Here is a 72089-nt window from a genome sequence, read left to right on the forward strand (position 1 = left end):
ACAAAGATTGAAATTTCACTTTTGAAAATATATCATCCAGACAGTTTGCATTGCTTTTTTAGTACTCTTGACATGTATGTATACACACATAATGAATCATTAAAAACATATGTTCTTCTGCTAGAGCCGCAGCGTTGAAATGTGACGTAGACAAGGTTTGGCACACTGAGTTCAAGGATATCTTCGTTTCTCTGAGATGAGCTCATATTAACAAAAGACAAAGGAAATGCGTTTCTGCAGTGAAATTTTCATCATTGTCCGAGCTGAAGTACATGATTTGGCTCCGACTCCGATTAAGATATTGATAGTACCTGATTCAACACGTAGCCAGTCAAACTGTCTCCCATGCTCCTTTCAAGCAGTATGACTGCTGATGAAGAAATGGTACTTACACGTATTCATTTGGTTTTTATTCATTTCGACTTGTAATGCTTCGACTTGTTCGAATTTTGATGATACTATATTTTTGTTTGTCATATTTTTTCCCGACATATGTATTGGATGGACGGAAATCAGTTCGAATTCTAATAAAATAGTTATCCCTCTTTTTTTATTCAGTTGCATGCACATGAAAAAAAAATGCTCTATTGTGCCTCATGGAAAAGGTCGTTACAAAACATAGGTGTGTCTGAATGAGTGGTATTAGCTATTCTTGTTGCCTTTTGTTTGTAACGGCAGAAGACTAGTATTTAAAAAAAAAAAAATCATGTTGCGGTTTTACGGAGAGAGATAATATCATTCCTGAATTAACTTCTAAGATGACGTGAACGAATCATGAATGAAGCAGTTATAATTAAGGCTAACCATGAAGTAGAATATTTTTGGAACTCTCACGCATGGATAGTAGGTAATGGAACACTCGTAAATATTGAAGCGCAAGAGCTTAATATGTTCTCACTCATTTACTCCACTGCATAGACCTAGATTACAGTGCATGCATTGTCTCTCACGTTCACTGAAATGAAATAACCATTATATTGCATAATACAATGCAGGATACTTATCGAGTGAGAAAAAGCTCCATTTTCTGGGGAAAACAAACTACAATAATGTGATATATTATGATATTATACATATATACATACACACGTACACATAATATGTGTGCGTATGTTTATATTAAATAGTTGGATGTAGACACATTTATGTATCTAAGCTATAGTTTAAAGGCAATACCGTGTAACAATGAATACATGTCTTGATATCTTTTCTTTTTTAGTACATTGTGAAAAGCTACCCACAATTAAGGATTTCCTTCGAGCATAAATGGTATACAATACAATTCTAATTATATATGAATTCATCATGGGCATGGGATTGAAGCATTACACCTTTGACCACAAAACTCTGGCTGCCGAAACATTATTGTTCTAAACTGCTCTTAGCATACATCCCAAACAATGGCGAAAGGTTACAACTTTGTTCTGGTGTTTTTTCCTTCTTGTAGTTTCTTTCTTTTTCTCCCTGGTGGTCATGATTGCTGAATGAAGGCCCCCTTCCCGCCAAAAAAAGACATGGTATGTATTATATATATATATATATATATATATCTTTGAGGCTGTATAGAAATTCCATGTCTGTCTATAAGAAAATAAGCAATGTACTTGAAGCACGATAGCATTATGAAGGTAATTATTCCTTTTCCCCCAGTTTAAAATCTTTTAGAATTATTAGCCCACAGGGAATCGTCTTTCTTATCACCAAAAGATAATCAAGACTTTATGCAGTACATGATATTACATGACTATACCTCTCTCCCCCTCTCCCTTTCCTCTCTTTTTTCTGAATTATTTGTATCCCTTTGTAAGAACCACAGCATCTGCATTACATTTTTTTTTTGTTTAAAGATAGCAGATAGTGACAGCATATTTCTTCAAAATATTCGAATCAACTACTTCGACGTTTCAATTTAATTCATTTTCTTAGTACACCTTTATAAAACAGAGCGAAAAACTGCCACTGTTGCTCATATCGAAATCAGTCCCAAGTTTAGAATATGTGTATTCAAACTTATCATTATGAAGAATATATGAATACAAAGTGTGTGACAAAAAGTTTGAAAAATACAATGTACTAAAAAAGGTGAAGGATTATTCTTTTATTTAGGTCTCCCAGTTCACTGTTTATAATCACTTGTTTTGATTAGTTGGCTTAATTCCCACAGTGCCGTATACCAGTACGGCTAAGCTGATTTGCTTTATATTCAATATTAGGTCCAATAGCCATTTGGTCTAATAATCACCTTGTCTTATCTCACATCGGCTAATTATCATTTCGTCTAGTGGCCAGATGGTCTAATTAACACCTCATTTATTAAGATGTAAACTACGTAGTAAGCAGACTAATCCGATGTTAGACGAAATTGGCATTGCCCAGCTGGAAAAAATTCGAAGAAATGGTAACTAGTGGTATAGACCATGTGGCATTTAGGGCCCAGACCAAATGCTTATTAGATGGTTGGAGACAAAATAGGATTAGACCAAGAGGCATAAGGCCGAATGGGCATTATGCAATTAAAGTGGAATAAGACCATGCGGTAATTAAGCTGTCACTTTGGGAATATTGTACTCATAATGTTACTTACGGTGATGTTGCATACCCACAGTACATATATCCTGTGTGTAATACTTTGCTGGTATGGTATCATTCGGAAATATTAGCTATATAGATTGTACTAATCTTGTCACGACGACAAACCTTTACCCACTACATGCTCTTCAATAGATTTGTTAGGGTATAGACATGATAGAGTACACATGTACAAGTCAGCGGACAACTAACCGTTAGCCTAACTTGCTGTGTGTAATACTTTACTGCATGGTATGGTATAATTCGAAAATATTAGTTCTACATATTGTACTAATCTTGTCACGACGACAAACCTTTACCCACTACATGCTCTTGAAATAGATTTGTTAGGGTATAGACATGACAGAGTATATGTCTGATATGTACAAATAACGGCGGACAACTATAACCGTTAGTCTAACTTGCTTCGGATACTACTTGAAGACATGCCGATTTTTCAAATGCTATTTGGCCGACTCACCTTTGTTTAATCTTAACAGGAGTGCTGTGTGAAGCTTGCAAGGCACACCAGAGATTGCAGAGAACCCAAACTTACGTTCTCTTCTGCATTGCTTCAATTATTTTGCGGTTACCAGGTTCAATTTGACAACTATTCCATCGTGCTTGTAGAGAATCGGCCGATTAGTATGTACAAAAGTCTCAGAAAAAGCTCTTTGTACAGCGGTGTTGTCCACTCTGTGTACGATCAAACCACTGAGGGACAGGCCTATGTGTTTGCCCCCTTTATTTTGCCTTCACCGAAATCTTGTTTCGGCTGGCCACAAAAATCGATCTAGGATTTAAGACGTGACTGGGCTGCACCCGTTGTTCGAGAACAAAGTCCAGCACGATTGAAAAACATGGATTATCGATGACTTTCTCTCTTCTCTTATTCTCTGCTCTTACCCATTGTGGACACCCCATTTCAAGTAGTTTGATCGGTATTTGGAGCCCCGGGTCAAATCAATGGTAGATAATGGCCGTCGCTAAGGGACGGGGCGAGAGGACGGGGGAGAGACTTTAAGAAATCCGCCAACCATAGCACGGGACATTCACTGGATGCTATTTTTCGTATCTTGGAAGTCACACGTGATTGGGACCAAGTGATGCTTATGAAAGTAATCTTTTTTTCTGCCTATTTTCCCCAACCCTCCTCAATTTAACAAGTTTATTTCACAAGGACTCATAACAGACTACTTTACATCAGTCTATTATTTTTTGTTTGGCCTTTTCTTGATTTTGTAATTCTCTCTTTCTTTTTTCTTTCTTTTTTTTGGTGCAGATCCGATATTTTAGCGAATATTATCAGAATTTATAGATATTAGCAATTCAAGGTGAACTTCAACATTTACACAACAGGAAGAACCCCTACAAATTTCAACTTAAAAGTAACAAAGAGTTTTGATTTTGATCGTAAAGATTCCAACGCATCACACATATCATAATTTGAGTGAAGTAAATTTTTATCTCAATAGATTCTGATGTATAACGAATTTTTATGACTACACGGTGAGATTATCGTTATGTGGCGTTCTCGTGGTGAGTGAAATTAATTTTCTGACCTTGATATGGACGTTTAATTAATAAAAAAAATTGAATCATTAAAATAGATCTGCCATGCCGTTGAATTGATATGAGTCTGCCAATACTAACACTACCGTCTAGCCTTGAATCTTTGCAAGTGACGTAAACAGTTGTTGCTTGACTAGTCGTCATCAACCGCTTTCCTTGTATATAGACTGAGATACTCTAAAGTGATTATAATTTTGCAACAACAAAGACATTACGATCTGAAGCTCCAGTTTTGTATATGCATGTATCTGCAACGTAGCCGAGAATAGATTGTATATTTCTCTCCCTTAGTTTTATAAATTTAATCATTTTCTTTTTTCTATTGAGCTCAAATTTGGAAGGGTAAGAATCCAAGGAAATGAGAACAGCATTATTATTATTATTATCATTTTATTTGGCAGAAAACATACAATACACAATCAATTACAAAACTCAAAATAATCAATCAATACAATAACACAAAAATACTTAAACACTGGATGCACCTGACAGGGCTGCCAGGCATTGGGCAAAGTTAACTAAATAACTGTAGTCCGCGGAACGCCCTAACCTATATCCCTTCCAGGCGCATCCAGTGTTACAGATTTATGTGCCACTGATTATCATAATGAAATACAATTGTATTCATAACTATACCGTTTAAAATCTCTTGCATAAAAATACAAATTATGTAGAAATCCTTGTATGTTTCACAATATCAAATCACAATAATACAAACTCATGATCACACCAATAAAAGGGTGATATAATTATAAAACAGATCCCTTTACTTTCCCAACCCTCCCCTCACTCACTCCCCAATTAAAAATCCAATCACAAAAAAAAATAAAAAATCAACCACCCGTCCCCCATCATAATTATTACCTCACAAAATATCTATTCATTAAAAAAAAAAAAACACACCAAAACTTGGATATGTCTTCAACCCCCCTCCCCTCACACAGAATTCATTACATTCACCATACTTGATACTTCCAAATCATTTATCAATTTAACCAGGAAAACACCACAATATACCAGTTAAAATTCTCTCAACCCACAAAACACCCCCAATCCAAAATTCATAATTAAAAAAAAGAAAAAACAAACAAACAAACAAACAAACAAACCCCCCCCCCCAAAAAAAAAACCCACAAAAAACACAAAAAACAAAAACAAAAACAAAAAACCAAAACACACACAAAAAAAAAACCCCAAAGTGATTCAAAAACACAAAATGGCACTTTGAAATACAGTGTCTGTCAAATTGAAACGAACAATGAAATAAGACTTGAGAGGAGATCTGGGGCCTGCCTCACAAAGAAGCGAAGTCGATCCTAATCCCACGACTGACCAAAAACCATAACATGCTGTGTGCGTCTCCAATGCTGCTCAACCCACCAATAGAAATGAAAATCAGGGAGACCCCCTTCATGCAACCATTGACACAAAACAAAACAAAAAACAAAACAAAAAAATTCTGCAATCATTCATAACAATTTGAGGCGCGTGGTAGCCAAGCCAACAAAACTGAACAAGGAAACCAGCAGCATACCACAATCTCTATCCAATCCCAATTTCTAAATTCAACCAATTTTCCCCAAGAAACACCCCAGAAAACATATAGAAAAACAATCAATATACACATATATAACATATATAAACATATAATTATAATTATACAATTATAATTATTGTCAATCTGCTGGATTGACTAAATGACAAAAAACAAGGGGAAAATGCAGCTGTTTCTAAAAGAAAAAGGGTTTGAACTATGACAAACAGGTAAAATCATTAAAGAATTTGCACAGATACCAAACAGAAAAAGCAGAAAGTAAAAGATTTGTTACAGCCTCCTGGGCTGGAAAGGAACGACGTTTCTCAGACAGGAAGGGGAAGGTAAGAAAAAAACAATAACAACAAATTGACTGTCTAACCAAAAAAAAAAGATGTATTACTGCTTTTGTTGAAAACAGTGTTATCAATAATTAAGGGGAAAACAGCTCGTAGCTGGCAAATCTTAGGCATGAATACAACTCTATATTGTCTGATCTTCACAGTAAAAAAAAAAAAACCAAAACAACAAGTATAAGATTTAATCAAAAAATGTAACAATTATAAACATTTTAATCAGATTAATGCCATGAGGTATACATACTACGCCACCCTATACAGATTGTACATCCAAAAACTAACAAACACATATTCATTCACTCATACATATTTCATTATTTCAATATCATTTAAATACCTCAACTCTTCAAAAAAAAAATACTATTTACAAAATTGATTATAGGAAACATACACGAGGATATGAATACATCATTATTATACATATACATGAATACATTTACGGTAAATGAAATTCATGCCCAAGATAAAATACAATGAATGTCGCTATAAAACTACATGTACTCCACATGAAATCAGTGACATACCAAATCCGACACTTAAGGTGCCTCGGCAAGATGGGAATTTAAGTGACTGCACCATGTTGAAAGAGACACAGTAAGGACTGAGTTTCTGAGGTCAGAAGGTAGAGTATCCCACAGCCTGGGGAACTCGTGTATTGCACAGAAATGCAGACCATCTTTACGTGCAAGGATTTGCCTGAACCTCAGGTCATCCAAATGGCGTGGGTTCACCCCACAAGCGAGTTCACAACAGGACACTGAATATGCTTGAACAGACACTTAGTAATGAAAACCAGGGTAAAGTAAGTCCTTCTAGACTTGGGAGATTTCCAGTTCGGCCTTTGAAGACGTTGCTCATAAGGCTTTTTTTTTTTAAAGGGGTTTTGGGCAATCTGGTGAGTGAACTACTGTAATAGCAATGTTACAATCGGACAAGAATTGTAAAAGAGAATCTAAACGGTGTCCTCTCTGTGAAGTCTCAAACATGTCCAATGTCCGTAGCTAGATTGATGGTCAGACGGATTGTGAGGTTGCACTTTATCATGAATATACATAAACGAAAGAACGCCCTCATGTTCTTGAATGACCAGCCAGCATGGCAGTACTTGCCCAAACCCCCTCAAAAAAAAAAATCATTCATTGGTTCATAAACCAATATATTTCCAACAAAGAAAAAAGTCCCTATTTATACTCTAAATACTGAGTTTATGGGCACACCATTATCACAGCTGCATGTTTCAAACTTCTCACGGGCATAATGCACACTTCTACAGCTCTACGTTATCATCCCAGTGCAACGCAACCTCACTTCACCGTTTGCCTTCTGGACGACTACTTTCTCTTAGTATCAAGTGGTAAGATTCAAGCATGTACTTCTGAACCATTTTTTTTTTTAAACCGGCGGCTCACTTTAGCTCCTACAAAAGTTTTTTTGAGGCCCAGTTTATTTATAGATGGAACACAAATCTTTTCCCTTTTTATTTTGGGAGGACATCGCAGCCATGGTAGCCCATCTGTGAACGCTTCGCGGCTCGCTGGTTAAGAAGCACTGTTTTTTATTATGATAATTCATTACATTTTGTAGCATTACGTGGGGTTGCATCTTTATAGCAAAGCTTTGCTAATGACAGTAGTGGCCTGAATTCCATTCTTTTCTTTAGACATTGATATGAGTGCTTGTAATAATACATTGCGTTGTATATTACTTTAAATATTAACTTATTTGTCAGAGGTTTTGCATACATTAATTTTGCATATTGTTTTGCCGACACTTTGTTGAAGTTCGTTAATTGTATCGAATGACTATCGATAATAAAGTACAGAAATAAAAGGATTTTATCCAGCAAACAAATTATACAATTATGGCATACAATTGTCCATTTTGTTGATAAGGTGATTATAATCTCTATAATTAGACACTGGAAGTGGTCAAAACTTATTCAACTACATATGACTATTTATTTAACGCAAGCAATGAGAATCGAGAGAAAAGTCATATAAAACAAATTTAAAAAAGCAACAAAACAACTACACCCTGTTCATGTCGTGAGAGATAACATCGTTCTGCTTAGTAACGATATGCTGTATAACTGTCGACCTTGTATGTTCTTGAAGAAAATATCCACGTTCATCTTGTATGAGGTTAAGGCGGAATGGTCCAATATTACGGTTCCGATACGGTCTAATTCGACCAGCGTACGAGCTTGTGGACTGAAATAAAGAACGTTGGCATATTCAAATTCGCCCACTTTCCTGAGATCGAGCTGTCAATACAGACCTACATAGAAAAAAAAAAATATATATATGCAATTCCAAGACCTTTCAAGATAAAAGAAAATATGATTATTCATAATACTACCCTGGTTAGGGCCTTCAGCATGAAAGAAATGAAATATCGACAGCTTCAAGCTTCGATCTCTAAAATTAATTAGCATAAGTACTATCGTTTTCAATTAAAGGATAGCCGATATATGTCATCGCTTCAAATGTCACTTCTGTATCTACATGCCAGGCCTTAATCCATTTAGGAAATACATGTGTTACTCTACCTGATGACATTTCTTTCTTGAAGGGGACAGATTTCTCATTTCACTGCCTACAAGGTGAGGAGGAATGTTAGAACACGTGATCATGAAAAGTTAGGACCTGGGGATTACGCATGGATTTCGGAAGTTTTTAGGTAAGTTTCCGCTGTAACCCGTTTCATACATTTCTGCGCTTTGCGTTCAGCTAACGTACATTTCGTGACCTTACTGCGTATATTGATAATTTTGCAGGACTCTCTTTTCGTCTGAATGTTAAAGTTAGCTCTGATTCGTCCACTTTCTAGTTTTGTATGGAATCATGCAATTATAGTAATCTGATCGTATGATTACCAGTACATCAAATTTGTGGAAGCAGCGGATACCAACGCTATTGGTTGCGGAGTTCGCGTTTTCCTAGTTAACTCAGAAGAGCCAGAATGCAAATGGCTAGAGTTACAATATGAAACAAACAAAAAAAATCAGTTCGGATGTCCATCCCATCAGCAGAAACTACAATAATTATTATAACTCCTGCAAAAAAAAAAAATGAAAACAAAACGTCTCTGCAAATCAACCAACTATAATGATAAAAAATAGGCCTACACTGAGCTGTTACTGTCTTATGAGGCAGCCGCTTCGGTTTACGAGTATCCACGCTCAAAGTTTCTGTAGCAGTTTAGAAGGCGTTTATGTTGTTACTATAGTAACCGAGCTCTTACGCAGCTTCCCACCCATTCCCAGTGCATTGTCCTCCTCACCAGTTCCGCCTATCTACGCATGCATTGAAATGCCTATTAGGTGCAGTTTTACAATCAATGCTCATGCCATATATCTTTCTCTAATAATGGGTGTTGCCAGCATTTGATCAACTACTCGACATTTTACGCACATGCATTAGGTGGAGCTCCTTACGAAGGAACTGCACACCATGCTTTAAATGACTTCCTAAAATCACCAAAGTCAAACTATACCGTTGTCTTTATCCTCTCCGTGGTATATACTTTCATGGCGAATAAACGAAATATGTTACAAAGTGAGTAAGGTCTGTTTTGCTCTGTGATATATTGGTCAAATAGGCCTAATTCTGTCTAAAGAATAACTGTCAACATACCACAATAATAAATGACAGGGCAAAGGTATTTGACGTATTGTCAAAACAAGCTTCGAACATTTTGGGCTCGTGGAAACGAATTCAAACAAAGTCAGATGAATTCTATTCAGTCCGACTGAATTTACATTTTAAGGTCATTTTTTGGTAGGCCAAACGAGAAAGATTTCTTCTTTATCATTAAAATGCGTGTGGTAGCATTTTCGTGCACCCATGTGCAATGAGATCAGAATGTTATAATAATATGATTTTCTGATTTGTGTTGTTCGATTATTGCGTTAAAAAAAATTGGCGACTATAAAACAAAGATATAAGGCTACTTCTGTTTTGGTGTTATTGGTAGTTGTGTTTCTTCTCAATGTAAGCATGATCCTGAATTTTCATATGTGCTCGCAATTTATACAGGATAACCGATGGCGTCTAAGTTGTCTAATGTAAATTATTTTCTCAGAAACTCCAAAGGTACAGATGAGGCTTTCTACATGTTTTATATAAGATTCCCTACAATCCATTGCGTAACTAGCCTGATTTCGATGGCATTTCACTGAGCTATGTTGGTGGCGAATCTCGCAATAAACGCAAAATAAAGAGGCAGGTACGACTTGACGTGGAATCCAAATGATATGGAAAGAGATTGGATATTTTAAATCCTTTACTAAAACGTTTTTTTTTTCATTATCCACGGAAGGTTACTATGAATATGAAAAAAAAAAAACTTTTTAAACGTAATGCTGGATAAGGTGTCTTCTTCTTCTTCGATGCATTAGCTGTACCACAATGCGTTTCAGATTCCAGTGGCCACAATCAATAAACAAATACAGAAATAGGTAAATAGATAAATAGATGGAGAAATAGATAGATAGATTCATTGATAGATAGATTAATTAATGAGTAATTAACTATTTCATTAATAATTAAATCAATAAATTTGTAAGTAAATAAATAGACAAACACATAGATGAATTAATCAAATAATCAACATTTAAATTAATCAATCATCATTCATTTTCTTACATGAATACACTGTGCGTTGATTAGTATTACAGTGTTATGAATAAGGAGTAAGCACTGAAGCAGTGAAGAAATGATGAGAGTGACTGTCTTCAGACAGCTTTCATGTCCTTTGGTGAAGCATTCGAGGACGAGCAACACGAAGGGAAAACCCCCATGAACACTTGTTTGTAAAATCAGTCAATAAATTAGGACGGGCGGGAGTAATTAATTTGCTGATGTGTAGGTGACTGGGAGCGTGTCCACGTAGCTACTATAGAGTATATGCACGAAATGTAATTAATCATCCTAAGATTAAAGACATATTATATACCACAGCAACCGAAGAAAACTTAATTGTGCGTTGCAATAATTTGACTCACTTCCATGCGATCATCGCGGGAATTTGAATATTTTATTAAAAACAATATTTCTTTTTAACTTGTCTAGTGATGAGATTGATTTATGATTACTTAAACTTTTCAAACATTGATTTTTTTGATAGATATAATTATATGATAAACATGAGAAGTGTTCAATTGATAGCAGCACAAAGCCCAACAAACTGTCAGAAAAAGAAGAAGGAAATGATAGCTATCAAACAGTAGGGAAGAGATTCACAGAAACAAATTCAGGAAGGTAGCATAATCAATAATATCCCTTCACCTCCGCTGCTCTTCTCTCTCTCTCTCTCTCTCTCTCTCTCTCTCTCTCCAACCTCTTCCATAGCTTTCATCCTCACCCCGTGACCCGGAAGTCGTACAGGAGACGTGAAAAGCTGTGGAAATCATTCGTCGCCAACCGGCTGATATACTCTGCGCTGCGCATTCAGTTGGGGCTGTCAATGGCCAGTCGTGTCCAATTTTTTAATGCTGTCCACCCCGCATTTGGGCTGTCTACCTCTACTTCAAGCTTCACTAAAACTGCATTGCTTTTCTCATCGTTTTTCTATTTCATACACATGTATATTATATAGAAATTCTATACTTATAAGTGTTTAAAGCTCTTAAAAATTGAACTAGTGTGTGCTTAGGAAAAGCAAACTCGTCTTTCCACCATTGGCATGATTGGTCACACACATCCCGCAAAACCGCTGATAGTGATGCACGAATAAGAGCTGATTATATCGTGCATCAAGACTCATGCCTCCTAGGACGTAATGGCCCGAAACTATCACTGATATCCTGTGCTCTTATTATGGGGTAATGAGTGATTGAAGAAGTGCGGCCTCGAAGATAGGAGCTTTCTGTTCTTGCCTAGCTCGCTCATGTGTCGTTGCTGTTGTCGTCGCTGTTGTTATTAACTCTGTTTCCAAACTTTTTATCCCTCCGACATGTCCGAGGACTAATCTAGAATTTCATTAATCCTTTCCAGTATTTCACATCTCAATAAAATGTTATCTTCATCCAAAACCCACTTTTTAAAAACATTTCTCTCGTTTCCATTGCACAAACAAATGCTGGATTGACTGCCACTTTGTATAAAATTTGTTAAACGCATCCGACACAGAACAAAATAAATAATGTATCTCCCATCGTAATAATATCTGACATTACTTTTCTTCATTACGTTAAGAATTGGAACTTGTTATTCAGCTTTTTTACGAACAGTTGTTGCTTGATCAGAATCACCACGCAATATAAAACATCATTTCTCTTTTCTTATAAACCATAAGGAATATACTCTAAATTAAACTTCATCTGTACCTTAGAGCTTTCCTTTATTCATTTTTTCTCTCTTCATTCCAGATTGATTTACTAATCTTATATTCATTTTGTTTGCTTTAGCATACCAGAAACAGACACGTGCAGACTCTTTTTTTTTTTTTTTTTTTTGAGTGGCAAAGAGAAGAGTTTTAATACTCGCTACTACAAGTAAAACTGTTTGGTCACTGCATACAATAAGCCCAACAAAGTAGAATCATACGTCAACCTGTTGTTGAATCATTGCTATAATCATATAATCATTGTTATGGCAGCGCAATTGAATAGCCATTGTTTTCTCGAGTACAATGAAATAGGATTGACACCTCCCTTTTGGTCATTGTTTGACGGGGTGGGGTCGTGTAATCTTAAGAGTTTCCATCAATTTCGTAAAATAATGTTACGATTTTTATGGCTCCTTCCTGGCCCCTTTAGTTATCATTTTTCGTCTGTTGTTGTTGTTGTTTTGTTTTTCCTGCCCATGCAAAACACATGTAAGTTCGAATTTTAACAGTGCAGATCTACATTTGTATTGTTCATTCCACTTCTACCTCTACGCTCGCAATCACCCTCTCACTCTCAAACTTCTGTTCTCGTCCGTCTACTTCTAACTTAACCATCTGCAGTCGATCTATAACACCTCTTTCTTTCAGTCTGTTTGTCTGTCTGTCTGGATGTCTCTCTCACACTCTCACTCTCGTTTATTGTCAGTCTATTTCAGTCACAGGTTGAGAAATCCTACAGGGAGCGCTTTAATACTCAATGCAACACGCCAAGATTGAATATGCGCATGCGCGCACGGCTTTAACCCGGTGAGTGTGTGGCTTTGGCGGGATCTAGTCGTATAAATAGTTCCACGGTCGCCCCACTCCTGTGTTGGACTAAGTTGCCTCCTCGTGTCGGGCTGTGCAAATTTAGAGTCATTTCCTGCCTGTTCTCAAACTCATCCGCCTCTTCGCCTCTTTGCCAGCGCGGATTTTGAAGGGGCAGGGCTGAAAAACAAACGGGCAAAGGGGAAGAGAAGGGGAAAGCAGGGTGCACACGAGAAGAGTAGAGAGTGGTACACAAGGCCACTTCTTACTAGCGTGCTGTGAATCTTCACGAGTGATCCAGGCATAGGCCCTGCAATTTTTCGTGCAGCCTGGCCGCAAGCTTTCTGCCTCTAAATCTTTGCAGTTTGAATATTAAAACAGCACAACTCTTGAGCACCTGAAGCTGTAGTTCCATTTTGTCAATCCAATCTTGCAGATCTGACCTTCCGTGTTTGAAATCCATTTCACGAATCATCGTTTCTAATTTTTCATGCTCAAAACTTTTAGATCATGATGTGCATTCGCGCGTTGCTGGGTTTTCTCTCACTATGTGCCTGCATCGTCCATGCGCAGAAGAAGCGGCCGGAGAAAACAAACGTGTTTACGATGAGACCAGTGTCTACTATCTATCTTCCACATGGCTACCGTGCTGGAAAGGCCCTATGGGGGCTAAACAAGGATGCAGCGGTCCAGACTGCCTACGATATGGACACAAAGCTGGCATACTCTGCCGGTAAGTATATAGTAGACAGTAAACTCATGTAGTCAAGCTTAGCTACAGATATATCATGAATAATCATAAAGCAACATCTTACGCAATCTATAGAAGGAGGAGCGTGAAAGGAGATTCATAAATCAATAGTCCTTTTACTTCAATCAATCAAAATTATACTTTGTAACTACAATGACGATAGGTACAATATGTATTTTGATATGTTTTTGTAGAGCAATGTTTAGAACGTCCACATTTTAACTAGAACCGCATGAAAACAACTTTCAGATCATCATTAGATATACAGTATGTTCCAGAATTGACGACGCAATATCATACGGTAATTGAACCACTCTATTGGAGTGACATCCGCCATTCTGCAACAGGTTCCTGCCCCCCCCCCATTTTCCCCTCACCAATGCACTGTTTACATTGAGAAATAATTGAGAATTGATAATTGAGAAAAGAATTGAGAAAAAAGGGTGAACAAAATCTGATAGAAGGCAGAAAATGTAACAATGAGAATTTTATCTCGGAAGTCCTAATACGTTCACACAGGAGATAGATAGATAGATAGATAGATAGATAGATAGATAGATAGATAGATAGATAGATTAATAGATAGAGTTGAAAATTTACACCAGTGTGCTTGGATAAGTTAACAATCCTCATCGTCATAAATATGTATCCATCAAAAGCTTATATATATATATATTTATTTATATATGAAGAGTTTGTTTGCAAAAACCGATAAGTCCATATTTGCCAAATGGAGATATTTACGATTGAAGGTCAAGAAAAATAGAGAGAATAAAAAGAAAATTTTCGCTTCTTTTGACCATAACTTCAATTTGATACGTTTATAAGTAGTGACCAATGTATCATTTAAAAGGTATTATTTTGTACATTATGACAGAAATTGTACTTCAAAATCTTCAAAAATGGACTTATCGGTTTTTGCAAACAAACCCTTCATATATAATATATATAAATATATATTTATATATATACGTTATTGCTTATGTTTGAGAAATGCGCATTCTTTATCAAATCATTTTTCTTTGACTATACCTGCAAGGTCAACATGATCTTTAACTAAGCGGGACAAGTCTGCCGCCTTCATTTAAAAAAAAAAATGAACAGAATTATAGTGTATGCTAACATGGTAAAAAGAAAGCTCATCTCGTAACTGACTGGGTCATATCAGTTAATTCTGGCAGCAGCACTTGAGCAAGCTGGCCTCAATCTCACATGCCTATTTTCATCATTCACCGGATGTATCAGAAGTGCGTGGGTCTTCTCGCAGAAACTCGCAGGTCAAACTGTCCCTTAGCTACAAGCATGTAACATGTAATATATGTTGGTCACTTAATTGAAAATATCCCCTTAGGCAAGATCAGGCCAACATGTCCATGTTGTGATCTTTGCATTAGCCATCGTTTGAATGATTCATGGTAACCATTGGATTATAACCCAGCAAGCAAATCTATTTTTCTGTCGTTGATGAGAATGACACAGTTATTACGCATGGACCTGCTAATCACTCTAAAGCACATACCTCCTCGTCAACATACATGCACTACCGAAGGAGTAAATGTGGTTTAATCCATCACAAAATGATTCACGTTAAACCCACTAACCCTCCCATCATAGTTACCATTTCGCAATGTCGGTGTAGCTCTCTCTCTCTCTCATGCCCATATGTGTAATGATATATAATAAACACTCATAGTTGTAATACATGTATTAGAGCTAGAGAGGGAGAAATGAATATATAGGTACATAGGAATATATAGGTAGATAGATAGATAGATAGACAGAGAGAGCGAGGTAGAGATAGAGGGGGAGATAGAAGTCATAAATATGCGTGCAGATGTAAATCAAAAAATGGGCATGTGAAACCAGGAACGCATATGTTACGTTTTTAAGAAAATACACTATTTGCCTTGCTTTTTCTCATTGTATTTTGAAATCACTCCTTGCATTGAAAATCTGCATGCAAAATATACGTGTCTGCAATTATCGAAAGACATAATTTGACAGGCAAGCAATGAAATTCAGAAATTTAATTTTGCCCATTGATTCTGCGCATGCATTGATATGCTTTGTTTTGTTTTCATGGTACCGAGCAAGAATGTGGCTGCAATGTCCCTAAAATCGCTTTTCCTGTTTCTTGTCGGGGGAAGGGGAAAAAGGAGGCGGGCATTTCATTATACATGCATTTGTCACGTGTATGAATTGCAAAGGTGACTTAAAATGTTGCTAAATTTGACAACAGGAAATTTCCTGAAAAGAAAAGACACTAAAATGTTTTTACAGGGGCCCCCGCAAAGCCATGTCGTTAGTGTGCCAGATACTGAACGACAAGGGAAGAGATGTACGTGCGTCAACCCAGACGCATAAATGCACATGTCCACTCTTGGCTGAAATTCAAGCATTGTTTCGGAGTTAAAAAGAAAGACGAGAAATTCAACGTTAGCCATTAGTATTATTCATTGATATGCTATTCTTACAATGATACAAATGGCTTCTTCTTTTAATGAATCAACTTTTTTATAGGTTCATCCACCGACAACAAGTATTTTTTTTGTTGCAGCAATTGTTCACCTTTCTCCATTGTTATGTCAACTTTGTTTTGTCTTTGTAAACATATTTTGTCATTGTTGTTGCTGTTTTTTTTTTTGCTGTCTAGTGACTGTGTGTCAGCGTCGATGTCCATGTTTTTTGTTTTGCTTTGTTTTATTTGAAAACTCAATGAATGAATTATCAAATCCAAGTCACTGAATACTTAATTTCAGTCAAATTTTATCACACACATCTACAAACATAATAGAATACAAACGAATGGAACACCGCAAAAACGTTTAAAGTCGAAATACGTTCTCGAAGAATTGATTGCCTGTTTCTTTTGGCAATTTGGCAAATATAAACATTGAGTGTATATATAGTATATATATATATATATATAGATATAAGGTAAAAAAAAAAAAACTCCTTAAATTATCATTGACAGCACAGTATCAAAATAAAAAGATACTCGTACCACCAATTGCAAAAGCACAGAAGTGACCATTGTGTAATCATACAATAGACCATTTGTAGAACGCAGGTGTATCCCGAAACGCCGAAATTCTGAACTTCAATGGATACTAAATAGAAAGCATCAAGGACGGAAGAAGATTATAGTCTTCAACCGCATGGTCCTAGAATAGCAGAAGAACGAATTAAAAAATTACCTATATCTTACAAGGGGCCCCCACTTCTATTTCTGTGAGCTCATTGCTCGCAACACAGAGTTAAGCAAGCGGACGCGCCCATTCTTACGTAACCGTAATATCACACTTATTAATGTCTACTTTAAGATTTTCGATTGTCATAACGTGATGGTCATGGGACATTGATTAATCAAGTTGTCCAAGATATTAATCAGTGGACAGCTATCTTAAGTTGAGGGGTAATCATAGGCATGTGAGTTTATGCTGATGTATTTGACCTACAGAACACCTTGTTATGTAAGTTTTCTTTAATGACACGCGGCGTTATAAACTGCATGTACACTGTATCCCATTATACTATATTACTTCTCACATGATATATCATGATATGTGATAATAATATCGTATTTTTCCTTACGTGAACTAGCAACTGTCAAATTAACTGAGGAATATCAATGGTTACTAACTAATAAAAACTAATCATGGAAAATGGCAACAACTATTACGACAACACCATTTTGTTATGTTACCCTCATTCGCGAGAAAGCCGCCGCAACCATTCGAATGATTCTAATGAAAGTTATTTACTAAAAATCTTGTTGCTAAACAGGGATGATTTATATCTTTTAAATTTTGAACACAACCCTGTAGTTTTTAAACTTCACACAGTATGGAGACGATCTTTGGCCTTTGGAAAATAAAAGCGATATTTCGTCACCCTTAAAAAAAAAAAAAAAAAACCAGAGTATGACATAACGCATTGACAACCTGTATGAAAAAAACTAAAAGAGAATTCCAAAAATGTCATGCTTCAGTGAAAAAACGTATTTCCTCCTCTTTATGCCTCTCGATACTAACATCATTATACCAAAGAAAATTAATTTCCCCCCATTTCTGGTGCGTCAAGTACTAGAAAAATGAAAATGTACTTTTTATTTTCATTAAATAGTTTTCCATAAACCACGTGATGGTGTGTATAGAATTTTCATCCAGCAATGGTGGCACCGAAACTTTAAAAAGGTCATGATCTTTCAACTAATAAACTGTCAGATTTCCCTGAAACTTCTCTAATGTGCTCTATAACAATATTACAGCATTCACTCAATCTTGATGATGATATTTGGGTTTCATTCTTGTTTAAACCTTTAAAGTTGCCCAAACATATTATGCGATATGCTCTATCCTGCTGCGTTTTGGGCGTAGCTTCCGTCCAGCAAGGATTCGACCCTGCCATAAAAGCGTCACATTACACAACACAGTGCAGTGCCAACTTGGCACGTTCTTCTTTATAAAATGTCAAGTGGCGGAACATGGCGAAGAAGGACACATGCGATACGCATGATTTTTTATTTTGCTTTGAGAAAGTCTTTTGCTTGGTGAAATTCTAGTAGGTATGGGATGTTTCTTTGGACCACAAAATGTATAACATTTACATGAGCATTCGATTTTAAAGACTGACCATTACATCACTGCTTTAAGGAAAAATAGTATTTGTAAAAGGAGACACAAATCGTCTTTTATTAAGTAATGTTTTCTCTTCAATGCTAAGAATTTGTGGAGAATAAAAAATAAATACAGCTAAAAAGCTCGATTATGCTTTTGCAAGTGAGATGGGAGTTACACTTTGTTATTAAGAAAGTTCATTATTCTGGAGGTGCGTTATTCCACAGAAGTGAAAAAGAAGATTCCTTTTATTATTTTTAAACAAGTCATGTAAATACGTTTTGCTGTGTTTCTTTTGGAATCCACACGAAAATACACTCACACAAGCACACACAATAGTCATGCATGACATCACGTCCTAGATATCTCAGAGGAAGTGGTTTTGTTAGGTAGCTACGAAAACAGCTGTTTGAGTCTAAATTTGGACATTTAAACGACTGAATTTTTCTGCTAAAACAGACCTTAATAATGAACGTGCCTTTCCTGCATGGCCACCAATATGTTGAAATAAAGTGCTTGCTACTGTCTTCTTTTTTTTTTCCATGTTCGTTTGTTTTAATGCGTTGGGGAAACTTCGTGCTAATTGGTGTTGTAAGGTGATAATTTTCAGTTTCACCTGTCACAACGTCTGGTACCTTTGGAAATGTCATGAGTGCAGCCTCTCCCCAATTAATGCATAAACATTTCCATGAAGTTGAAATGGGAACAGAAATTCAAGTTATGGTTCACCGTGTGAGGAGACCATAATCCCGATATAACGGATATCTTTGATAAGGAGAGTAATACGAAATTCTGTTGATCCATCATAATTCTGGTTGGTAAACCGCTATGACAGGAACGTCTGTACATTCCGATTAACCGAATTACACTTAAACCAAGGAATTTTCATGGTGGGCACACTATCTGATGCTCACTCGTTATTTTTTTTTTTGTGTTGTGTATTTGGTGTATGTATTTTGAGGTCATAGAAATAAAATTCGCATACAAAGTTAATGCAATCCTTTACGAACTATACCTACCGAAACCAAGATGCTTTGCAAATAGTCTGCTCTGAAGACAAAGGTCTCTTTTCTACAAAACTGCTCTTACGTTAACCAAGAACAATACTGTAGCTATATGAATTAATGTTGAATACTTTCCATGTCTTAGTAAGATGTCACCCAGGGTAAGAGTTTCTCGATTTTTTTTTTGTAGTCCCTATGTATTTTTCTGACGGTTTTCATGATTGTAATCCATTTTTTCCCTACCCTCAGTGGTTTATCACTTGCTTTCATCTTTTCATGGGATGCTTCTCCCCAAGAGGTAATAGCGGATTAAGGATGTGATTACTGTGAAAGAGAGAGAAAGCAAAACATTTCCTACTGATATAGGCCTATAGGTAATAGCGATGCTATAGCTTATATCTCGCATTACATTACAATCGGTGTAAACTGACAACGTGGACGTCGCACACACACACACACACACGCACTCACACGTCTTAATATCAACACCGATGATTATGCACTTCATATCCAAAATAGTGGGCGCTGACATACCGTAGACTCGCCAGGAAACAAGGGGCGCGCCTTGGGAGGAAAAGTCGGCTCTGATACCCTAGTCAGCTTAAACACGGGATCGAGAAAAGGATAGCCTATCTCGGGATATGCTCCCCTCCCTCTTTCTTTCTCCCATCAGTATCTACTCTTTTTGGAGGGGCGAAGTGGGCGTGGTCTATCAAGGCAAGAATATTGTAGTATTGAAATCACCCAAACATAGTTGTCGAGCACTGGTGGTGTAATTATGACATTTAGTAGGCGGAAAACTCGAGGGAAACTACTATTAAATCTATCCGTAAAAAACAACAGCAACTATATTGTGTAGTGACATTATCTCATCTGGCGGATGCTCCATTAACAATAAGTTTATTTTTTTTTCATTATGGCGTTCATGCTACTGCAAATCTTTACGAACATTAAAGGGATGGTATAGTTTTTGTCGAGATGGGGGATTCAGATTTTAACTTTTTTGCGAGATAATTAGAAACCACTTATGAAATAATAAAGAGCATACAATTCTAAGATTGGTTCAAAGTTTATCTGATGAAAATCTCTCTTTTTTTTTAAACAGCTGAGATATCAAAACATGAAGACGTCCTCATAAAAGGTGGGGCCCACCTTTTATTAGTAAAGTTTTGTTGTTAATAAAGTCTGGTGAGGTGATGATTTGTTTGTTGTCAGAAATGATACGTGTGACAAGTTGTTGTGCCACCAATATCTACCTCCCTTCCTTAATGATAATATTTGGGGGCTTGTCCGGGATCATGTCATTCTAGAGCGAAAGATATGTATAGGATAGGGTTCCTTTCAGCGAGGTGTTGGCATGGTTGGTGGCAAATATTTTCGAATTGTCGAAACGGCTTAAAGTATGCCAATGCAAAAATGGGATTGTCATATAAGTGAGGACACGTTACAGGCAATTACAAATCAAAATGGTTGGTATAGTTTTGGTTGGGATCAAGGAGGATTCAGATGTTCACCTTTTGTGAGATAATGAGAAAAGCGCTAAGGAAATGTTAAAGCGCATACACTTGTAAGAAGAATTCAAAGTTTACTTGATGAAAACCGGTTTTGAAATGGTTGAGATATAAAAAAACACAAAATAAAAGGAAGTGGTCCTAATATATAATATACATTAGGACCACTTTATTCCTCCCCTCGCCGCCTCGACAGCCATCGTCCCCAATCTCGATCCATCCTCTGCCCCAAAGTTGGCAGAACAAGCCACACCCACTTTGCACAAATGCATTTTCATGACAAAATGCTTATCTGTTTAAACATACAGAGTGATATCTCACATTCGTGTAGAGTAATGCTATGCCTCAAGGGTTTCGTAGCATTGTTTCCATCTTATCCATCTGTTTGGGTTGCAGTTGTAGCTGATATAATGTTACATGTAAACACTCCTCGTTTACTTTCCTTCACTCGATCTGAAGGGCACTAGCGGAAATAATGGTCATAATTAATATACAACCAAACTTAAAAAATAACACGCAAGAATAAAGTGTCGCCAACTTCTAACTGTACTTCAAACTGAAAATACATCACACTACGACACAGCACATCTCAGATTGGTAGTTTCGTGGAGTTGTGTTGCAAGGACATTTTTCCATAAATTTTTTCCATAAATCATCACTACAGATGCATTTCCATTAACTCAGTCGAAAAAAAAACAAACAAACAAACAAACAAACAAACAAACAAAACCGGTATGTTATATTACGTGACTCTTCTCTCCCGCTGTCTCGCTCTCTTTTTATGGAATACTCTCGACTCGGCCTTTCTTTACAATCTGCTAGTAGAGTGAATATCCGGTGGGTCTAAAATTGTTTACAGGCTTATTTCATTCATGTAAATGTAGAATGTTAAGAAACCACGTGAGGAAGTCATCACTGAAGAGACATGCACGTGTTCGAACAACAACAGGGATTATTAGCAACATTATTTTTTTTTTTTTTTTTTTTTTTGTATGGCAGTTGAGCATGACATCGAGAAAACCTACTCGGTCTGGATCCTTTCGCGTTCAATCACGTGTCTGAGATTCGGTTACCGTTTCAATTAAACGTTTTTCATTAAACTTGTTTCTTAGTAACGGCAGTAAATAGGATGAGAAACGTCAGGGAGAAATACATCAGTGAATGCCATTTTCATGACGAGGCACTGTCACGCATTTTCATGGATAAAGTGTTGACAGTCTGGATGATTTAGCAAACTTAATGAACTAAGTGCAAAGCATATCAACATGTGTATGTGATTATATTACATAATTATGTGTTAAGAATAAACAAATGAAATGAGAGATGCAATGTAATCTCAGAGAGTATAGAAAGATCATCAAACAAGAAATCATGATTCTTTCCCTTAAAAAGATTACATGACGGATTCTCCAAAATCCTAGAAAACAGAGCTACTGTCCAATAGGCCTTACTGGATATTCTGAGAAATTTTGTGAAAAGAAGATGAAATTCTCCAACGTTTGTGATCATTTCAAGAGAGCAACAAACAGCGATGGCTCAAAAGGAGAACTCGGGCCGTTTTACTTCAGCCATATATATCTACTGCTTTACTTCTAAAACGGCAAAAGTCTGTGGCTTGGATAGAAATAGCTGACATTTGGCCTTTTTAAAACTAATCTCGTCAGAAGAACCACTCTCTCTGTATTTCCGTACGCCGATGAAATTTGAAGGTCTAATGTGAACCCGTCAAACTGAACCCAGTCGAAAACAAAAAATAACACCAACACAAAGTTGACCTTATTTAGGAAACCCCGAAGCTAAGAACGTTCTTTAAAAAATAATTTACGCAGACAAAATCTCGACGAAATCACCACTCCACAGATCACCTCTGACGAGAGCGGCTGTTCAGCCTAATGCGTCACCCCTGTCGTAATGGAGATACTGATACAAACTTACCAGATGGGACATCTAAATACTAATCGGGCCCAGGAGCATGCTAGAATGATACAAACGGCTTAATCAGGTTAAACCACTAGATAGAAACATTCTACACCGTCCAGTTATAAGTATACACCTGTGCAATGCTGTAAGATACCCAGTTGAGAGCATGTTTTTGCTAACTCTTCATCTGACTGGATTATGAGCTCCCCAATATTTCGAAATCTTAATGGCAAGGTTAAATCAATGCTTCTTTGGGGACTATATATTTCATCCCTGTGATTTAGAATGGAAAAAGTTGACAGTTCTCAGGGTATGAAAAGTCATTTGATGAATTAGGTCTTCCGCATAGCGAAGGTACACTTTCCGTTAGAAATTAAGTGAGGGAGGGGAAGCATCGTCTCAAACCATTACTACGAAGGACGATTCAAATAAATATGACATATACGTTATTGATAACTGAACGATTTACAACCCCTTCAGATGATTGAGAATAACGTGATCTGTCAAAGAGTTTCGTTGCAAACCCTTGTATGGTCTGACACTCACACAATACAGGTAGCTCCTATAATGTTAAGGTGACATGCCTTGAAATGGTGTTAATCTAGCCATATCCAGGAAGGGCGTGTACTGGGAGAAAGTGTCCGTGTATAGTTTAACACCTTTAAAGCCGTAAGCCATATCTATTTCAGGGATTCCAGTTTGCAACCATTCCATTTTTGCTCTGAGTTTTGCGTTTAAACAAAAAGAGAAAAGAGAAATTAAGTTAAATGTTCTCGTAGTTGCATATCGTTGAACAATTGATCTACGGTTGTTAAGGTTCCATTACATATTCATGATTTCCTTCAATTCAGTTGTACTTTATTCCCATCCAACAACAGCGGATATACATCTTGAAATGAGATAAATGTTAAAGCACAGACACTCTTCACTGAGCTGTGTGTACCAGCATGATGTGGTGTCAATGAATCTAATCTATTCTCATCTAATCTTATGTGTATTGCCATTCCTTTCTGAAATATATTTAAGAATGACAATGATATTGGAATTTCTGTAATTATCTGAATAGTGTCAGCACTCGCATTACCATGGCCAGGTCAAAGTGCAGGTAGCGATCGGAAATAGCTGTGTTTTTATATTTTCTATCGATGTCCATAATAGATGCTATATTCACCCGTTTAAGAGCGAATAGACATAGTGTGGTTAGTTTTTCCCTGAGCCATATCTCCACCGATGTTCACTTGAAAATCTTAATCTTCTTAGATGCAATGAAAGTGAGGGGGATAATCCCACCGACCACCGGTAAATCCTTCCCACCTTAACACGAGGTTGATCCAGACTGCATGGTGTTTACTCACTCCGTCCCAGCACAGGAGGAATCAATTCAAGCCTCGACTTACACGAAAGTTATTGCACTATGAAAAGATCAGTGTTTACGTCAATTACGACCTGTGCTATGTTTACATGTTTAGTCTTCTACGCATTTCTTACACCATGTACATGTACATGTTCAAGAAAAAAGAAACCACATTAGTATGGTTTGACTTACCTTCCAAAATGATATAGCGCCAAAAGGAGTGACATAAAAATCCAAAGTGGCTAATGTTATCATGAATTTTGTGTATTCTATTTTTGCAACTTGCCAGTGACAAAGTCTAGTTTAGTCGTTTAATCTCCGACTAATAATGCACTCTTTATCGTTATTATATAGACTCCTAATTTCATATTTATGTTTGTGATTTTTGTTTTTGCTTTTACCGTAAATCGGTAGTCAACCGTGAAAACTTGGAAATGAATTCTAAAGTAATGGTTACACCTGCTCGTCTTGAAATAAAAAATAAAAAAAAAACTTATGGTAATTTGGATTTTCTTTTTATTCGTCTTAGAAAAATTCTCCTAAAAACACCTGAAAAAGATTCTGTATTCCGCATTACGATAGCAAGATGTATACACACAGGCAACGTTTCTTCGTTATCAGTCTGCAGAAGATGTGGCTTATGATCTTCTGTTGAGTCACATTAGGGCACGTCAAATACATTTTTGAGCCCTGTATAAATCATCCATCTTCTAGGTCATGGGGTGGATTTCTGTGCAGTCTGCTCTCCTAAAACTTGCGAGCAAGCTTCTGACGACAGCCTTCATTCGCACAAGGTCATGAGATGCCTCTTGAGTTGACTACATTCAATATCGACAAGTCCATCGCCTATACTCGATTGGTCTCACAGTGGTAAATGTTGGCATGTTGGTGTCAAGTATGAAACATTTTCTGCGTCGCTTGATTCAAGATGGAGTTGAATGAATGGTTGCCTCTGTGATTCTAAAGAAGGAAGTAACAGAAAAAAAAAACACTTTCGATCATTGTAACAAACTATTGAGGACGAATAATTCCTGTATAGCTATCATGTCTACTTATAAGTGGACAACTATCTGACAATAACAGTTTGAAGTCTACGTAGGCCTATCTCTTTCGGTGAGAGACGAGGAGGTTATTATTGGGGGGTGTAAATTGGAACTTTGAATGGACCGAAAATGGACCGCGCCTGGGACCATGGAGTGCTAGTCAATACCACGTCATGCACTTGGCAACTCCACCCCTCCGCAGTTCAAGTGAGATCACACAACAGGTGGACTTGTGGGATTGTTGCTGTTTCGTTTCACTCTTTATGGAAGCATGCTATAAATATAGACAGATGAATTGACTTTAAAGGCATGATTTCACTGCGGTCACTGTGAGGGAAGCTCATCAACGGAATTCGTTAATTTCATCGCCGTTGCATTGCCGGTATAGAGAAGACACTGGAAATGGCAGCTGTAGTTGGGACAAACAGACAGACAGACAGGAAAACAACATGAAAATCACAGGAAATTGGCTAGAGCACAAACAAATGTACAAAACCATGCAAAAGTGGAATTCTTGAAAATAAAGTGCGAAGTGTGATGCAGACTTTAAATTCCAAGTACATCTGTTCATTTATTTCATTATTAATTTCATTCTTTTCATTTCATTTATTATATTTCTAACAAAATTTCAATTGCAATTAAACATTTGAATACTAAGTAGGCCTACGCCTAATTACACAACTTTAACAACTTCTTGTTAGAAACTCTAACGTGCATGCGTCCGCGACGAAATCATCGCCAAGCCATGAAGGTTAACATGGAAGGAAGAGTATGCGGAAGGACCCGGATGTAACTCCCCTGTAGATACAAACCCTGAGAACACTTAACGACTATCATTGACCTCGTAAAAGTCACACATTCGGAAATTATGCTCGCTGCACGTGCATTTAAAGCACTATTCTTGAAGCGTATAGTCACTATGAACCACCCCGAGGATGTGATGTCATTGCCTCGTGAGCTTTGACATCAAGTCTGCTTGCTATAAACGGACACCTCTGCGTTTACGCGCAGTCAATTTCAATTAAATACCAAGCAGCCGTTATCTTAGACACTGATCCCGATATAATCCCTTCCTTTGTCTATCAATTGATTGAATGAATGAAGTGTCCTACAACACTATATGGCAAGATATGTTTGAGGATGTTGTAGGTATCTGCTTGAGGTGGCAGTTTGGTAGATGAGACATAGTTCGAAAACAACGAATTGTCTTTTTCTGTTCAGATCGGTATACGAGTGACATGAAAATCAGTGTCAGTCTTGTGCAGATTCAAACAATGAAGTGCAAATTGGTGTTATCATATACATAGTTACATTCAAGTAGGTGATATTCTTTTATCCTTTAATATTCGTTTCTGCAGTAAGTATGCATGACGTTGTGGGATTAGAATTAGAAGAACTTTTTAGTAACAGAGCAGTATCATTCGCGACAATTAAAAAGACGATTTAAGTAATTGTCTTGTGAACGTTGATACTCATTACGAAAATAGACGACGCGCCTGTACTATGTTTAAATAAATCCATTGTTCACATCATGTAACAAAATCACATTTCTAAAATGACAAAAACATGATTATCACGCTAGGAAAGTTCAATCAGTTAATTCGTGTCTAGGATAATGAAGGTGACATAAACAATGGATCATCTCTTTGTCAGAGTCACATGAAATTTGAATTCACTGTCATCTATACTGGATCATTAGACTATTTCTCCTTCATGCCCTTTCCCATGATAAATTCTTCAAATCCAGGCTTAATCAGGAAACGCGGTAAACTTATATTACTGTCAGCATCCATACATCTTGAAATACAATATACACTAACAAAACCATGCTTAAACAATTGTTTTGGGAACTGAACTTTGTTTTAGGATTTAGCATACGGAAACTTGGTATTACCTCCCTAATGAAATTTGTAATTGTCCATCACGCAAGAAGTCGTATGGTCTCATGGGTAAAATCCTTATTGTTGTTACAAGAATCCCGATGATTTTGTTACATTGTTTCGATTATTCTCAGCGTCATTTTGTTTAATACGGACGGTGGCCACGACCTTATTGTTCAATCATCCTTCACACATAACGCCATGAAACGTTCTGCCGTATTCCGAGCTTTCAATCTGACAAGTTACCAGAATGTCATCCTGGTCATCCTGGTCATTAAAAGTGTGCATATAAAAACGCGGCAATAAGCTGCTTTATCAACAACAAAAAATAATAATAATAAGCTCACCATGTTTTTCCCCTCAAGTGATCGCTTTCTCCTTTGTATCGTTTGCTACCCCCCCCCCCCCAAAAAAAAAAAAAACTTATGGATCAGTAATTTCAGAGGATTTTAATTTCTCTAGATTCTTCGGGATAGATTTTTGCATAGATTCCAATTGTCATTACATCGGTCAGTGCCAGTGGACAAACCTGAAAAAGAACCATCTTCCAAAATAAAATCATGCATACCTTCACTCCGGAAGACGTCAAACAGGTGACGCGGTTAGGAGCTTTCAGATCAAGTTCATAAATAGATCTCTCCATGTTTTTTGTCGAGGACTTCAATGATTAAGAGTGCCAACATGTCCAGACAGGTGAAGCAGGCCTATTTTACAATTCGTCACAGCATAATGGAACTCCATGCAGAGTTCAGTGGACTGTGGACATGATTTGAAACAAAATTGTGCATTCTGTTATATCGCTGAGCATAAAACAATAACATGGAAACGTTGAATTCAGACTTAATGAAATGATATGTCTTGCCATCAGTTAAACACATTTTCTTTTATCGCATTGTCATTATATTTTCTTATGGACGAGCCCCACTCAAAAAACAAAAACAAAACAAAAACAAAAAACAAAACATAGCCACCCTCAAGATTAAACAAGCAAGACATACAAGAGAAAAGGGGCCCAAGACAAATCATGGCATGGAATAGTCCCCCTGACACATTCACTGAGGCAGAAATGTTGAAAATGTTCTCTAAAAGTGAAGTAGGGAAAAGTCGTCTGGATTCAACACTTCCTCCTCACGTCAGCTCCAAGGAAAGAGGGTTACAAAGTGCTGGGGGTGGGGTATTATTTGGGAGTTAAAGAGCGTTAAAGAGAGTTACATGCCACTAACCAACAGTACACTGTCTTGAGAGGATTGTGATGTCCTGCAGAAGAGTGTAACCTACTGTCCCTGAGGCTTGACATCAGACCCTCGAAGAGTTTGAGACTTTGCACACTCTATTCAGTGCTATTCCTGTCAGCAGTGGCTTTAACAGACCCACACTGTAGTCTTATGATGTTTTCTCCCTATTTCTGAACTATTTCTGAACTCCCTGACCATCTGTGATTGATGAATATCAGGTCTCGTCATCTTTGTCCTCGTTTCCTTCTGTATTATATAACCATTCAATCATCTTTCTTTTTCTTTTTTTGTAGTTGACTCGATGGTTAGTTCCAATAAGGTATTTGGCAGTAGGGCCTACAGGTCATCACTAATTCAAGGAATTCAAGGATTTAAGGAAAGTAAATACATCGCTATGATGATGCTACAATTTTATTAAAAAAAATGGTCATAACAATCATCATGAAGACACTTACCTTCATCACGATATTTCTTGGTAATTGTTATCATTTTGATGTTGTTGCATAAATGCTGTTTCATAAATGGCTATCTTTGTCAGTGTTGACGACGTATATAGTGTTGTTCCCTTAATGTCTGCGTTGTGGAAGGCTTTGGTTAATTTGCTGGTTAACCACGTAGACTGTTTTGCTGATGAGTGCGAGCTTATTCAGGATGAGTTGGTTCCTTTCAGGAACGCTTTCATTCGAGAAGAATCTACGTGGTGTACCACTGTGGTAGATTTTTTCCCCAGTATTCTTGTTCCTTTATCAACATTGTGATGCTATCAATAATTATCCTTCAAAACTTAACATGGCAAAATTTTCGGGGTGAGATGAATTCGAGGTATTTCTTCTATGACTTCATCATTTTTTTTTTCTCCTTGGCGGGGGGGGGGGGTGGGGGATTGCTCTCTCTGATTTCCCTTATCTATTCTTCTTTCCTCGACACTGATTCTGAATCATTTTCGAGGTTGAATTCTCCGAGAAGGACATTGGTTCCATGCCATTTTGTGCCATGATGGACGTAACCTCTTCGTTGAGAAAGAAAACCTCGTATTGTTGGGGTTGCTACTATCCCCTGTCTCTCATTTTAACCCCTCCCTCCCTTTAAAACTTTCTCCACCCTCCTCCCATGGTTACGTCTTTCTATATTTCTCACTTTTCTTCCTCTATCCTCAGTGATCCTACACACACATCTTTGTGAAACCATTGTAAATGTTTTACAAAGATTTTGTTACGCGTGTAGTATAAGCTGCACTTTTGTATTGCTCCATTGTCACTTGGTTAGGTTTTCTTTAAATTTGTCACACCCATGTAAATCGTTTTGATTTGATTTGAATAGCAAAATAAATACAAACAAACGAACGAACGAACACACACCTTATACCGCTCATCCCTAGCGATGTGCTAAAATGGATTACTCGTGGGAGACGTAACGGAGAAGAACGCCGCGAAATAAGATACACTGTATGCCCTGTACATGATAACATTATCCTTTTGGACAGGGCTTCGGATGCAGACGGGATTTGCGGTGCACGGTTTCCTGCGGTGCTGAAGTGATTTACTTTGTAACGTTGTATGCACATCCGAAATGTTATATGAAAGTGTCCTGGTGAAAAGCTTTCCTCCCACTTGAAAGGAAAGAAAAACAGTTTCGTATAGTTTTGTTTTGATATTTTTAATAACACATTGTATAATGTGTTGTTAACTGATTGCACGCCATAATTAGAACCCAATGCGGATATGCTTTTGAATCTATTGAAATGAAGATATTAGAAACATGTTAGGATGAGGAAACTACAGGGAGATGGAACTTTCGAAGTTAGAAATATTAATGCTCTTGAGCTAAAAAAAAAAAAAAAAAATGTTCCCCCTTTAACGACCAAAACTACATTAAAAATTTCGGTAAACAAAATTTATACCAGGATTTAGGCTTTGTTTGGACTTACCACCTGTACATACCTGTAACTCGTACATAACCACAAACGTGATAATCCTGTCTATCAGTCTTCAGTTTGTGATGCTTGAATGATTGTTTTCTTTCTTTCTCTTTCTTTCTTTTATTCTCATTTTCACAGATACTGCAATTTAGATATTTGAATGTTTTAATCTATTGGACCAAATATTTCTCCAAGGAGCTTATTCTTAGAAATCACTGCATTTCTTCATTGTCTTTTATTATTTTTAATATACTATTTACCAATTAATTCAATGAAAAATTATTTCGCAAAAGTTCGTCTGTTTGCAGTTCTTATTGTTGGTATTGTTTAGCATTAAATGTATCCTAGTCTTTTAGTTATTTAGTCAATATCTTTAAACGGAAATGAAACGAATGAAAGTGGGATATGGTCCTTATCGATGAGATATGAGAATGAATGTCTGAAAAAAGGAAGTAGTGTATAACCTCACGACGTATATTTGATACTACTTAAGTCTTCAAAAGTTTTTACCCAGGAAAAAAGAGAAAAGGATTCAGTCAAACTCATTCTTTTTTTCCCTGTCTCCCTTTCATTCTTTGCTCTACTTAACCGCGCCCAATTGGGTTGCTACTCTACATACCGTAGCTCCACCTTTAGGTGTCTAATTAGAGTCGGAAGGACATGATTAGCAGGGCCTGAATGCGAGTCAGACCTGGGGATAAATTGACCTGTCCCTCAGCGGTCTCACGGTGATAGACAAATTAAGTGCCCGTGTAATTATCACAGCAAATTGGGTGTTTTTGGACGTGTCTCACAATTCCTTGCTCCCAGCAAATCCTTAACATGTCTAGATGCTACGGTCTTATTTTCTCCAAGTACTCAGGGTTAGGGTGAGGGTTGTAATATAGGGTTTTAGGTCCAGTTTGATGTGAGGATTATGATTAGGTTAATAAGGGTTCTGTTTGAGGGTATGGAATTTATGTTTAGCTTAGCGTGCAGATATATCATGAGAGCAATATTGTCGCAGGAGCAACTGTCATGGAATAGAAACAACAGCCTTAGCTATCCTCTGATTGATATACATGAGTGCAGAATTTCTTCCAGGTTTCAGGTACAAGGGTCGACATGAGGAAGTTGACAATATTGTTAACAGCATTTATTTCACTGAACTAATAAGAAAATTGCTAAAATGCTGGGTGTGCAAAATCATTATATACCGTATATACATAACACTGTTGGTCTTATACAGACAATGTAGATCCCATTTTTTGTTCCTCTTATTTCTTCTAGTTATAATGACCACACAAAGACTACCTCCTTGCCCGAAAAACAACTGTTAATCTGTACTTAATCGTGCATGCAGAACGTACGGTATCTGTAGTTGGATTCTTGGCAAAAATAAGCTATCCAACACGTTTTTCGAATCAGTTAATCAGGTCAATTGGCCGGCATCTCAGTTTTGTGCGAAAGTTTTGCATTTGTAGTGTAAACCTTGAAATATCGCCAGACTCGTAGTTATGTTTACAAGCACTCATCCCTCATCATACATCATCACCATACGAAAATAAAACTGACTGTGCTCAAAATATAATTGTACATTCCTTCCTGGTGATTGGGCATGGAATCTGTACATAAAAAATCATTTTAAATAACTATAATTCAACAGATCGATGTATCACTCAAACAGCTTTATCTGACGTCCTTGGACTGCAGCCAAGAATACTAAAGAAAATTCTGCAGTTACCTGCACATGGCCCCATGGTAGAGATTACAACCAGTAGGCGTAATAATTATGTCCTATCTAAAGTGATCACGTTTGGGGTGCACAAAGTTAACTATTATTTCTCCAGTACTTCAAGTTTTTCTGTGATAGCACCGTGGCTGAATTGGCATCTTTCGTGGTGTTTGTGCTGTTGTTCTTTTTCTTGTTGTTGTCAATGATTCCAACGTCGCATTTCTTTCACCATAATGTTCACAGTTAGAGGATGTTTCCAGTATACATTTTTTTCAATCAAAATTTTATGGGCCAATATTGCTTGTAATTTCTCACGAAACACTAATGAATAATGAGATTCAACTTTACAGTCTTCTTTGTACGGGAATGGTGCAAAAAGTAAACGCGACGAGGCATATTTAACTAAATTCAAACTGTTCATTTCTCATCTATTGATTTTTCAGGAAAGAAATGGATTCACGTTGTGGACTTTGCAGACGTCCACTACCCTAAAATCCTCGACAAATTCGAGTCGCCGCGCCCACTCACCGACATCAAAGAATGCGGACAGTTCGTCGCCTGGGCGATCGAGGGAGAACAGGTTACCGACCCCGGCATGGTTGTCCTCTACAACAAGTTTTCTAGGGGATCCAGGCAATGGACCAAAAGATGCGAATTCCAAGGTAAACAGGGCCGATAATGGTGAAACTCAAAACAAAATATGTGTGTCAATAATATAGTAGATTTATTATGTCTGCATAAAGAGGGACCATACCAATATTGATGAACTTCGAAGCGTTATTCATCACAAAGTTGATGCAGTGCATATGTTGTCATCTCTATGGTTTTTGTATGAAATAAAGGCATACGTGATACGATCAGACATGCCTTGTCTTTGCTGGCTAGCTTGAGTTGAACGTAGCAAGGACTGACGGAATGGTAAAATGTTCTTTATTTTTTTGATCAGACGCTTAGAGTCACAGCAGCTTGTACCTTAAGTTTATTGTGAAGTGCCAATGATGACAACTACAATACTACCATCTAATATCATTAGATTTCTGTGGGTTTTTTTTAAACAATGGCAGTGATTTCGATAATGTTAACATGAAATTGAGGGTGACATGTACACTGTCAATTTGTAACACACTTTCGTACATATTTTCTGTCTTTAATTTCAGTGGGTTCGAAACCAAAGAGCATCAAGTTTACCAGAGACTGCTCTACCATCGTGGTGGCGAATGAAGGAGAAGCAGCAGTGGCCGGGCAGGGCAGTCAGTCTCAGTGGGTGAACCCGGAGGGGTCGGTCAGCATCATCCGTCTCTATGGAAACCGACCAAACCGGGGGCAGGGTGGTGGCCCCAATGGAGGCAATCCCACCGGGGGCAATCCCAACGGAGGCAGAAACGCATGGGGTAATGGAGGCCAAGGGGGCGGACAGGGAGGCTGGAACCAAGGAGGAGGGCAGGGTGCCAGAGGAGGGCAGGGTGCCAGAGGTGGACAAGGATGGAACGGAAGGGGGCAAAACACAGGTGGACAAAACTGGGGAGGATCAGCTGGTGGAGGGTGGAACAACAGGGGGCAAAATACAGGACAGAACGCAGGAGGTACGGGCTGGAATCAAAACACAGGGGGTGGCGGCTGGAACCAAAATGGCGGAGGAACTGGATGGAATCAAAGAGGACAGAATACAGGAGGTACGGGCTGGAACAATCAGGGTCAGACCCCCCGATGGAACTCGGGAGGGAATGGTTGGAACAATAGGGGACAAAACACTGGACGGCCTAACAATGGGAATCCAAACTGGCAAGGAGGCGGTGGTAACGGCGGCAACCCTGGTTGGCAAGGTGGTCAGGGAGTGCCAAGCACCGGAACCCCGTCCTGGCAGAGCCAGGGGCAGGGCCCGAGTTTTCAAGGGACTGGCCAAAGCCCATGGCAGAACAACAACAATCCTAGCAGAAATCCCGGCCAAGGTCCCTGGCTCCTGCACGAACTGGCACATCTAAGACGTCAGGTGATTCAACCTCCTAATGTATATTTGCTGTCTTCATCTGTGAAAAGCACCAAGATGTTGTTGTTGTTGTTGATTGTATTCAGTTCACTTCAGTTCAGTTTTTTTTTCTCCGTCAAGCAAGGAGTGAAACAAAGTGTAATATAGTACACCCCAACTCCTGTTGGAGAGAGAGAGAGAGAGAGAGAGAGGGGTGTGAGTGTATGTGTGTGTGTCTGTGTGTGTGTCTGTGTGTGTGTGTCTGTGTGGAGCTGTCGTGGCTGAGTTTTTGAGACCATCCTGGTAAGATCGCTGGCTTCCATACACGTATATGAGGTTCGAACCCCAGTCTTTCAGTACTGCCCTTTGGCAAGGCACTCTATCCACGTTGCCAAGTCTTTCGGAGGAGACGTGAAGCCGTCGGTCCAGTATTAAGGAAAGCTATACCCTTTATCCTTAAAATATCTACTTCACATCAGTTGCAGCGGGTACTGTGTCATTTTCTAATTGAGGAAACTCTTGCGTCGAGTTGTTTTTCTTGCAAATGATTGACAAATTGCCCTACATTGACGTAAATAAGCACTGAATTGATCAGTGTTTTTGTAGTAGCCATGACAAAAGAATTCATGGTACATACTCGAGTAGGATTCAAATCTACTGCAAGTTATAAGGATTAGGTCCAGCACTTGCTGTCGACTGGGAACTCGACGGTCCAGTGGATAAGACGCCAGTCCGAAGATCAGGAAGTCGTAGGTTCGAATCCTGCTCGAGTTTGTATACCAATGATTCTTCTGCCATTGCTAATGCTAAAATACTGAACTTTTTAGTGCTTACCTACGTCGACGTAGGGCACTTTGTCAATCAGTTTCAATAAAAGAATTTTGTCAATTCGAATACAATAGGTCATTCCATGGAGCCATTAACCAGACGAATAACCGGCAAGTTGATCTCTCGCGTTACTGATTGTAGCATAATGATAAGGCCAGACTCTGTCACAGCCGGATGCCATCATTCGCAAGGTTCTCAAAGCTACGTACATACTAAAAAATGATAGGATAGTGCGGTTTTTCTCCGTATACGGGTGTATTTTCATTTTTTTTAAACTCTCAATATTGTTCATATATTGAAGTAAGAATGATAATACATGTGACAACCTTGAAGGCACAGAGAGCTTGGGTTGGGTATCCACGGAAGAGAGGGAGAGTATCAAAACCTTATTCGTGCAAAATGATCAGACTGCCCATTCAAATTGAAGTATGTCATCAGATTATTCAATTGAGTGTTGCTAATACTGACGTCAAATTGATAAATCACGTTTGTTTTCTGTTGCAATTTTTGCAGAAAAGACAATATCCACCCCCTCCCCAAACTCCGCGCTGGCAGCCCCCTCAGAGGCCAACCTTCCCGCAGACCCCCGCCAGAGCTCCGGGTAGAGTTCCCGGCATGGGGCCGAATCGCCCCCGGCAAAACCCTGGTCAGCAGAATCCGCAGCAGGGCGTGACCTTTGGAAGGGGCACGTGTTCCGGAGGGGGCGGATTCAATCCAATCATCACGACCCTCGATTTCACCAAATTTAACCCTAGGTAAGCCATCCTACAATACGCAATGCATCTTCGAAATACCAATAAAGCTTGTCCCACGTTACGAGTTAAGACGACAACTTTGTATGTTGACACGTAATCCGGGTCATTTCCTGGCGATCACTTGATAAAGCAGATCCAATTAACTGGAGCTATTAACATGGATGACGACTTCGGTAGTAAGCAATAGAGGGGGAAAACAAAATACGGAAATTTAGATAATAATACAGGTTTAGGTTTATTATCAATTTGAAATCATCAAGGTTGATGCTTTGATTTCTTGTTGTTCTTGTTTGGTTGATTCATTATTCAATATTCATCGCTGTACTAATAATCGCACACATGTCAAGAGTCCAAAATGCAAAAATAATCATTATCGAATACAAACTACTGAAAGAATGAAGACATGGGAGCTATATGGGAAATCTACAGACATGCATTGATTGTAGGGCGCAGATTCACAGAAAACTGCATTATCGAATGAGTTCTCTACTTAAAATCTATAAATATTGTTGTTGATTTTTTTCCCCTTTCTCACGTTTTGTGTCGTGAATTCGACATAGTGCGGATCTCTTGACGGCACAGCTGGTGAGACACCCTTATAAAGGCCAAATGGGGGACAAGCAGGAAAACACGTTCTCACAGGGGCTCGAGCCCGAATATGTTACTCTGGACCCTACAGAAACCACGGCATACGTCAGTCTGCAGGTATATGGAATTTCACAACTGATGACAGATTTTCAAAGATTCGTGAAGTTGGAGTACCACGCTATAGCTCATTAGTCGTGTTTTGCTCTAGCTCCTTTCTTTTGTTCTATTTTTCTGTAAAGAAATCATTGTCAAAACAGCAAAACTGACATGTTATAACGACTTGTTCCAGTATACTCGGGGCAACACACTAAACACTGATCCAAGCAGCAAATCTGGAATTCAAGCGTCCCATGTTGTCATCATAACTAAGATAAAAAGATTTTGTTGATAAGACGTTGCAGCGTTGAACACTTTTGTGAGTACTTCTATTTCCGTGCACTCTTGCTTTATATCTGATACATTTCGTTTCCTATGATTTTACTTTTTTGTCTTTTCTAAAGAGACTGGGGAAGGCAGATCATTGAAAATACACCTCCTGTGCAGCGATTGCTTTGTCTGTAATGTTGATATATTTCGTTTGATTTGAGACTTTCTACACACTTAGATGCAATCGCACTTGAGACAGTTATTACTTCTGATATGAAGAGTGTAGACGAGCAATATTCTTGCCATGTGCACCCCCACAGAGTAGTGTTTTACCGCCACTAGCAATGGTAAATAAGGCTTTGTCTTGATATATCTCTACAGGAAAACAACGCCATCGCCAGTGTAGATTTGAGGACCAATCAGGTGACGGGGATCCATCCACTCGGTGCAAAGCAGTGGAAGAGATACGACTTGGATCCTAGTCCAGGCAACGGTGAGGAGAGACAGACTGTCAGAGAGTGTGGGGACAAAGAGAGAGGGACAGACAGACGGACACACAGACAGACGAAAAATAGATCTTTAACACATTTATTACCTATATCGTCGTTCATGATATCGTGGTTTGACACTGTGCCTTTGACATGTTTGAAATCAACCATAGAAATAGTCCCTATGTAATAAAAGAGGCCCCATAATGATTTTCATGACAGACTTTTTCTTGCGCGTCATTACGACGTCGCCAAAAGGAGGCGTATGTAAGAAAGTTGGATATCGGCAAGACTGTAAAACTTCGCACATCACTTATTGTTACTGCATGGAGCTTGTAGCTCCATGATTATTGTCACGTTAATACGTTAACGACAGAAAATGAGTGAAAGGGTAACATAAAAACAGTCGGACAATGTCGGAGAACCATAAAGGGATAAACGTAAGTGACTTCTGTTTCGTTGAAATCATAGGCAAAGTTTGATAGGTAATTCGCCGTTTTGCCGAAAATTGTGAATTTGATGCCCTTTCATGCATAACATGGAAAGAAATGTATCTTTACCTAAATAGTTTTTGAAATGTGTCTGAATGATAACGGTAACATGTTGTTCTATTCCTCTTTTTCGACATCCGTAGGTCGAACATTTAAGAAGTACGATATCGAGAGTTTCCGACAGCCAGATGCCATCGAGACGTACAGGACGTCAAACGGCGATACGTTCGTCATCACCGCCAACGAGGGCAAGCAACTGGAGTACACGTGCAACCTCCACGCCTGCCCGCCGGGAGGTGGAGAGTTTGTCGAATTCGAAAAGGGAGACGAGTTTCCCGAAGGTATGTTCAATCTGTACTCGAAGGCGTGTTTTCTCGTAATCATCTTTGTGTAGTACCTCTCTCTAGAGTTTGAAATCGTCTCATTTTCTGCTCATCTATCATGTCATGTCCATGTCCCTTTTGTTTGTGACTTTGTTGTTATCTAAGATGAGACGCAAATAGAATATACCGAGCAGAATATATTCTACGTGAGCTATCCTTATCAAACTAATAATAAAATAACGAATTCAGCGATTATTAAAAAATGTCTTTTCCCATGTTACGTTAATTTGGAAGTGACTGAGGTGAATAAATGAATAAATGAATGAATAAATAAAGAAGGTAATGAAGTAACGAAGAAATATACCAAAAACAAAATCATAAAAAGGAATACAATATCCAAAAGGAGATGACATGATACCTTCCATTCTTTGAATAATTTCTATATGATTCTATACTCCTGATCGCCAGCATGAAGTTCGTTCGCGCCCCTGAACCCCTTAGCCCCCCCCCCCCTTTTTGTGTTACGTGCCTGTTCTCTTTGCGTTTGTTATGACGTATATGTGTGGATCATTTGTCAATATTATGCACATAATTATGTAACGGTTTCACTTTAAATTACAGATTACTGGTTGACAGACAAACTACTACAGAGGATCACCAACGAAGAAATGTTGGATGCTTTCAGACTCGGTGAGTGCTTGGCCGAAAACAATTGACTTGCACTAGTTATCTATCGGTAATGTCTGTTACCCTATCATCCTGTCTACTGATACTAAATTCAATTTGTTGCTGTTGTGGTTGTTTGTTGTTGTTGTTGTTGTTGATGATATTATTTGTGCAACAAGATCGCTGGGCAAGGTTTCCTGTAACGATAATGTAACGCAACCTGTAATATCTATGAGGCCTATTTGGTATGAGCAGGTGCATTTAAAATGTCTTTCCTATGACATTAGGGATTCAATATAAGTAAATCAAACTGGATAGAAAAACTGGCATATTCATTCTGATCAATGGCATTTCATTCCCAACAAATTTAAAGTAGTTTACAGACAGCTCCCTCCGTTTTCAATGATTGCCAGCTCTCATACACCAGTACACGGTGCAATTCCACGTGTACTTGGTGTTCCATATTCAAGGTATAACCTCATATCTTTCAGTGGCAAAGGCCCTGTCATTATCATTACCTTACCGTGACCAGGTACCAAGTAATACACCTGGCTCAAGAGGAAGGTGGCGGGTAAAATCATCCTGTCCAAGGACGTAGGCACTTAGCTGAACTGAACTTAACTTGACGTGATTCGAACTCGGGCCCCCAACGTCCGATTGAAAGTCACGAGCCATATCCACTATGCCAACAGTGCTTTCCAAGCAGACAACTTTGCCAACAACAAACATTTTATTTCAAAGGCTGCCTAGCTCCGTCTGTTATCGATATTGGGCCGTAAAATTCCAAGACCACCGACAATCGCATTTTGGCTGTGGACGAGTTATTATTAATTTCTACTTTGATCAATCTCTACGCTGATCTTCAAACATGTCTCATAGCACTTACATTAACCATAATTTCGTAAAATACCATTTACTATTTGCACATTTTTGTGGCAAAGCATTTAATGATGATAATAATAATGATGATGATGATAATAATGATAATGATAATAATGAAAATGATAATAATAATGGGGTCTTATTTACCCAGGGTAACCTCTTCAGTGTTGCCACTGCTCTACCAGAGAGCCCTGCCGTTATTATTACCTTAGTGTTGCCAGGTACCCATTGAAGGAATAACAATTTGAACGGATAAAGGCGATGATATTTGATTGTTCATTTGCTTCTTCTCATTTTTTTTTTCAGGCAACCTTGAGTTCAGTCGAATCGATGGCCGTAGCACTGAACAGCCCTTGAAGCACGACAACGTCTACTTCTACGGCGGTCGCGGCATTTCGGCCTACCGGGTGGATCGGCGGACTGGAAACTTGACCCTGGCCTGGGACAGCGGGGACATTATCGAGAAAGCCACGGCCAAATACCTGCCAAAGATTCATAACGGCAACAACAGGGTTGGCGACCCGAGTGTGACCATGGCTAGTACCTTTGACTCGCGATCCGACCAGAGGGTACGCAAATTTGACTCTTAAAGGGGCCCTGAAATCCAAATGCATGTTGATTAGTGTCATATTAATGTGACTAACAAAAGACATGGCGAGGGAACATGCAAGTTATGCTGAGTCGAGAGGAAGGTGCATTCCATTGTCTTTTGTTAAACATTTCAGTACTTTAGCAATGATTGACAGATGAGGTCATCTCAAGAATATTAATATTGATTGGTTCGGAAGGATTTTTTTGTGGGCGTTCCCAAGTAATCTGAAGAAAAATAGAAGAAAAAAATCGTTAAAGATATATGGAATGATTCTAGATATTTGTTTCACCGCAAAAGTGATGTTGAGCGTATCATAAATCAACACAAATCAACGTGCATTTGGATTTCGGGGCCCCTTTAATTGATCCGTGTTGATATATATATATATATATATATATATATATATACATATATATGTAATATATAATTAGCAAATATTTATATCTTAACTCATAAACTAAAGTTTTGAATGTTAAGGAGTTGATAATTTATTCATAACGAGAAATGATTACTAGCAATTATAGAAACTAATTTTCATATGCCACCATGCAATGGATATAAGTATAAGTTCTTGTCCAAGACTTATAGCCCTTGCAGATGAAGTTTTTTTTTTTTTTTTTTTTTTTTTTTTGATGACCGTTACTTTTTCCCAGTAATTTCTTTCTGGTTGCCAAAAAAAAAAAAAAAAGGAAGAAAATTGTACAGCGAAAAAAAAAAGCTTTTCACCCTCAACCTACTAGCATTATATTCAGTCATTCATAAACATTGATTATTATTGATTGTGATGATCCAGTTTCTGACATGTTCTGATATTAGATATCGCTTTATATTCGATTCTTACCTAGGGTCCCGAGTGTGAATCGCTTGCAATTGGAGACGTCCAGGGAACGAAACTCATCTTCGTGGGTATCGACAGAGTTAGTGCGATCGCGATATTCAGCGTGACAAAGGGACAATCACTACCGATATTCGAATCGATCACTCGTGATGGTCATATCGATAAATCCTTTTCAGAACTGTACAGGACAAAGCGATTCGGTGATTCCGACCCCGAGTCATTAACGTAAGTGTTTGAGCTATAAAGGGACTATGTAATGCAAAATACATGTTGATTTGTATTAATTTATGATTTCCTGATCACTTATGTTGCCCAAAGAATATCAAAATATGTGCCATGTTTGTAGTATTTTTTTTTTACCAGATTTCTTCAGATTCAGAGTCTTCAGAATCCTTTCAAAATAGGAGTCTGTTTATGACATCATCTGTCAATCACTGATAAAGTACGAACATGATTTGTAACCAATGACAATGGAATCCACCTCAAGACCTCCTAGACTGAACATAACTCGTATGTTTCTTTGCAATGTTTTGTTAGTCATACTAGTCTGTTAGTAACACGGAATCATGCAGGTTTTGCTCCATCTTGGGAAAGGTGCATTCCAATGTCTTTCGCTAATCATATCAGTACATTATTTCAACAATGATTGACGGATGATGTCATTGACAGAATCCTGACAGAATCAATTGCCTACATAGATCTTCAATCTCATTCCCTTGTATCACTGTCTCTCTTACTTTTTTAAACAACGAAGCAGAGTCTTTTCAGTCTGATATGGACTTTGGCATGTAAATACACAAGAAAGAGGGCGCCATTTCTGACTGGTCCATAGTCAATACTATTCATAGCATGAATGTTGATTATATCGGCATCACATTGTATAAGTCGCACAAAGTGGAAACGATAAGGGTACAAGGGAAATTAAACATCGACTGCAGATACACAGAGTTCATGCTTGTATTTCTCTCTCATATCCTTATATATTCATATATTCATGCATTCATAACACTATATTCATATTCTTTATATTCTCAAAAAAAAAGTTTTATCCCACCTGAGAAGACCATCGACCAGAGGCCGTACCTCCTCGTGACGGGCCGAGTGAGTGGAACCGTCACCCTCTACCAAATCCGAGACGAACCGATTTGGATGTTGCTGAAGGATAACCCCAATAGCGGTGAGTCAACCGTACTCTTAACCCATAGTTTCGGATATGCGTTACTTCTCAACTATTCTTTGTATGAAACACCAGCCACCAGGGCCCCGTTTCATAAAAACTTGTTATCAATAACAAGTTACGATAGTTAAGCTACTGAAATCCTTGCATCTGATTTGCTGAGAGCAAATTTGTCAAAGAAATGTATCAGTTGTTACTGATAACAAGTTTTATGAAACGAGACCCGGGTTCCCGAGGGCGCTAGTGGGTTAAAGGAGAATTCATCTCAAGTACATTGTATGCATCTTCAGTGAATGTAGAAACTTTGATGAAACACACTTGTAAGCATTTAAGGAAAGTCAGATAATCTGTCAAAAAATGAGGAATGTTTAACGTTCTGGTAAAATCCATGCCCCTTAATCTCTCTTTTTTTTTAATGAAACGTTCATATTCCCTGGACTTGTTACTGATATCATTAGTATTATTCTCCTTGACTTCTGTAGGAGGTAAAGCAGGTGCTATGGAATTATCTTAACATTCCTTTGAAAGGTTCCATTGTTCCATTATCGCAAACTGTTGTATACCTGAATTTCGGCATTAGTTATCAACTTTATAAATATAATTCATGTGCTATCATAGATGTTGCATGTTCTGTTATGCAGCAATTTAGGTGTGCCTATTAGCATGTCGATTAGATTAAAAATTAGCTTTATAAAATGATGTTCTTTTTATCAATTATGATTTCATATAGATTTTCTTAATTGTTACGGCACTTCGGCATATTTTGAAAGTTATGAAATGATGATGGAAAGATAACTATATGTTTTACTTTCATGCTGCAGCTGCGGCGCAACATATTTTCTTTTTTTAAAATAACTTCTGACGCCTTTTCGCATACAGTCAGTAGCTCAAAGCCCAAGCTAGTTAATGTGTATGATTTCATTGCTCTATGAAAAACAAACAAGGTTGTATGCTCTTGAAATGAACGCATACTCACGACAGTATCTTTGATCTTTATTTTACTTTCAGATGTGCAACAGCTAGCCTCTCTTCCAGTCGTCCTTCTCTCAACTTTCCTGGCAATCCTTGCAAGCTGGAGAAGAATTCTCTGAGATGCCGTGAGAGACATGAATCTTCCTCGTGCTGCTATTATAATTATTCACTTACTGTCAGCGTGAAACAAAAAGAATCTACTGTATATTTTTATATTTCTTCACACGTTTTACCTTCTCACTCCAAGGTCATTGTTAATGTACATTTTCTTTTGTAATAGCGAACAACGGTCTTAAGTTTGCCAAGTCTGTATTCATCCCGTCATGGTATGCTTATCAAATTATTTAAAAACCAGACTCCATTGTCTTTGCTCGTGTCTACAACGGTCTTTGAATGGCGAATCGAGTAGAAGGTTGTATAAGAATATGTTGAGCGTATTCGTTTATTATCAACACACTTGATAATCATGAGATATAAATATATTGATATATGTATATTAGTCTTTAAAATATGTTTCAACGTCGATCACTTTATCCATCATTATACAATAGAGTCTGGTATGCATTATTTTAAAATCATCACCGGAAATTCATTATTCAGTTTATGCTTCATCGAACTTTGCCATATTTGGAATTACTTCTATTCACAGTTACGTACATAATATAAATCTTCATCTTCATTTTCTTTTTACTGATTTCATTAATTAGACTTTTTTCATTATATTTTACGCATATGATGTACATGGGCTTTTAATTACATTTGTTGAAATTGACTAGTGGTGATGAACTATCTTGGTTGTAAAAATAAAGTCGTTTAGGCATGGAGTACAAGCTAATGAAGGGAAAACAATAACGAACTATGCGGCTTCTGTACACTTGAAGATGGTATAGTGATTACACATTATTGATTAACTACATATTACGTTGCAGAAAACAAAGGATACCTCCCCTCTCAATCTACTTTTAGAAAACTCTAGGTAGCGGTAAATGTATGTGACTATTTCACTTCTTCCTTAAAAACGTCGTATTGTAGAGGGGATGCAATTCTATATTTCGACAAATAATGGTATATTAACATTTCGGTATGACATGCTTGGCGTTTACATTGCGCATGAAAATGTTGAATCAATTGATTATGGGAAAATTGCATCTCGAGCTTCCACCAATTTTCTATAAACATCAATAGATAGGAGTTTAGAATACGTCGTAATTTCAGCTGATACATCAATTATTTTCTGAATTGTTGCTATAATACATGAAAGTTTCTATGTGTGTATGTATGTATATAACGATTACGTGTCAACTATACCATGGAGTCGGATGAAATACAAACATTCATGTCGGACATCTTTATGTAAATAAATGTCGATCTGTTATCATATCATGCGCGCCCCTTTTTTTTTTCTCTCCGTTTCTTCGAGTTTGATGAATTTGTATCTAGAGAGTGCCGGAGACGTATGGGGCATTGATAGCCTGAGACAATTATGGAAGAGAATGCCATGTCAAATAATTATTATTTATAATATTGTTATAATATACATATATATATAAATATATATATATATATATATATATATATATATATATATATATATATATATATATATATATATAATATAAATATAACATTATAATATACATATATATATATATATATATATATGTTGCGAATTCACGTATTGGCTCCCATATAGCGAAGAATCAAGAAATAAACTAGTAATGCATTATTTGGCCAATAAGAATGAGTTTATTGAACAACTCAAATTTTCGGTGGCCTCCACCTTCTTCAGGAGTCTCGACGAGACTCCTGAAGAAGGTGGAGGCCACAGAAAATTTGAGTTGTTCACGAGACTCCTGAAGAAGGTGGAGGCCACCGAAAATTTGAGTTGTTCAATAAACTCATTCTTATTGGCCAAATAATGCATTACTAGTTTATTTCTTGATTCTTCGCTCTATATATATATATATATATATATATATATATATATATATATACATATATATATATATATATATATATATATATATATATATATATATATATATATATATATATATATAATGTGAAGCGGGCTTGGCCTCTACACTTGCAGTATAGACGTTGCAGTGATGTTCAGTCTTGCCTTTATTCCCCGAGCTTTCGGCTGTTCGTTATCGGGTGCTGTTCGTTATTCCGAAGGTTCGCTATTCCGAAGGGTCGTTATTCCGAAGGGTCGTTAATCCGAAACACGCAATTCCCTATACCTAGAGGTTCGTTAATCCGAAAATGAAAAAGGGTTCGTTAATCCGAAAATTTGTGGCGTTATTCCAAAGGTTCGTTATTCCGAAGATTGGTTAATCCGAAAATGAAATTCGGAACAATGAACCTTCGGAATAACAAATCTTAGGAATAAAGAGCCTTCGGAATAACGAACCTTCGGAATAACGAGCTATACCAGCCTTTTTCAAGGGCTTGATGAGACATAACATAAAAGCAAAATAGCAACCAATTATATATATATCTATATATTTGTATGACCAAAAAAGCATTAACAAACTAAAACAATTCATAAAATTGCGTCAGTGTGAGTGCATTTTAGTGCAGATGAGTTAACAGAGCTTTACTGCTTGTCAACATATTATGTCTAATTCTTAATGCACTTGTCGTTGATTTGTATGTGTTGAAACTGGCAAAGACAATTGGGTTAACGAATCTATGAATTCAATTCAATTCGATTCAATTCAATTCGATTCAATTCAATTCGATTTAATTCAATTCAATTCGATTCAATTCAATTCAATTCAATTCAGTTCAAATTTTATTTCATTTTTCGTAAAGAACATCGATATTTCACTTTCCTTGGTAACAGAGAATAAGGTTACATAAGCAAAACAAAGTAAGCTGAGAAGTGTATAAGACAAGTGTAAGATAATTGTGGAACCTTGTAGTAATAATACGTTGTCATGAGAACTGAAGTGATAAAGAAGAAATAACAATACGCAAACTTCGAAAAATGGACTGACCCACTAAAATGACAAAGCTTGTAGAATGTGGGCCTCTCAGATAAAGAATGTCAAATAGAAAAATAAGTTGATGCACAAAGGAAAAAAGGTCTTGGAAAAAAGTCTGGAAAAAAGTCTAGAAGCCCACTAAGAAGACAGCGAAACTAAAAGAAACACATACACATGTGAATAAACATTAAACGAACTGGGACAACAACGAAACTGATAAAGGGAGACAAGAGACAAGACAGAATGAGACAAGACTACACACGACAAGAAGACAATACAACTGACAGAAAGGCATAACAGATCTATCGATCCTCGACAGAAGTATATCGATAAAATAATGGGATGTGTCAAAAGGACACGAAAATGTAGAGAAGTAGATGTAGAAGTAATATAAAATCGAATCTACCCTGCAAGTGTTTTAGGACAACAGAGACGAGAAAATACGTCATATACAGTATATCATTTTAATGCAAGTTCTTCGAAAGGGAATCAAAACAAGCCAACAGGCTAGATCATGGGCATGATGAGATGAGGGTTTGAGATTTTTTTTCTGTTTCACATACTAATTTTCTTTTTGTTTGGGCAATATGTTGGCCAATCTGTATTCTGAACAATATTCATTGGAACTGCTGTGCATTGTAGGTGTACACCAACTTTTTGATGGTGTAAAACGAGCAACGAATAAACCACATAAGGGAAAATCATATTTTCATTTGAATCTTCACGTGGTCACGTGGAAAATATAGGTGCGAAAATCTAGAATAACATAGAGCGAATCACAAAAATAAAAATCATTTAAATATTTAATTCATACAACATTGAACAACAAAAAAAACAAAACAAAACACAAATGAACAATCCTCTAAATATACAATATCTATCTTATATAAAATATATAATGTGAAATATGTGAACTGAATTACATTAACCGTTAGAGTCATATCTAACGCATGTTTTCGTTCTTGTGACAAATTGACACGTTTCAAGCAGATAGAAATTGGATAAAAGAACGAGAGAATCTAAATTGATGCCGTTGTAAAGTTACACTGTAAAAAAAAATGTTCCTGTTTTTGTCCAAAATTAGCATTTTTATTGATAACTTTCTATGCTCTTAATAGACATGGATTACGACTCAGAGGTGCCAATTGTGACAAGATGACATCTTTTTTTTTTCATAAATTCTCTCAGAACGTAAAAGTTAAAAACATTAAAGTCTGACTCATCACTCACAACAGGTAGTTGTAGCATCCTATGTATCAGTCATGAGACATTTAGTAGCTACGGGAGAGTTTGGGCGCAGATTAATTGTCCTTTGAGTGTCGCTGATGAGCAAACCCACTTTGCGCATTTAGGGAACTGATAATAAACCATACTATCTCGATTTACAGTTGATACGGCGGGCCGGGCGTGCTGTAAACCTTACACATGGGCAGCACTGCACATGCTCTGGCAATAATTATATAATAGAAGTTTCAGCAGTCTGTGACAGGTACATCATCATATGGTCATCCCACAAACCGACATCCGAGAGTCATGCTGCCCACGAGTTCGACATTGAAAAAAAGGTCCATGAGTCGAGTCTTACAGGCCATGAATTCGACACTAGGAAAAAAAAAAAAACACGAGTTCGACAGTAAGCAAAAAGGGCCGACTAATTCGACAATAATTCAAAACTACCCACGAGTTCGATATTATACATCATGGGGATTAATGTATTGGTCTCGTGTACTTGTTTGATTAGTGTCGAAGTTATCGGCCAAGTCTGGTTTAGTGTCAAACTCGTGGGCCTTGTTTGTATTGTGTCAGACTCATGGGCCTAAATAATTGCTCAGTGTCGAACTCATGAGCTGTATGACTCGTGGTGAGAAATTAGTGTTAAAAAATGTTGTGTTCGAGAAAAAATATTTAAGAAACAAAATCCTCTGTGTTTAATCGAGAGAAAATGCATCACAATCACAACAACCAGGAACATCTTCAATAAAAAAACAACAAAAAGTGGCAATTAGTGTATGGACTCATTTGAAATAATAAAAAAAAAAAAGAAATATTACATGTAAACCTAAAACATCCCTAACCTGTGAAGTATCCCAACCTGAAAGACTTTATTAAAAAAAAGCAACACTTGGTTGAATACATAATTTGTGAGGCATACAAGACTGAGACAATACAAAAAGACACACATCAGCAAAGCTTCCATACGTTGTTTTATCGTTCTAGAAAAATCCTCACCAAATCTACAATGTATGTGCAAAATGCAATTCTGTCAATTGATGCTGAAAGAGAGAAACGGTGAGAAAGAGAAAGAGAGAGAAGGGGGTAGAGATCGGTTATACAAAGCTTTGTTGCTAAGATGGAAGGGGATTTAACCCGATGCATCCGGGAATTAAAAAAAAAAATGGTTGGAAAAGCAGCAATTAGTGTATGTTTTGTCTACTTCTTCATTTTCCATTCTTCTTCTTCTTCTTCTTCTTCTTCTTCTTCTTCTTCTTCTTCTTCTTCTTCTTCTTCGTCTTCTTCTTCTTCTTCTTCTTCTTCTTTTTTCTTCATTATAATATGTTTTATTACTGTTACTATAGATAATTTATGTCATTAGTATCAGTACCATCATTATTATCAGTATTATCACTACTTTCATGATCATTGATAATTTCTCTCCTTTTCCAATGTTATGAAAAGAAAAAGTGCGTTCTCTACGTTGGTTTGTAGGCAACAGCACGGTCTGCGAACCACGTCGTAATCGAGTCACTATCTCTACGTACATAAAAATCAGTGCTTTGAGCATGTCTGCGGCGCCTCGCAGAAATAGGATGGCGCTGTTCACCTTCAGCTATTTGCCTGCATCGCAGAAAAATCCATGGTGTCTGTAGATTTTACATTCCGACAGAGGCCATTGTTCTTGAAGTTAACAACACTCTAAAAATGAAATGGTAAATCGACATGTTAAATGTTGTCACCCCTCCAACCTTTTGTAAATGTTAGATTTAACGCACAAAATGTTGGTCTCATAATTTCTAAATTGGTGATTCAACATTCTGAGCCCAAAATCTAACATTTTGAGTGCTAGATTCAATATTTAGCAATAATGCTAGAGTGACAGAATATGAAAAGTATCCCCCATCTGCCATCGGAAGCAAGCAATAACTTTACACAAATCCGATGTGCTAACCTCTTGTCTTTGTCTGTCTTTTCCTCGTTTTCCTCATTCTTTTCCTTCCGCCCCCCCCCCCCTCTCTCTCTCTTCCCCTCTGTTCTCCCCCTTTCTCTTTCACACATTTTGTCCCTCTCTCCTCCTTTTCATGTTCATCTATTTTTTCCCCTTCTCACAATGTCGAACGGAAATCTGCTAGCGTACGCCACTAATTATCGCCCCAACCAAAATACTGCAGAGGAACACATTATCATGTTTGTGATTTTTTTAAGGAATTGTCAATCATTATCGTGGTTTCTGTGTTAAAAATAACGATTTTGTCTGTCAACATTGGAGAGAAGAGGGCCATGTGTTATGGATTAACAATTTTTCACGCAAACAATGACCGAGTAATTTGACAAGATGAAACATCCCGATGAACAATTTTTGGAATGTCTGAAAAAGTTGATGATACACGTGCCAAAATGTCGAGAAAACTGTGTATTCCCAAAGCATGAAGATCACAAACAAACATCTTTGATTTTCTCATCTCCATAGTTGTAGGTGCATGAAAGATGACTCCGCCATCTCCCCCCCCCCCCCCTACCTCCCGTCCCTCCCCTGAGTGATTGAGGTTGTGAATGTGATGACAAAGGGCCCGGCAAATATTATTATCTCCTTTCGATAACTATATCCTTGTCGTCGAAGAAGAAGGTAATATAAAAGAGACCTTTGTGTTATGCTTTTGTTACAAATTGTTAATTTGAATATTGAGTTGAAGAGGAAAAACAAATCTCATTTCACTGTAAATTTCCATTCGACAAGAGCAAATACTTCTCCCTCTGTTCCGATCACTAATGGACTTTTGCAACCATTTCATTCAATGTCAGGTGCATCCAAATTCACTGTATTACTCATATACCCGCTCTTGCTATTTTCTTTTTCATCATAATAAATTGGTATCATAATCATACGTCATATCATATTCAATGAGTATCATTTTCGCCAATAATGTCATAATACGGTATTTCCTATGTTATATAATATCATATTTTGTGCAGCGGAAATGTCTCATTTAGATGCAACAACCTGCGTGTGGTTGACTTTGCTGAAGAAGGGAAAATGCTGCGGTCCAGCCACCAACGTTTGTGCTTCCCTCGACACCTGTTAGAGGTACCTTTCAACACTGTTAGCTTAGTATCGATGAATTTAGCTGGTTGAGGTGTGCAATTATCCTCATGTGAAAACGCTCGGTTTGGGAATTATGACTTTATAATTTTTATCGTGAATGACCAACAATGTGTCCATCCCGGGTCCCGTTTCATAAAACTTGTTATAAGTAACAATTGCCACATTTCTATGACAAATATGCTTTCAGCCAATCAGATGCAAGAATTTCAGTAGCTTTTAACAACTATCGTAACTTGTCATTGATAACAAGTTTTATGAAACGGGGGCCGGATGTGGTGATTTTTATTTTTGTTAGTGTTTTTGTAATGATCTTACGACAATTTTCAACTGATATGATTTTAGAGCGTATTCTTGTACACAATATAAGAGACGGGAGAAGTATCAGCGGCCATGCAGTTTAGAGTTTGTTAGTGAAAGCAGTGTAATGTAATGGCTTATACTATGTGTGGTAGCTCAATATTTGTACAATAATCTAGAACCAGAATTCGCAAAACAAAACAAAACAAAACAAAACAAAACTGAAGAAGAAATATACGAAATCAGAGGTACAGTACAGGGGCGGATCAAGGAATTCCGTAAAGAGGGGGCGCCTTCACAAAATTAAAGGGGGTGGGGCACCCACCCCTCCCCATTTTTCTTTTTATTTCTTTCGTAAAAAAAAAACAAAAAAAAACCGGGGGCGGTGGGCTCCCCCTGGATCCGCCACTGCAGTCATACATACAAGAAGTCACATCACACACGCGAACAAACACGGCCATGGTCATAAAGTGGCTCCCTCCCTCCCTCCCTCTCTCTCTCTCTCTCTCTCTCTCTCTCTCTCTCTTTTCTGTCGGTATTTCAGTTGGGTCGTCTATGAACTGCCTTTCCTTCTTTGGTTGTTCCGTTTTATGATGACATGAAATGTGCTATTTTACGCTACATCAATTCAGTTGTGTTATATTCCGATCTTACACGTTGATACAAGATTGATTGATTGATTGATTGGCTATCCCATTTATCCGTCTGTATTTCTATCTGTCTGTCAATCTATCCACTCACTTTCAAGTTATTTGCTATCAAATTATCTTTCCAGCCCTATTAAACAGTCGTTAAAAATGAATAATTACGTTTATCTCTACGTTATTCTCAGTCCGTTGTAAAGCGAAACTTTATAGTATTACTCAATTCCTTGGAATGAGGTATCTAAAAAAAAAAATATTAATGGAACCCATTTACTTTTAATAAAACAAAAACAACAATTATCAAACTTTGTTTGGCAGTTAAACAATCTTCTACACTTTAAAGCTAGAACATGATGTTTAGAGATGAGTTAGTGAATGACGCGTATATCCCTTTACGGGTATAGAATTTCAAGACAAGTGAAATACCTCTTCATTAAGATTTTGCCACTCAGGTGGATGACGGATTTTAAAAAGAGATTAAGGCGCCGTCGTTGTCCTGTTACAAAACAAAGTGAAATCATCAAGTTCGGCTGTGGTGACGAGATAAAAAGAATGAGAAATCTTCTACTTCCATTCAGAATCTCTGTCGTGCGAATCCAACAAACTAGGTACGCTAACGACTCTCTTCTGTGAAACTAATTATTGCTGGTGATTTCGAAGTTTAAATGTATCAGATTTTTTCATCAACAAACGTCAATGTTGGTCTCTACAGCTGGCAGGAGCCATAGTGCGATAGCGCACAACGTTTACATGTTAACTTTTGAGTCTCAATAAAGTGTGAAAATACAATTTATCATATACGCATGCAAGAAAAACAACGACAGAAGTCGTCTTCGATGGACAGCATGTTTCAAATTCCTTGATAATTTTGTTTGTTATTCCTCTTTCCTCTTTGAAAAAAATGGAAGCAATGGATCTACTTTAATGTGTACATAAAATTTATCTATCAAGTCATTCTGCAAGTTAGTATGATTATTCTCGCATGAAACTGTGATGCTTTAAGTTCGCAAAATTAGCGTTTCAACTTCCGTCTTTTTGTTTGTTTTTCTATTCACATCATAATAGACAACTGATTTCAGTGACCTTGAAAAATCAGCACCAACAATACGAAGCATATATACAACAAGATTGAATGAGAGCCATGAGTCACAAGGACAACAGGTTTGCAGTCTTCACTGCCTGTAAACTGGATGATGGGGAGTTGGCTGTACAACGGAGACAGATTGAAAGCGGGACCAGGTCGCCGCGTTTCCTCAGTGAATCCAGGGAGGTGGGATCCTACCTCCCTGGTGAGTCCGCCCGACGAGCGTGACTCACGCCATTGTTGTCAGTCCAGGAGACTCCTCGAAGTCTCACAGCAACTGCCGTTAATCCTCCCTTCGTCTCCATGCTCTTCATTAATCCATTAACCCAAACAACAAGAGTAGAGCAAATTAAACAACAACAACAACTTACAGCTGACGATTATAATGGCTGCATAAATTCGGTCACGGATGAGGTACACGTACACTAAACAAAAAAAATTATATACTTTGTCATTAGCATTATCAAAGGTACACTCAATATTTCTAAGGATTTTAGCATTTTCATACAGACTTACACCACAGAAGTATTAGACAATTATTAATTGTGATGCTTAATTGGGAAGGGATTTCTCATGGCTTGAGGGACACGACGCAACGATGAATGTAATATACGCTCAATTACTCAGTATTTCTAAAGGTTATTATTTTTGTAGATATACATAATGTTTATTTTGGCCATGTAAGTATAAGACAATGGTGCGAGTTGAGAGGGGATTCCTCAAGGCTTGAGCGAGACGACACGACATTAGGTGGAACATACGGTATATAATCATCATTCCAACTGAACTACAGTCTCTTGCGTTATTAGGACACTGGGATGTTGGTCTGCGATTCATTGGTGACTAACTGGGATAAAGTTGGGCAAATTTGGCTGAATCCTTCAATTTTTTGTTTCTATTTGGCGGGATGCCTTCAAAGTGATTGAGGTCCAGTTTCCAAAATGTGCGAAGAAGCCTATTTCGATACTCAGTACAAGTATTCAATTTGATCAATGAGTCATTCACAATTGGATTATCACACAGGTTAACAAAGGAAGATTTTGAAATGATTAGAATGTCGAAATATCATGTCAAGAATATGACCTTGACGCCAAGAGTTCGTGACCATAAAAATCATTCATTACACCATCCTAAAGTGCAAAAGGCTCGCGTTGGCTTGTGTCGGTGGAGAAGGGGGCCGTTTACTTTAAGCTGATTTTTCTCTGATTCTTTCTTTGCTCTTATTTCTTCTACAATTTCCCAAGGCCTTCTCACTATCCGCCGCAAGCCAGCGAATGTCAAATGAAATGACGTTTCTAAATCTCGCTGATTTCTGCAGAGGTTTCAAACGTAATGCTACCCTGGGCATAGAGGAAGTGAGGGGATCTGAAGGAGGACAAGAGTGTGGGGTGCAAAAACCTCTGCGAGAAAAACCTTGCCCGGCATTCCGTCCAGTCAGACGTATCATACCCCTTCTAATCCTGCAAGGCCCTCATACTCACATGCAGCCGTTATATGCCAAGATCCCGAATATTCGCCATGTGAATTATCGACGGGAACTGCGCTGGATCTTATTATTCGACTTGGTGCTTGGATTATATAGCTGACTCAAATCGATCAATATTGTTTCCGGAAGTGATTCATCGGTGCAGCTATAACATAATGTGTTTTCTGCACAAAGTCTGTCATACAGTGAAAACTGAAAGATTGGCAAGTCTGTCTGACTTAATTAAGTATATATCATAATAATGACTTGATACTTCTGAGATGGAAAGGAACAAACTTATCGTTTCTCCACCACAAGTTCTTGTCATATTGTGGACGTACGTACATCAAAAGATAAAAGCATATATGCATGAGTCTGATGTTCATAGGTTCCTTTTTTTTTTCATATCATCCCTCCCTCCATCTACCCATCCATCCATCCATCCAGTTTTTATATCGTTTTGACTATCAAAGAAAGATGTATTACGAATGCCGAGGAACAGATCAGGTACTAGTAGATAATTATCCTTCCCCTTCTTTCCATTATAATTATATTTCTTATCATATATTATCTTTATTCTCACTCTTCCCTGTACCATTATTCCTCTTTGAATGAGCATCCTTATCATGATTAAACATTAAAAAAAAAAAAAGATATCGAGAGCCTGAGAGAGTTTAGCGTCAACAAAATGTCTGTCATCATAATAAACTTCATGGTTGAGCTGCGGTAATTCTCCGACAGGAAACCCGCCCGTAAGACCACCTGCAAGTGTGGGGCACCAATTCCCCAATTTCAGGGTCCAGAATGAGCCAGGGCTAACGAGACTCCCCGTTTAAATGATTAACTCAAGAGGACATATTATACTTTACTTTTATACTTCTTTTTTTTTCATTGCTTTATTTTTCTGCTTTCAAAAGAGGAGACACGTAAAATTCTAACCCACGTGACACCTCAGCTTCTTTCATATACTTTCTCGACTGATTAGCCTGAAGATTAGTGATGCCCCATTCACCTCGCTTTTTGAATCCCTTCAATGTCTGACTTTTGTTGTTGCTGTTTGATAAAAAAAGACACTTGTCATTATTCATCAGTGTGATTATCTTAAAGGTTGGAGTCGTCAGTACAAGCGTTGAGATAATTTTTATCTCAACAGTACATTCAATAAAACAGAAAATATATATGGAGTTTGACATTGCCAATCCGACGAATGACCTCTTTCTCCCCCCCCCCCCCTCTCTCTCTCTCTCTCCCTCTCTCTCTGGAAGGGGGTGACATCGGTTACAAGCACAGAATCACAGAAGTTAAACATTCCATTCAAAAATTGGAACAAAAATGATCGATTAACAAAATAGTTTCTTAATCTGTTTGCTCAATATCACTTTCTTTCTTTCGGAGTCAGCAGTGTTATGGAATCTCGTTCGCTAGTCGGAATTCATGTTAGAGTGACAAAAAAAAAAGTAATCGCATACATATGTATGCCCTATGTCGTGCCTTTGCTTCTGGCCACAAATGATTGTGTTTGATATCACTTTCTAATTTCTTTTCTTTCTTTTGATTCGTTATGTAAGATTAGCCAACAAATACAATGTACTAAAACCAGTAAGACATCCGTTCGAAGGGAGCTGAAACTAAAAGGCGACAGTCTTTTTTTTTTTTTTCCTTCAGTCAATGTGACTCGGCGTGCTTGGACAATACCTGCACTCAATTTAGTCATCCAATCCCCCTCGGTGGCTCTTTTCAGCCTTTTGCTTAGAAACGATGTTTGATATCCTCATCAAAGACAAAGGCATCGGGTTGGCATTTTGACAGTTGTGGACAGCAGTCTCATAGAGGCAAGAATGGAGCAGATAGGTAAACTCCCTCATGAGTAAGCCTGAGGTTCGATAACCATGCACAACAATGGGCAGCTATCGAGGGAGCCCTCTTCGAAGAATTCCCTTCAGTATTTCCAGGGCCTATGAATACATGTCTAATTATGTTGTGAATGGAATAATAGAGGGTATTGGCCATCACAAAACAAGGTGATGAGTTGTTATTCATCATTGGCGCAATCAACCTTCTCTAAAATGCTATGCATAACAAGATGTGATTGCAAAAAAAAAAAAAAAAAAAAAAAAGATTACGCTATTACATAGATTCCATTCCGTGATAGTGTGGACTTTGAGAAATCAGTAAGTCTGTACAAATAGAATGATAGGCCTTTCGTAAAAACTGAACTTGAAATAAAAAGGTTATCACGTAACAGTGATTTGATGGCTTTCAATTATGAAATCATATTCAAATTATCTTGAGTAATGGCGATATATTCTCCTAAATGAAAATATAGTAATACAAAGTCACCTTTAGCCTTGTATTCCAAGAGAGAAAGAGAAAAAATGTGTCCTTCGCATAAAACTAAAGATTTGTTGTAATAACTTAATAACAGCAATGTTAAATGTTCGTTTTGTTTGTCTTTCGTTTTGTGTGCTTGTTTGTTTGTTTGTGTTTTCTTTTCTTTCTTTTTTTGATTTTTATTATTACCTTAAAACCGGGACAACTTGCGTTCCTCAAAATGCTGACACATCGCCCATGATCATATGATATCGGTCAGGTCAAGGAGTGGCAGTAACTCGATGGTCAGGTACGTGAGTCTTCCAAACCCCAGCGCAACGACCTATGTTCCATTTTATTATTTTGTCCCCACGAACTTGTGACGTCATTGGTGACAAGGCGTGTTCATCTCCTAGCAACCGACTGCCAGCTCACTTGCTTAACAACAAGTTATCGGGACATAGTTTCCTTGCAGTATACTATACTTCTTCACTTGGTGCACTATATAAACACCATTCTCAGTACAATATTTCATTCTACTACTCTTGTTCTATTTCCAAACAATGACCACTTTACAGCCGATAAAAGCCGACAAGAGCCTTATAAAGAAGATCGAGTTTAAGATCGATTATAAGGGATGGAGAAAGGGGGGGGGGGAAGGAGGGTAGGGGAAGGGGAAAGTGCATACAATGTGGACTACATACATTCGCATATATATATATATATATATATATATATATATATATATATATATATATATATATATATATAATGATATAGAGATAGATAGGGGGAGAGAGAACAATGTCACCCGGTCATGAAAGGAAAAAAAATGTTTTGCCGCCGCGTTGTCTCCATTCTTCCGATAAGTCGCACCTGACTTCCTCCGAAATCCTCGTCGACCTCCTCGGGGGGAACACAGGGTTATGTGACTCACAGTTTTCTAGGGTTACGCTGTTCCAGGGTGCGTGATTGCAATACATGTACTCCAATCTGTGCCCCTTCTCCTGCTCGACCCCCCCCCCCCCTTCCTAGTCCTAGTGTCTCCACCTGCTACTTAAAGGTACTGTTTACCATTGGGAGAAGTGATTTGAAAAATGTTCGAGTTATCATAATTATTTGATGCATATGTGTACGTTAGTTGTATCACATCCTGCCATATAAACATTTTGCAAAAATAAACACCTAAAAAATAAGGAGATATCACTATTTTTCTCACTAAAAAGTATCTGTAGAAGGCTTAGTCTAGAAGCAATATTATCATAACTGTAAATTGTTCACGTTTTGTATATTTGACAATACTGAAAATTGATCATATTGATTAATTATTTCACACTAGTTGTTTTTATCCCTAACTCACATTTCAGAAATATTTTGAAACGCTAAAGCTGGGTTTTTGTTTCATCTGCAAATGGTAAACAGGGCCTGTAACATCAAAAGAGAAAATGCCTACAGCTTATCCTCCCCCATGTCCTACAGCTCAGTTGGTAGGTGCCTCTCAAACCTTACTCCCCCACAAAATCAGAGAGTTGCCGCCTAAAAGAAAATACGGAGAGAAAACAAAATCATGTATCAAGTGGGTAATGTTTGTCTTTGGATGCAAGGACTAGGTGTGCCGTCGAGAGAAAGCCCGTGACTCGTTTTGCGTTTGATTGCGAAAGACTTCGTGCGGTGCGCTCCATCTGACTTCTAGTCTCTATTTACAGGTTGCTATTAGCTTTTACCTTACGCCGACCACTTGAAAATTACTTTATGACACATGAATTATGTAAAATATTCATGCGCTGATAAATAAGAAACATCATGTAGATCTACAGGGGTTGATATTGAAAGTGTGAAACGCAAATGCCCTACACTCAAAGCAAACAAACCTACACAAACATGAATACCTTGTGAATGTCTTATGTGAGTTCTAGTGTAAAAATATCAATTTTTGTTAGCAGTAAAAAACAACAACAACAACAAACAACAACAAATTTTCAAGGACAAACATGATTAAAGCGACTAAAATTTGAGGCACCCTTAATTTTCCTTTTCTTTTCTTGGAATGTCCGAGGTGTCTTCCAGCTGTCTTGATATCAGGGTCTTTTTGTGTATTGTTCACCATGTCCACCGGCATTCAACAGTGTGACTCGCTAAGCGCGTGAATATTCTAAGTCTGGACGACCTCATTACTGCTACCTCTGGAAAGTGAGAAGCAAAATGGTGAAATGCTTTTCTTATGTAAGCTTCACCGTGAGAATAGACACACTTACGCAATCTTGAAAGTGCCTGAAGGTAAGATTGGCATCGATAGATATCGATTTTAATGTTTGAAAGGTAAATTGAAATGGTAAATGGTTGAAAGCCACCATCATGAGCAATCATGGGTTCATTCGATTTTGTTTCATGCTATTTTCTTCATTTTCGGGGTAACCCTTTGGGAGATGATAAAAAATGATCTATACACAAGAGCCCTTCAGCTCAACAGCTCAAACAAAATTAATGTAAACATAATTAGAACAATTGATAAAATAGCACTGAAAATCGTAAATTAAAAGAACTACAGAGCCACAATGAGAAAGTAAATTGATGGTGGAAGTCTTGACGTCATAACTGCAAGGCGTAAAAGAATAATTCAATTTTAATTTAATGATTGATTCAACAATTTATTGCAATGCTAAGGATGACAACATATTCAGTTGTACAACATTAAGCTACGGAACGTGTGTGCAAGATAAGCAAAAGTGTGGGAAAAATCCAAATAATCATAAACTATATCATTTTGCTCCCTCAAAACTCAAAACGTGGAATTCATAAGGAATGTCTGCCTTAAAAAATGCGCTCTACTATGTTGTGGAGAGACGGGTCTGCGGTTGAAGACTACCACATCCGAAACTCTTAGCCAATCAGTGTGCTTCATTGATTGTGCGAATCCCCAGCGCGCGGTAATTCTTCCTATTATACGAGAACGGCAGTATGTCTGTGCGTCCGTCCAAGGGCTCATCTAGTATGGTACATTGTATTACGCGATAACCAGTAAAAAGTGTTTTCTCTCCACATTTCTGATCGTATCACGCAGGGAAAAGGACGTTGTTGACCAGCACACCAAAGATGCAGTGGCTAGGATGTTTGCTGCTAGCGAGCTTCACCCTGCTCGCCCTACCGGCAGTGCAGGGTGTTTGTCCACCTAGAGACAGGATTATGATTTCTGGCTGGTTTGAGTTTGGACGATCATGTATTGGGTGAGAAAACGCTGAAGTATTTTATCAGTTTTTCATGATGTGATCCCCATCCCTCTCTCTTCAAAAAATTTCCTCTTGGGCACTAATCAATGTGACCGCGCCATGTTCTTTTTGATATTTTTAGGAGATTCTACTTTTTGTTTATTCTGAATAAATTATACTAAATTTAATGTTTGTTCTTGAGCTGTTCTATTAGCCAATGCGGTAATTGAAGCAGTGATAACTTGAATGACAAACTAATCATTTTCCTAAGTACATTGACTACACCCTTATATCTTTTTCACTAATTTGCTTCTCATTAATGAGGGTATAGTGCTGTCTTTTCGATTTTCTATTATAGTCTCGCTGCCATTTTCTGCCCTTGTCTATTTCATTTGTTTGAAGCAACATTACATATACCTACCCTGTGCGTTCTTTATTTTCAGCTGTTTATTCCATTTTTATTCTGTGATTCGAGTCTGATATTATCCGTTTGTGTAAGGGATTTTTAGGCCAAGAATAGAATGGCATCACGCCATTTAGCTCATCAACTCAGTTAATAATAGACTTTCACAATTCAGGTGATTGCTTTTACTTTTATTTACACCATTGTTAGATAAATTGTTACACCTACTAGTTATAGTGTCATTTATTTTTAATCTCGTTCTTGTCCTTTGTAATTGCTACGCTATTGTGCACAGCACGATAACGCTGGTAATCCTTTAAGTGTTTCGATCACTCGAGCAATCTCTTCTCACCTCAGCGACTGCTGAGGCTCACACGTGTCATATTCCTTGACACGCTGCATGCACATTGAAGGGGATGGCTAGTAACTGATCAGTGGGAATGCTGGGGATGATTGTTCCAATCCTTGTGGGATTCATTTAAGAGTACATTATATATCTATTATTGTGTGAAAATTATTTGCTTCAGAATGGTCTCATATTCAAGTAATGTGCAGTGTAATCGCTCCATCACTGTACAGGCATGCTAACTTGGAAACATCAAACTGCACATTACTTGAATATGAGACCATTCTGAGGCAAACAATTTTCACACAACAATAGATATGTAATGTACTCTTAAATGAATCCCACAAGGATTGGAACAATCATCCCCCAGCATTCCCACAGATTGCCACTGATCAGTTACTGGCCATCCCCTTTAAACAGCTATAGGCTTCATGATTATTCATCCACAAGGCATCTCTGCGTGGCTGAGGGTGGGGTAGTGCCTGCCTTAGAAGGAGCTTAACAGGTGTTCGATTCCTTCTCTCTCACTTCGCGTCATATCCATTCTACTCTGTCGACATTGCGACTATAAGGAAGCATGTGTGATATTGTCAAGACGAAAAAAAAAATGCAAATTCACGGCAAGAGTCAAGTTTAAGACCGCTTTTCCCCACCCCCTTTTCCTCTCTCTCCACTTAATCACAGGTGGATGTCATGCTTGATTGTAAAATTCGTCTCTCTTTAATCCCAAGCTGCTCCCAAGCACGCCTCGGAAGAACAAGATTAGACCCCCTAGGGGAGCAGGATGGAGTCCTTTAAACCTTGAATGCTAGCGGTAGTGCTCCCTGTGGCAGGCTGGAACTTACCTACCACTCAAAATAAAGCGCGCCCACACACACATACACATATAGACCTAAACATGCATACATACACACATACACACACACATGCATACACTTATACATGTACGCTCATAACATACACAAACATAATCATTCAGGCACCTAATGCACATGCGCACAATTTCCTCATCATTTCATGTGTTTCTCAAAGTAGACCTATACCATTATACTGACACCTGACACATCTAAACGTGCTAAAGCATCGAAATAAAGTAAGCAGATCCTTTTAAGAAGGCGATTTGGCATTGTCTTTCTATACCATTCTAAATCTAAAGATATTCCGACAGGTGATGAACTGATTCATTTGCCTTGGACAATATTGAGCCTATTATTAGAATAACTGCAATTCGGATGCAAACATTATCTCCCGGGTCGTTACGGCGGTACACACTATCAAATTACTGACGTTTCAGATGGGGAAACATTCCTTCATGCCTAGTGGCACATATCTTTGTACACACTCTGTTGCCTGAATATATTCCCGTTAAAGACTGACGTCACTTTCAAATTGTCATTTTTGGTTCCTGGGGCTCCTTGAAATGGCTACGAGCAGGTACGGGGACTAATGCAATCACACCTTTCCCTTATCATAGCAAAATGCCAGCATAATATAGGTGAAACTGAAAGAAAATAGCATCATATTTTACACTCAAGCACACACGCAAATAGTAATACATTTTCATAATTATGTTTACTTTGATGTCAGATTTACCGAAGCTATATCCATGCTAAGTATGTTAATACCTGTTTGTGTAAACGCTTTCAGTACAATCAAATGCTTAATTCTTATTTCCTTTTTAATTGATATCGTCACTTCCTTTACAATGATTTTGCTTTGTTTTGTTTCCGTATGGATACACTGTCCGGTATGACAGCAGATATTTACAAAAGACGTTTACAAGTAAAGGATGAATTGTCAAAGTTGTAAAGTCTTCTTCCTAGCTTATTAAAAAAGGGAAATTGCTACATTATCTCCTGACGACAGGTATTAAGTGTGACATATTTCATGAGATGCCGATAAGCAGGTGACGGTGTGTTCTCCCCCCTCCCCCTCCCTGTCTTCTTTTGTCGCCAAATTGTCAAACCGGGGGAGAAGTGATACCCCGCTTTACAATGAGGTAAAATTCGCGAAGACGGGAATGTTTTAATGAGGATAATCCGCACATTGCCAGATACCAAAGAGCAACGAAAGTTCATGACTTCGCCTGCCGCGGCAAGTTGTGATGAGTAAGTTAAAAAGCTCAAACGCCACTCCCTCGGGGAGCCTTTTGCTCTGCTGACACACATTATAATTCCCGGGCTTAAATAGGATTCTTTCCGATCTTTTATCATTGTAGAGACCATCCCCCTCCCGCGCCTTTCCTTTTTTTTTTTTTTATAATACACACACACATATAATAAACGCAGAGCTAATCACACAGCCCCCCCCCCCCAAATTTGGGAATAGGATACATTCTGTGAAATTTCCTCAAGATAAAAGCGAAGGTATGGGCGTGTCTATAATAAAAGGTGGCTCAAGGTTGGATGCTTGAATTTGTTAAAGTATGAATTCAAGTTTGAGTCAGAACATACAAGCAAGTGGCATGCCTAGCTCCTGTACGTGAAACATTTTATGCTCTCGTGTAACAAATGTAAAAAAAAAAAAAAAAAAGATGACATAGTCTCTTCAGAAAAATCTGCTCGGTACTGGGGGTAAGAATTATGGGTAAAGGGTAATAGTGCAATGAAAAGTCGAGAAAATCCTGTACTTCAGGTAAACATTTCATCATAGTGAACGAAAGGTTCCTTCTCTTATTTTTGTAGTATTGTTATTTGCATTATCATTATTAGCTTATTGTTATATCACTTTTGTTACCAATATAATTGTAATCATTACATCTACCTTGAATTATTAACTATACCTCTGTATACTGTAACTCTCATTACCATAAACCGCACTGTGATTTATAGGGACTAATTGTATCATACACTAACCTTATGATAAGATACGAAAATAGTGCCACTGACCTTTAAGTCTTGCGTCACTTAATTTTACCGTTACGAAAGCTTGCGGTTTATTTATCTGTCATTCGCTATCACGAGAACTCATGCTCTGATGATCTCGTCACTCGCTGAATTAAGTTTCTGTTCCTACGTGCTCCGGAGTCGAAACGGGGAGTGGCTCATACTGAAAGATAGGAACGGGTGTAAATTGAAGCATTTTTTACTGGGATCTACAACCGTCTGGGATAGCTGATATCCGTTTCGACGGAAGCTGCAGACCCTTATAGATCCATCCCCTAGCTGCCTTGTGCACAGACCAGACGCTGTCTGTCAGCCAGGCGACTAGTATATTCGGCAGTCTCTAGAGATGAGCTGGATCGGCGGCAAATGCGATATAGTCCTCTTGCTACGTGGTGCTTGCTACTTCACTGATATTCATTTTGGGGGACTCGTGCAGTAGTTAGATCCGATAGAGGATGATAACTTCTTCTGGCTTTATGCCCCCTCTATCTCTCCCTTTGTACAAATGCAAACATATTTGTGCGTTTCGCAATATCTCCGTGGGAAAGAATACAATGGCCCACAGTGTGTTCTGCGTGTTTGGTGTGTTCACAGTGTGTACACAATGCGTTCACATGGTCGACTTTGGTGAACACACTGTGTCGAACCCTGAACCGTCTGTTTACACAGTGTGTTTACAGAATCAACTATGTGAGCACATTGTGAACATACTGGGAAACAATTTGTTCGCATTATCAATCATTGTTAAAACGGTCATATTTAAGACGGTGTTTCACACTATGTTCTTTCCAGCAGGGATTGTATACAACAGAAAACCTTCGAACCATATTACATCGTATGCATGTGGAACACAAAACGCGAAAACGCTGTTATAGATATAAACCAAATAACGAATGGACATAACGGTTATAGGTCACTGTTCCTGTTTTGGAAGCATGACATGACTCATAATAGGGACTACTATGCCAGCCAAAGTCCGTAAATAAAAACTTCTTGGCAGAGAATTAAATAATGTTAGGCAGGTTCTACATCTGTGACAGAAGAAATGAGAGAACCTATCACTGGTAATTGCTCCATTTTAACCCTAAGCTATAATGGTCTTTCATAAGAGAAAAACAAACCACACACACATAAGTTTACATGATGACTATTGCCACCGATTCCATTAGGCCATACCCATGAAGTCATTAAGGTATCATGGAAGTATGACTGACTGTCCTGATAAAAGGATGGAAAACTAACCAAAAGCATCTAAACAAATACGTAGACATCTTGTGAGCTTATATCACTACAGAATAGAGAACTACCGATTTTTTACATGCATGACGTGTGGGTTTTTTTTTTTTCTCTGTCTCTGTTGGGGTTAATTAGTTCAGCATTAAATGACACCATTTTTTTTTTTTTGGTCTTAATCTGGGAGTATTACGTTTGTGCGATTGTCATTTGCCTGTGTGAAGTTATCTGCGTTCTTTATAGTAACTGAAATAAAGCACAGATGAAAGAAAAAACATGAACCACAACGTGTCATGAATAATATATTATGATTGTATAAGTAGTAATTCTATGGGAAGTTGTGTGAGATTTTTTTTCGCTTAAGAGCAGAATGAAATGTGACTGTAATGTTAATTGTTATTGATCTATTATGTTAAACCCGATGAGATTGTTGCCTTTGTAGGTATGATGTGCGATAGAAGAACATTTGAGCATTAGTTTTTGTGTTTCGTGTTGTTAATCCGAGGTTTGCTTGTTTGTTCATTTCCATCTGAGAAGATGGCTGGATAGCCCATATTCAGCTACGCTAAGCTGGTTTTCCATGGGGTCCAGTAGAGTTGGATTTGAGGTGGGACCACTTCACCGGGTTAAACACCCTGCTCTTTGCGATGAATGAATGAAGTGGGATCTTTTACGTGCATGAGATGTGACTCTCTCATACACATGACCTCCATTTTATGTCCTGTCCGAGGGATAGAGTGTTTTGCCTCTTGCTAGAGGGGACGATATGATTACGCACAACATTGCTCAGTCCAGATTCGGGTTCGAACTCGGGCCCTTAGGATCGTAAGGCAGACGCGCAATACCAACTGAGCCAACTAAACCACATGCTGCTGCACTTCTATGCTATCTGTCCGTCTTGCCTTATTATGAGTAAGGAGATATAGGATGGAGACACTGAAATGGGATGACAAATAAGGGAAGCGAAGGAGAAAGTGCAGGGAGGTGAGAAAAAATAAAACAGTAAAGGGAGCCAACAGCCCGCCAACTCATGAGAATCAATCAAAGCCAAACTAGTTAAGATTTAGATTTTTTTGTTTTTTATAAAAGTCATTGTTTTTGAGAGGACGAAACATTATTTTTGCTCCTATCTGGACAAGATGTCGAAATGATCCTATAAGTCGAACAACAGCTCAACGAACGTGTCAAATGTTCATGGTCACGGACACTCATTTCTTCCTGTGCCGATACCTAAATTGAATTTCACCCTCCTCCTAAAAAAAAAAAAAGGAAAAAAAAAGAAAAAAAAAAAAGAAAAATGTTTTGTGCACATGACACATGACGAATGTGGCTCAAACGAAACATTCTTTCTTCAGATGTGTCGACAGAATAGGGCTGCTGTGATAGCTCGACAACGCGGGCGAATTTCGCGAGGGTTCCTTGGGATACCTGCAGGCACAACTGCGATAATCTTTGCAGATCTTCGCAGAATCCTCGAGGCCGACGAACACCCCTGACAAAGATCCTCCCTCTCTGAGTCACACGGGACGGGATCAGTGTGCTAACACGTCTCCTCCTTTAACCCCATCACGTCCATCATTTCAAAAGTCCGTTGGCTTTATATGATAAAAGCAGTATTCCAGTGGCAATGACGAAGTCAAAGAAAAATTCGAAGTTTCCTATACAACGTTGTTTGAGCTTAGACAGATGGGTGGTTGCCAAAGGAAAATCTCTAATAACGCATCAAATCTGTCTGGGATTTCTAACAGGATGGATCACGAAGAAAGGCTTTAAGGTTTTTCTGAAAGAATTCGCGAAGATGACGGTCAATTTTCCAATAATACTCGCTTTTGTGTCAATGTCGTTTGCTTCAAAAGCTAAAACCTGCCAATGTGGCTGTCCTCGATATTTCTCACACTTGTCTAGTGAAGCTTACACAGATAAAGAGATGAGCTTATAGGGTATAATTAAGTTGACCAGTTCCCAAACAAGGTGTACACTGACTCACCCATTGTTTAAAAGGCGATATAAAGAAACAACCAATCACAGCCGACTATCTCGGTTTGGTTTTCTCCTCTTTAGCCCTCTTTCCTCTTTTTACAAAACAACAGCAAAAACAAACAAAGATTCAAACAAACAAAAAACAAGCCTTGAAATTGTTGATTACTGACATCTAGGCCTATACATTAGAAAACAGGACCATATACTTGTCCACGTCTTCTTCATTTTTTTTAATTCTTTTAAGGGGCCAGAATAAGGAGAAGATTTTGATTTCAATCGAGGTGAGATGGCTTAGTCCCAAAAGAGTAAATTTATGTCGGAAGTGGAGTGGCTTTTAAACGGATTTCTGCTATGCGTCAAACGGAACGGGGATCCTTACGACTCTGCGAGTTGTATATAGCAGCAGTGATGGTCATTCTGTTCACAGTGATATGTCATTGAGGCTGAGGACTGAAGGGCAAAACCACATCTCGTATAATGGATACATCAGTAAATACACAGCCGTTTTGTTAAAAGGGAAGTTTCGCCATGTGTGTTCAGCCAATGTAGAAAGTCGAGTTAAACAGAGGTAAAATAGAAAATAACTTTGAATTTATTTTGTTATTTTTCTAACAAAATTAAGTGATTGTTTCCACATCCTTTTACACTTCTTGAATCCATGTGCATGTTTCCTGTCTGAAGAAATGTTGAAGCTAATAACTGACGAGCTATCAGGATTCCAGCTTCTTTTAGCAAGACGTCATAATATTTTGTGGACTGCTACTAAAGACTATCTAGTGACGCATTGACGTGGTGAAAATATATTTGCATATTAATTATTGTAAACATGTCAAATACCTCTCTAATGTGCTATCCACTCACACGTACCTATATCAAGGGTAGTTAATTCTTTGTTCGCTCCGAGTGCCGATATGTACAGAAAACAACATAGCGTTGTACAAACTGTCCAGAATTCAACGGCACAGAAAGGGTTAAAACGTAAGAAGGGTAACAGAACCCAGGCTATACAGTCACCCACTTTTGGGCTTCACAAGTTCAGCAATAAGCTTTCGAGTAAAATACCCTGATGCCAGCAGCACTGAATCGAACTCAACACATTCCTTTCTTTTCTTGGCTCATCGTTAGAAGTAGGCCCTACTATTTGCAGGCATGTGTGTATTTATAGAAGTATCTGCAAATGCGTGTTAAAATAATGATCAATAATTGGCTGTGATGTGGCCAAAACTTCCGAAAGCTAGGTGCATGCCAAATGACGTTCTGAAAATACAAAATTCACCCAGATTCATGGATACAAACTCAGACATATGCCTGTTCTAACACTATCTAATGTACGCTTCCATGTGGTAATAAAATTTCCCGCCAAAAAAACACACACACAAAAAAAAACCACCCCAACTTATCATCCTCCTTTCTGTTATTGTTGTTAAATGCTTTACTTTACATTAAAGATACAGCGGTTATAGGTCATCATCAGAAATAACGATGACATCGATTCTTCTGATCTTCGATGGAGCCTAGTTTGACAAAATAATTCACTAAACATAAAACATTCCTAAAAACAGATAAAAATAGGTAAACTAAAACACGGAATGGTAACTGAAACAAATCATTATTAGCATGTGATTACAGCAATACTAATCATTGTCAACAGTGTAAAACTTTTGGCAAAGAAAAAAAGGTAGGGATTTTAGTGGTTGTTCAATCACCCATGTCGGTATTAATGCACGAATTGGAACTGAACAGCAGCAGCAACAACAACAGCAGCAGCAGTAGCAACAACAACAACAACAAACACGACAAACAAACAAACTTATGTTTGTGGCAATGCAAGTACACAAGGCGTAAAATCTATTTGCTCATTACTGAGATACTGCCTTCTGAGAAGGGACATAGGGACAGATGATACGGAATTATGGTATTATAATATTATGCCAGAGATCAACTTATGGTGCTTTGATCGATTGCCATTTGATTCAAATACTAGATTGTAAAGGATTACTCACTTCTCGCTCTCAGGTCCTGACCTGATAATAAATAATCTAGTAAGCTTGCTATTGCCAGGTATGTTGATTCACCCACATCTATTCACTGGCCAAGATTATTTGTGAGTCTAAATATGATTCAATATTTGGACAATCACCAAGTTTTACTATTTTGTTGTTAATTAGTGACTCACCATCAACATACTACAGATAAGGCAGTTGTAAGGTATACCACATATGGGATGAATATAATTATAAGCTCCCTCTTATTGGCATATTAGCATGATTGTACACTTATATTCTTTGTTGAAAATGAAACAAATAAATGAAATATAAGAAATATGATATTCATTGACATTCAATATAATCGTATTATGAGCACATGCATAATAATACAGATAGTCATAAATAGGCCCAGCCGTATATCCGTGTAAACGTGTGTGTATGTATAGTTTACATTCATAGAGAGCGACCATACTGTTCTGAAGAACATTGTTATTATCTTAACATAAGATTAAAGGTATTTAATTAAGATTAAAGTCTTGTTTACCTTTGGGAGCAATAATTTTAAAAAAGTTCAAGTTATCACATTTGATGCATATGTGTAGGTCAGTTGAATCACAAAATATCCTACCGCACAAACATTTCACAATAAAGCCTAGAATATTAGGAGATATCTCTATTACATTTTCTTACTAAACCATAACTGTAGACGGTTTTATCATAGCTATTGTTCATATTTTGCATATCTATCAATACTTAACATCGATTATACTGACTAACACTTTTACATTGCTTGTTTCTATTCCTAACTCACATTTTAGCATATTTTGATGCACTAAAGCTGGGTTTTTGTGTCATTTGCAAATGGTAAATAATGCTTTTAAGAGACCTATAAAATTGAATCTTTTTCGTTCCATTGCTGCTCACATGCTGTAACATGAAATCTGGCCTCCTTCCAGATTACAGATCTTGGCTTCAGCTTACCCAGTAATTAACAATCATTTCAATCGGCTTATTCAGAAGCTCTGTAGCTATTCTAAAGTGATAAACTTGGCCCATCTTTAAAGGTTCATGATGTTTAAGTGCCTCCCACCTATTAGATAGCGGAAACGAAGTATAGGCAATGTAGTGCATTGAGATTGACAGGTAAATGCAGCTGAATTCTCACCTCAAAACAATACTACTAGTATACAATCCCTTTAACTTGAACATACATACTGCTTCATTGGATCTTGATGGGACAGATGCCGCAAGAGCTAAAATGCTTTCAGTCCGAGTCCATAATATGATACCAAATTACTATCATTATTGAAGGAGCATCTCTCAGAATTGAGGATCCAATATTGATGACATTTTTAGTGCTCATGCAGAAGCAAGCTGTAGTTGATACTGGGACTTCTTCTCCTTCTTCTCCTTCTCTTCCCTCGTCATCTTCTCTGTGTCTCTTCTTCCTTCTTCTTCTTCTTCTTCTTCTTCTTCTTCTTCTTCTTCTTCTTCTTCTTCTTCTTCATCTTGTTCGCCGTCTCCTTTTTTATTTGTACTTCCTTTCTTTCTTAACGTTATTGGATTCTTCTATTTCTCCTCCTCCTTCATGTCCTTCTCGTCTTGTCATTATCATCATCATCATCATTATCATCTCCCTTTTCCCCCTCTTCCTCTTCCCGTACAAAGATCTCTGTGGATTTTTTTTTTTTTTTTGACATAGGCGGTGTCAGAGTAATTACCCATTAAATATAAATGGCACTCAAAATACGGCATATGAATAGACCGTATAAAGCACGACCGATTTCGGAGGGAGGTGAATATGCCCGTACATACATAATCCCCGCTTACCAACGTATATTCTCTGTCTGTCACCGTGGAACAGGCCTAGTTTGATTACCACCGACATTGGGTGGATGTGAGAAAGGTTACGAGGAAGTCAGTGATAGAAAGCCTTCCATCAACTATTACCCAGTATTTTGCATCCCTGCACCCCCTCTCAATTCTCATCCAGTACACCCCTCCAAACTGTCATCCAATATTTTGAATCCCCCAAATTGCCTCCCTCCCGTCCTTCTATCTGAACTTTTGTTTCTTCTCTTCTTTTTTTTACGTTTCCAACAATTTATAAACCAGGTTATTGTGGTAACAAAATACCTCGAAATATTTATTATCCTTCACGAGTTTGGGTAGGACCTATAAGCTTATTGATATGCCAATTAACTACAGCTGACAGGGCGTGGCGTAAAAATAGCCAAATTCCATATCATGAAAGTATGTTTTCTTCTGTTTTTTACCTTGATCTTGTCGTTTGTCTTGTATTTTCTTTTATTCTTTCTACTTGTTCTTAATTTTGCCTTTTCTTTTTGCTAGCTCCTCCTCGTTCCTCCCACTTGCTTTATCCTTCCTGATTCGTTCTCCTTTTCCATCTTCCTCTGCTCTTCCAACATTACCATTGTCATCGTCGTCGTCATCACCATCATCATCATCATCACCATCATCGTCGTCTTCACCATTCTGTTCGTCTACCTCCCCCTCCCCACTTCATTTTAGGCTCCTTTCCTCCACCTCGTCTTCCTCTTACCGTATCCATCCCGTGGACGCCCGGCTGTCATCTCTTTTTTTTAAGCCGTCTCCGTCCGTCAAGCGCCGCCAAACTCGAATTACAATAATGACTTTGATGCGCTCTTAATTAACTGTTTTTTACTCCCGCGTGCCGCAAGGTGCTAATCCGAGCACGGCGGTGTCAACCTGATAACTTGATCTGTTCATCTTTCTTGAACGGCACACCACGTGACAAGACGTAGCTGAGGAAGTAACGCCCTTCTGGGCGCATTCTCTACGACCTCCGGGTTTCTATCGTGTGTAGGGCTTGTGTCGGAGTAGGCTTAGATAAGGCTAGAAGATGTGCTTTCAAACTTACGGATTTTGATGCTTGTTACTTGGACAGTTTTTGTTTCTTCCTTTTTATAAGATAAAAACATTGGTATGAAAAAATGTTTAAAAAAGACTTTAAGGATATAAGGTAATGAATCAAGTTTCTGTTGAAAATAAGGGTAGATGTCCTTTATCTGTTTCTTCAGTATAATGTCCACAAAAACACCAAGCAAGTAGGGCCTATATCTCCAAATCAGTTTCATTACTACCTCAGTAATAATAATGCTGGAATAAACAATAACAACAGATGGTCTTCTTGCACACAGGTCTTACATGCAGCTAGAATGCAGCCTCAAAAACCTGAACGTGCATGTTGGTGTAATTTCACATAAGTATCCTGATTAACCACAAGAACTATTATTAACTGTCACTAATCAATTTGCCTGATGACAGAAATTTAATCCTAGCGAAGACACCCACGATCGACTGTCAATGTCCCTTGTAATTTGTTGTCACTTAAAGGCCCACCGCATTTACCGGAGTGCCATAACTCGATCGTAGCTCCTGTTTAGAACCGTATCCGGGCAATTACCCCCGGAGGGCAATTACCCCCCGGCCAAATACTGGTTAGTGGTAAGGTAAGAGTAAAGATTAGGGTTAGGGTTAGGTTTAGGGTTAGGAGTTTGGGTTAGGTTTAGGGTTAAGTTCAGGATTAGGATTAGGATTAGGGCCAGGGGAAGGGTGCGGGGTAATTGCCCAGGGGGTAATTGCCCTAGACCCGTTTAGAACATCATGTGACACGACTTCATGACTTTGTTAATGGACGGGATGTTAGAGCTAATGAGCGGAAGATACATCGCTCTTCTGTGTGTTTTTTTTTTTCCATCTTGGCTTTGGTATTGGCCGATAACACTGGTGACGTCACATATCACGTGAATGAGCCCGGGGCTCTAAGGGAGCATCCGGGTCTCGGGAATCGTTGCGTCATCTCAGAGGGAAGACTCACTGTGAGGTTGGTTAAAGTCTACTCTCA

At 38.0% G+C, this 72089-nt stretch overlaps 2 protein-coding genes across 2 annotated transcripts in view; both read left to right on the plus strand.

Annotated features, from left to right (window-relative positions):
* The first annotated feature begins 13680 nt into the window (after positions 1-13680).
* LOC140238537 (mesenchyme-specific cell surface glycoprotein-like) lies at positions 13681-43701 on the plus strand. Its single transcript, XM_072318440.1, has 12 exons — positions 13681-13903; positions 32563-32781; positions 33277-34109; positions 35427-35668; positions 36229-36373; positions 37004-37115; positions 37745-37942; positions 38546-38614; positions 39779-40041; positions 40910-41127; positions 41946-42079; positions 43088-43701. Exons 1-12 carry the CDS (start codon positions 13681-13683, stop codon positions 43168-43170), a joined length of 2739 nt encoding a protein of 912 aa, XP_072174541.1. The 3' UTR covers positions 43171-43701.
* A 15551-nt stretch (positions 43702-59252) lies between these two features.
* Positions 59253-72089, plus strand: part of LOC140238941 (uncharacterized) — an 18107-nt gene continuing 5270 nt past the window's right edge. The window contains exon 1 of the mRNA XM_072318836.1: positions 59253-59383. Within this exon, the coding sequence (XP_072174937.1) occupies positions 59253-59383 (131 nt within the window). The remainder of the gene's footprint in view (positions 59384-72089) is intronic.

This window comes from Diadema setosum, chromosome 15 (assembly GCF_964275005.1).
Source record: "Diadema setosum chromosome 15, eeDiaSeto1, whole genome shotgun sequence".
Taxonomy (NCBI): Eukaryota; Metazoa; Echinodermata; class Echinoidea; order Diadematoida; family Diadematidae; genus Diadema; species Diadema setosum.

Coding starts and splice junctions, on each gene's coding strand:
- LOC140238537 (XM_072318440.1), top strand. CDS start 13,681: ATGATGTGCATTCGCGCGTTGCTGGGTTTTCTCTCACTATGTGCCTGC. Junction 38,615..39,778: donor GTTGGATGCTTTCAGACTCG/GTGAGTGCTTGG, acceptor TTTTTTTTTCAG/GCAACCTTGAGTTCAGTCGA. Junction 41,128..41,945: donor TCCGACCCCGAGTCATTAAC/GTAAGTGTTTGA, acceptor TCAAAAAAAAAG/TTTTATCCCACCTGAGAAGA.